This window comes from Pipra filicauda, unplaced genomic scaffold (assembly GCF_003945595.2).
Source record: "Pipra filicauda isolate LSUMZ 115617 unplaced genomic scaffold, ASM394559v2 scaffold419_size605101_pilon, whole genome shotgun sequence".
In the NCBI taxonomy this organism is placed as follows: Eukaryota; Metazoa; Chordata; class Aves; order Passeriformes; family Pipridae; genus Pipra; species Pipra filicauda.
The window spans coordinates 426,116-497,116 of NW_024104553.1; the positions used below are offsets into that span (position 1 = coordinate 426,116).

Consider the following 71,001-nt stretch of genomic DNA (forward strand, 5'->3'; position numbering starts at 1 on the left):
TAGATTTTCATGCTCTCCTAGATGAGTTTTAGACTAACTGTACAACTGTACAGATGAGGATTGCTGAAGGTATGATGTCCTTCTTGATAATTTTCAGGTTTGCATTTCCACAGATTCAGTCTTATTCGCTGCTAAGACTTGCAGCTCCCATTTATTTTGGTGAGAATTAGGAATTTCTGGCCTGGCAAAGTTCCATTCCCTGAAGGCTGTGGTAAGCAGATATATAATAATGGCCAGTCTTCGCGAGCGAAGATTTTTGGGAAAGGTCATTAACCCTTCCAGCCTGCGCAGTGGATTTTTTAGGTGAGACACAGCGTGCGCTGAACTGAGCCCACCCTTTAGTCCTGAGGTTCATCTGCCGGGGCCGAGCAAAGCTTGGACAGTGGCAGTGAGGTCCCCAGGATGTAGGTTTGTTTAGAGTGACCTTCTCTTAGGTGGATTGCCTTCCACGGCTGACGAGCTCCACCTGCCCAGGGGGCCGGGAATCGAACCCTGGTCGCAGAGGTGAGAGTCAGGCACTCTAACCACTAGACCACCAGAGGCCCCTAAGCAGATATAAACACATGCAGAAATTGCTGTATGACTCCAATGTCCATCTTTTGTCTATAGTGTCAGTTTGCTTTCAGTTTCTTGACAAGATTAAAAAATCAGAAGTAGAAAAGAGCATGAAATAGCTGTGGCAACATATAAACTGAGAAAGCAGTAGCATCTCCTAGTTTACAGAATGATGAGTTTAACTGACCCATTCTCCATCCCTACGTTTTAAAACATCAGTTGCAAACCAGTGCAGATAGGAATCCTGTGTCTAATGCTAACCAGGGCAGGGAGAAGGTGAAAGAGCAGCTCTTCCCACACTGGTGTTTGCTTTTCCTTCTTAAAGATGTGCATGTAGTTCAACATTTGTTTTCAAAAGCTTACTGAGCGCATACCTATCTCCCTGCTGCTGGCCTGACAGGCAGTTACATGTGTGTGTCCTTGCAGAAGGCATGCTGTCAGTCATGGCACTCAAAGGTGATTTCTTAGTCTGAAGCCAAATTGGCTTCAAGCAGAAAAAGGAAACCCAAGTAACTTGACTATGGTGAGAGTAAGCAAAAGTCTGCTTAATCAGAAAATCATATTATGTTTGTGAGGAAATTTGGTAAAACCTTTCTTGGTAGTTACAAAGAAAAGGTGATAGGAAGCACTGTTCTCTCCTGCCACTGAAATGTGTTAAAAAAGCTCACATACATGTAAAAAAAAAGTAATCCCAAAAAATTTCTGTAATTGAGGCTCAGTGAATAAGAGTAACACTATGCGTATGACAATGTACCCAAATGACAAAAAATCCCAAACTTTCTTGTCCAAGGAAATAATTTTTGGCACATGCAAGGCAAGTATCATAGTTAAATGCTTCTGGAAAGGTGCTCTGAGACCCCCGTGGCTGCAGGGCAGCTGCCGGCACAGCCGGTCGCGACAACGAGCCCGACACCTCCGCGGGAGGCCAGTGCGGAGCCCGACCCGGGGCTTGGGCGTGGCCTGGGGTATGTGAGGCGTGGCCTGAGGCAGAGGGGGCGCGGCTTGGGGCAGCGAGGGCGTGGCCTGGGGCGGCGGGGGTGGGGCTGCGGTTCCGGTGCGCGGCGGCGGCAGCAGCGGGATGAATGAGGTGGAGGGGCTGCGGCAGCGGCGACTGCCCCGCCCGCAGGTCATCACCGACGACAGCCCGGCGCAGGAGGCCAAGGAGGGCAGGTGTGTCTCCGTGCGCGGTGCCGCCCGGCGGGGCGGGCAGAGGGCCTGCTGTGACGCTGCGGCTGTGGGGCCGCGGTTGGGCCCGGCCCGAGGAATATATGCCTGGGTAGTGTGCTGGGAGGAGACGGGCTCTGCCCGCCTGGTGCGACCCGGCGAGGGAGCAGCAGGTCTGGGTCAGAGTGCGCAGGGAGGAGCTGGAAGGGACTGGCTGGCTGCCCCGCGGCTGTGCGGGTTGAGGCCGCATTTCCTCTCGCGTGGCTGGAGGCACAGGTTGGTGCTGGGTACCCGCGGGTGTCAGCTTGCGGGTACTTCCAGCACCTCGGCTCTCCCCAGTGCTTCTTCTTCTGCTCGAGGTCACTGACGGGGAGGAGGGGTTGGGACAGCGCTTGCCTACCTGCTTTGCCGAGCTGCAGGAAGAGTTTTTAATAAAGGAATAAAAAAAAAAAGCAAAGAAAAGCAAAGAAAAGCAAAGAAAAAAAGTTTTAATTTGTGGCTGGTTTGTTTTTTTTTTTTAATATAGATCTGTTTAAGTACTGTTTATCATTTGCTAGTGAGAAGTTAACAGTTATCCCATTGTGGTTTGCACAGGTTTATTGTGGGTGTGATTAAGTCTTGTGTAACTGTTTATATCTTGGCAATAGTTTAACGACAATTCTACATGTGTCTGAGTCAGAATAGCCATATAAGCAATCTCTTTGTGGCTAAGTTAAAAAAGATTCTATTACTATTTTCTGTTTAGGAATTTTATAAATAAAATAGCTTCACTGTAACTAAGGTAATAGCTGCCATAAGAAAGTGGTAGTATTTGCCTTTCATTGAATAAGGTAGTTGATGACTTTTAATAATTTTGTTCACCATCTTTTATGTCTCTGCTGATTTGAGTACTTTTCGGATTCTTATATCTGCCCTTCAGAGTCATCAGAATGAAAGACTGTCTGATGGCTTGCACATATAGTTCCTATTTTTGAAGAAGAACATAAGCATCTCTGAGCTTGGGACTGCTTCTCCTGGCTTCAGCCTCTTTTGGTAACTGCTCAAATCAGTTGAATATCAAGGGCTCCATCAATGATCCAGAGTATTCACAGTTCTCGTGTTCTCATGTCCTGCGTGAAAACAGTGGAGGAAATTCTAGGGCCTGCCATTTTTCTGGCTAGGAGCCATGGCAGAAACTCTTGAGGACAGTTGCTTTTCCCTCCAGCCCGGCAGTGCTTCTGCCAAGCGGATGAGGCAGCCTGGGCTCCTAGCTAGGGTGACCCATGGTATTGTCTTGCTAGGTTACTGTGTGTCTTCAAGAGCTGGTGTAATGGCTTCTTGTTTTAGTTCACAGTGACAACTAAATTGCTGTTATTATAGCTGGAGTCCTGGTAAGTTGCATTATTGAGATTTGTGGCTGCAGGCCACGTAGGATTAATTATCAGAGACATAATTAACAAAGGATTTCTGTTTTGCTTATTACTGTTGGTGAACCTTTACTTCAGTGATTCTTTCCTGTGACTTACAGTTGTCATTATTCTTTATCGTGTCCTTTGATAATGATTCTGAGCAGCTGACTTGTTTTTTTCAAAGTTTTTGGGCTTTACTTGAATTCTTGTGGTTTCAGCAGTGTCTAAACTAGGTCTTGCAATTTGCAGGCTTGAAGTGTGAGTTTGCTTGTCACCTTATTCTTCCTGACTTTTTCTTTCATTGTTAGTTCCTTGCAAGTTTGAATGAGAATCAGAAATATGACTTTTACTGAAATCATGCCTTCAGGAGCTTTAATTAAGCTGTGGTAGATGAGTTCCCAATTAAGTTGACTGTAGTAGATGAGTTCCCATTCATCTTTATCTGCTTCCTTTTGTGTGAGCTGTTCTCAGCTGTCACAAAGATGCTCAGGTGTCTGCTGACAGTACTTTGAATATTACAATGTTGAGGCTTCATCTTTTGAAGGACAGTGGAAAGGCAAGGTCAACAACCGAAGTCTTTGTGTAAACTTGGGGATTGCCTTGTGTCTTTACCCCATGCTCTTGGATTCCAAATCCAAGGGGAGACAGACTGGGAGGTTATTGCTTCCTCAAGACATCAAGCAGGAAGTGCTGAATCATCTCGATTGATTGTAAGGGCAGTCTGGCTCTTGGGAAATATGAAGAGGTCAGTGTAGGCGAAAAAGCTTGTTTGAAGCGGTTTCCCAGCCTGATCCAGCTCAGATGGAGACAGGCTTAGTGCTGTAACACTGCTGAAGTTCAGGATGGGAATGCTGCGCTCTTGAGAGCAAGAACTAAAATTTATTTTTTAATATATTCCAGAGCAGGAATACTTGCACATGCTTATGGAAAGGAGGTAGGCTCAGGTGGTTAGTACCTTAGGGGAGCTGAGAAAAATTTGGTGACCAACAGCATCGGTGCTAACAGCACTTCTTGAAACAGGCTGAACTGTCTGTCATGGCAGGCTGTCAGCATCCTTGTGGCAGTCACCTTGTCACAGCCTGGTGGTTTGTGTGGTGGCTTGTGACAGCCTGCTGAGTGCTGTGCAGGGCTGGGGAAACTGGGGCAGGACTTCATCCAAACTGCCTACATCTGCTGCCAGGAGAGAGGGGCTGACAGCAATTTGCCATCAGGAAAGAGATGTGATGAATTATGAATGTCCGAATTTCTATACATTGTGCATGCAAGCACTGAGTGAATCCAGGCCTAGTTCGGACCTTGCTGTTCTAGCTGGTAATCCCAAAGGTTACCTTGATGCTGATATCAGTACTACAAGTACATGTCATTAGCTCCCCAGTTGTGATATTTGTGCTCTGGGCAGTAATTCATGTTTCCTTCTGTCTGGATGGTTGGCTAATGAAGAACAAAACAATGGAAGTGGTCCAAGGATTAGTGCAGAACCATAAAGCAGTTTGTCTTTATTTAACTGATACTGCAAAGGGACTGGCTGGCTGGGCCAGTGAATGGTTCAGAACAGCTAAAATTGTGAGAGCTGCTTCACTAGTTCAAGACTAGAATTTGTTGAACTTGGCTCTGTGCTTTCCTCTGTGAATGCCTGATTGATTTCTCTGAACTTTTTGAGAACTGTAGTGGTTTAAAACCAGCTGGGATTAAACTCCAAATAAGATGCTCCCCTTCCCCCACCCTCCTTTGGTGAGAGAGGGACAAAGGCAGAAACTATGGGTTGAGATAACAATTTACACACAAAATGGTGCTCACAGTTATTCCCAAGACAAGGACGAGATGGATGTTTCTGCAGCTAGCGCCCCATAGCCTCCTGAGACAAAGACAAGATGGCAGATGCTCTCTGCAGCTGGCCTTCCCAGTTCCTGAGCCTGAGACAATGAAAAACAGTGACGGACAAAACCCCCAAAAGCTGGATCGTCTGTATTGTGCCATGCCGCCCGCTCCCCTCGGCTGTGTTTGCCACTTCGGAGTCACGTCTGTGGCTTGGCTGTGTTCGGCAGGATTCAGCAGTGTTTGACTGGGTTCGGCTCGGCTAGGTTCACTACCGCTCCATTCCCTGTGGCTGCTTCTGGCACCAGCACCCCTGATGGGCACAGTCCACTGGACTCAGCTACATTTGCTGCCTGGAGCTGCACACTCCTGAGGGATAGGAAGGGACAAGGTCCACAGTGCTGGTCCCAGCAAATTCCCTGAGGAAGGAATGGAACAAAATGGCACAGGTCCAGTGTACGTTCGCCTTTTTCTTTCCCCTGAAACCACCCCCCCCACCCCCCCCCGTGATGACAGGAGTGGTATAGAATAGCAACCTCACCAAACCCACATGGCTCTAGGCCCTACCCCCCTGCAACTAGGACAAGAACAAAATCTAGTCTTCTCCTGTGGAAGAACAGTTTTTACTTTTTTTTGTTGTGTGCCTTGATGGGTAAATAGAAGATAATTTCTTCTGTGTGCTTCATTTTGAGTTTCAAACCAGAGTTCACTAAGTTAAGCAACCATTAATTTAACTTTCTCTATGTTTGTTGTTTCAGTGGAACTTTTCATTCAGAATTTGTGCTGGGATGGAAACCATGGCCAAAACTGAAGATCAAGTTTAAAAAAACCCCAACCAAACAATTCACTTCCTCTGTTTCTTGGTGTTTTTTTTTTGTTTTTATTTTGGGGTTTTTTTAGTCAGTTGTAACTTGTAGAATGTATGAAACCTGCACGTGAAAATGCTCTACCTCATATGATGCCAGTATGCTGACCTTTCTCTTATCCTAATGTGTTCAAATTGCACCTTGAAGGTCAAGATGGTGGTTGGGCAAAAGTGTTTCTGTTTCCTCTTCTGAAGAAAATAGGCTGCTACAGAATTTTTGAGGACTGTTGCACCTGTAAACAGCTTAACATGTTAATCCTATTTCTTGTCTGGTTTGGCAGTACTTACAGCAGCAAGGTGTTCCGTGTTACCTTCTTGACTTTGGCTGCGTCTCTGACTGTGCCGCTGCTTGGAGTAACTGTTCTACTGGATTGTCCTATAGACCCTCAGCCTATAAGGTAAACTGTTGCTTTGCTTTGGAGTAAATGTTCCCGAAGCATAACTTCTCCTATGTGTTCTGTTGTTTTGTTTCAACAAACAAGAGTTAACAGCATAAAGTGGTTCTAACTGGATTAAGAAATTGGGGAGTGATTGTGATATTACCCGTACCCAGTCTGTTTCTGAGCCATCTTGTGTAGTTGTGTGTCGCTACTGATCATCAAAGGAGCTGAATTACTTTCTTTGATTATTAATATGGAAAATTTTCTGCTATCCAAGCTGTCAGTGGAGCTTGTGATTACACATATGTGCTCTTGCCTTCTGTGAGACAAGAACTGCAATTTCACTAAGGACCAAGCTGTACCCCTGATATTATCATTCTGTCAAAGAGAGGCTGCTTATCTGAGAATGAAAAATGAAAATGGATAACCTGACTGAGTTGATTTGGTGCTTTGTATCAGGGGAATCATCTGATGATGTTACATTTAAATGCAGATCTCATAAAGCAATGCAGCTAGGTGTCTGAATTCATAAACATCTGAATTGAGGTATGTGTCACGTGTAACAGTGAATCAACTACATGAGAAGATGTGACCTGTATTGGGAGTTGTGTGTTAAATGCTTTGACAGCTACCCTAGGGTGAAGTGAGGCTGTTTAGCGCTGCTGGCATTTTGAAGTAGGTAAAAATGCTCCGTCTGATAAATATTTATGATCAACTCGATAATTGCTTAATGAAAAGGAACAACAACACTGCAAACATCTCCAAAGTTGAAAGAAACTGTAAATGTGGCTGGGTGGTACTTACAAGTCTTGCCAGTAGGCTATTAGACATAAGCTGCCTCAATGCATATCATAGTGAAATACTTTATACTGTGATTGGGTTTAACAAACCCCAATTCCTAAAATACATTGCAACTGAACAGTAATTTTAAAAGCCAATTGGAACAGGTTGCCCAGAGAGATTGTGAAAAAACATGTAGGAGTCTCATTGGCTAATACTGAAGTAGTAAGCCACTGGAAACTATAACGAATAATAGAGGGGAGAAAAAACTCCCTGTGAAATTCCTGCAACTCTGTTTTATTTCAAGTTCTTTCTCTATGAGTCTGTCTTGGATAATATTGATCCCAGGGAGATTTTTCTGCTTGCACACACAACTGTCCAAAGTTCCCAGCAAATGAGTTCCTTATCTGAAGCTTCTTATCCTCATCTGAGGCTCTCTAAGCTTGGAAGAAGGGATGGAAAACAAATTTGTGTTAGCACTGTGAAGACGATTCTCCTGTAAATCTCTTCTGTACAGAAGCTAATAATTCAGTTGTTTTTGTCACTGCAGTAATATATACTTAAAGAAAAGTTTGCTGTCTGTAACCAGACAGATAGGAGTATGTATTTTTCTCTGTTTCTGAATTATTCGTGTTGTGAACCTGTGAATGAACAACTCCTGTGAATGAACAACTTGAAATCCTTAACTCATGGAGACTGAGGGGCTTATGTGTTAAGTGCTTTTAAGAACTTAAGAGGCTGAAACATATTCAAGTTCAGTTAAGGCTGTTTTTGGAGTCTGGTATTTTAGTTAGAGTTGTAGGCATCTTACTGCTTCCCTTCTCTGTATCTCTGTAGTTGGAACCCTAGTTGGCTTGAAACTGATTGTTTATGTGAAGATTGGACCTTATTTTGTCATTTTGAGATTGGAGTTCAATACCCTTTAAGTTCATGTGCAACTTACTCCTTTGAGTTGGTCTTTCTCTAAGGGCCTGCATTCAAGTTATGAACAAGACCATATATTTCAATATGGTATGAAAGCATGTGTGTCCTAGTGTTCAAGCTACTGGAACACTTTTCCCCCTAGCTGTAAGCTAGGGGGAAATAATTAAGTTATTTTTTCTCTGAAAGTGCTGTACATTGTCAGGTCTCAGTGTATTGTAACATACCAGGCTTTTAATTTTTAAAACTTTTTTGCTTATGAATTTGTACATATCGACTTAGGAAAAATATTCTGGTACAAACAACTCATTCAGCTGAGAAAACTGCTATTCTTTTGTGTTATGGCAATGCACAAATCCTTTGCTTTTGTGTAAGATAGGTGAACTGTTGGACTTGAAGATGTAGAGATTTCTTAGGAACACATAACTGCAACTTTTCTGATGAGCAGAACCATGAAATTGTTGTGATCCTTGAAGAACAAGAGTCAATATTTCAGCTTGTTAGCTGTGGGTGTTTTTGAAATATGCTTTATGTAAAGCATAGGTCAGGGTTGCAGGAGTTGGCAAACTAGGGAAAAAACGATCCAATATGTTGCTCAAGAATGTTTGCATTTTGTGCAAAGCATCACGGGGTCTGTATTCTGTTTTGTAGTTTGAAGGAACCTCCCCTCCTGACGGGTGTACTAGAGCCCAATATCAAGTTACGAAAAGCTGAGCGGTTATGGGAAAACCAGCTGCATGGACCAGAGTCCATTGTCAATATTGGGGGTAAGCACTGACAAAATAAGCTTTTAAAGAAGGGTCTTTAAATGTTGCTCCATCGATAAAGAGTTTGTTCAGCAGTATACCTCTTAGATAACAAACTCTGTAAGTTACTTTGAATGTGCAGGTTTTTGTAAAAGTAATTGTGTTAGGCAGCAAAACCTGGCTGCAATGTACTGCTTTTCTCCTCTTTCGTGAGAATAAAATAAATCTTGTTGCCAGATTAAAAATCCCTGTCCTTGACTGAAAGCATCAGCAGTGTAGTCAGGGGCTACTTATGTTTGGAAGAAGTGGTCCCATTTCATTTGACTAGCTCTTAACTGGGCATTAATATTTACCTGCTCTTTTAATGGTCATTGCCACTGAGGGAGCTGAGTTTTATGGTCTTCATATTTGCTTTTATGACAGAAAAACCCTCAAATTGGTAAATAGCATAATATATCCCATATTCAGAACTCCTTCATATTCCATATTCATAACTCCTAAAACTTGAATTCTTCCTCTTCTTTTTGAATTGCAAGAAATCTAACCAACACAGGTACCATCCTGTATTTCTTCCTCATGGAATGTGTGTTCTCCCCAAATCACAAACCCATGCCACCTCTGAGCACTTTCTTAATGACTTATCTAGACTTCTAATGGTGTGACCCTCTTAGCAGGAACCTAGCATTGTGCAGGGCTTGTTTCCTGTGCCTCCTGAAGGAAGGATAAGGCTAGAAACTACTCTTTACATGAGTCCTTGAGTGCTTTTTCTCTGAAAGGGAAAGGGTGTGGGAGTTCCAAGCAAGGCCCTTCCTGAAAGATCCTTCGGTACAAGAGGTGTTCAGTAATCATATTTTTTTTTTTTCCTTCTGCTTTATCTTCTAATAAATTAATAAAATATTTTTAAGAAATTATTTTACCCAGTAAGAAACTACTGTAAATTCCTTCCTCAGATTACACTTTTTAGCACATTGTAAACAGAGATAGGTAAAAGTGATTACCTGAAGCTATTGATTCTTTTATGTTGCCTGGTTTTGTCAATCTCTTCGGAAACTCTTTAAAGAAACCTTCCTGCAAGGGACTATGACCTATGGATAAAATAATCAACCTGACTGAGAATAAATGTTGGAGTCTTCTTATTCTCTTTTAAAAGTGTAATTAGCAAACCTAAAACATCAGTTAAATTAGAGATGGAAAAGTTCAAGCAATGGGCTCTACTAATCTAACAGTATTTCATTTAGTTTGGTTGTATGGAAAAGTTTGTGTTGTTTGTATTCAGTTAATGTCTTATGCTATCACACAGCTTGGCATGAATGCAGTAATTTGGCAATGCTTTTGATTTGTATGGTTGTTCAATTGCCATAGTTTTTTGTAATTCATCTCCAGAACTGATACAATACTGAGCATTGGCACATGTCCAGCAGCCAACGTGGACTGTATCTGAATGAGAAGTTTTATCTAGTCAGTCTCTCATTGAAGAGTGATAAGATGAATGCAGTGTCTGACCACATTTTATGATGATGTAGAAATTTACCCAGATGGATCCAATGACTGGCCATTAAGTTATGTTTACCTTTAACTAAGAACTTAGACCACCTGTGGGTGAAAAGCTTCATATCCTATAGACACTCCCAAGGTTTAAATCCTTCCCCTTCTTCCTGAGTTGGAAGAAATCTAACCAAATGCTCTTATTTGCCTTCATTTTTTCCCCTTCCATGTATTTTTCTTTTGCTATGACTGAAGAAGTCTGTCACTTCACTGTATCTTAAACCTGAATTCTACTACATGCTAGTAGAAGGATCATGTAGAAGGATGTTTGCCACTGTGGGTTTGTGATCAAGCTAATCATTTGTTTTTGCAGATATACTATTTACTGGGACAGCTGATGGGAAGATTATCAAAATTGAAGATGGGGAAATACAAACAATATCCAGAATTGGCCATGATCCTTGTGGTGAGTGACAGCTCCTGAACATAGTGTATCTGAAAATGTCTGGGTCAAGGGTATGTGTTGCTTAAACTATGTTCAGTCTGGATTGCTCATGCAAGTGCTTATCTTCCTCTACAGAAATTTGTAACAGATATATTAATATATTTCTATGAATGAAGTATGAGTGGAGATAGGTACATTGGAAGGAAGAGCAGAACAGAGGGCCAAAAGATTTGGAATGGGTGCTCTTAGACAACAAAGCACAGAGTTTCCAGCAGTAAAATTAAGTAATGCAGGGGTTTTTGTGTAATGACTACAAGGCCTACACTCTTGTAAGGCTGCGACATGGATGACTTGTTGGCAGAAGATCCTGCATCTTAACATCAGGAGGAAGACGAGGTTGAAGTGCATCACAAACAACATTCCTTTTCCTGTTTGTCCATCTAGAAAAAAAAAATCTATCTTAAGGAAAAAATGGGCAGCAACCTGGCCTAATATTTGTGGAAGCTGAAGTCAGCATGATTCTGAGGTGAAGGGCCACCCCATAAAAGCTGAGGACTCCTAAACAAGTGTGAATGAATGAACTCTGAGATAATGTGTGAGTGGGAAAGATCAACGTATTTACAGAATTTTGCCTTGCATTTTGTTGTACCTATTTCCCTTCCTCTGTAAGTACAGTGGGAATAGTGGCTGCGCTTGCTTTAGCAGAGATCTTGCTTGGGGGTCATGATGTTTTTGTTTTCTCAACTGCTAAACTGGAGTTATTTCTTGTTGAATTCTACACTTCTTTCTGAATGACTTATTTGCTTCATTTAATGAGATTTCTGGAACTGGGTGAGAAAAATTGGTGGTGACTTGTTGATTAACAGAACCATTTCTATGGGAAGGTTAATGTTGGCCATCTCAGTAGTGCCTGGGCAGTCTGAGAAGCCTGGCTGGTGTTTGCTGGGACTGTGGGTAGTTTTGTTTGCAGTAGCCTTGTAGAAGCTTACCTGAGGTTCTGCAGCCCTGTGCTGGTTGACAGAAGTTATGGTCAGGAACTGTTGCTGTCCTTATTAGCTCTCATTGACACATTCATCATATTATCTATATAATTTTATGTGGATGTTCACATGAGTAGACTCTGGACTGATTTGGAAGCACTCTCTTGGCTGCCTGACAGGTAGGACAGTCTTGGTGCTGGCAGCCAACAAAGTCTGCTGCCAGCAATAAGAAGCTGGATTTGCAGCTGCTGCTTAGGCAAGAAGGTAGATTGGGATGGGTGTGAAGAATCACCTTTCTCCTGTTCATTTACATTAGACTTGTACAGCTTGAGAGAGGTGGGAAGGTTATGCTGCTCTGTTTCTTTAGGGCCAGAGTGGTAATGCGGTGCCTGGACTTTTGTGCTCCTTGAGTTGGGTAGTGGAAATGCTCTAGCCAACTGCCTTCTCCAGAAATTTCTCAAGCTAATTTTTCAAACTGTAGATGTTCTGAACTTCTTAGCTCTTCAGGACTCAAGTATCTCCTTGAATTTGTCTAAATTCTTCAGATTTACAGTATTCCCTTTCCTCTTCATGTAGAAGTATTCAATGTCTGTGTCTTGAGAAAGCAGCTATTTCATGACAATGTTGGACCTTTTCAGAAAAAGAAAGGTTTTTTTAATTAAAAAAACCTAATTCCACGAACCTGCAGTAAAACTGATTCTTTCTGAGAAGAAGCATTTCATTAAGTTCAATTTTCTGATATTTAGCCCTATTTGAGGCAGCTGTTAGCTAGTGACTAGCCTGGCAGATTATATGATTCTCTCTAGACTGGTGAAAACATGGCATGGGGATATCTGTTTCACTCACACCTAGAAAAGTAGGAATCTTTTCTTTAATGAAGGTATGTGCCATATGTATGCCACAGAGATTTTTAAGCTACAGTTTGAGCCAGGTGCCCACCAAGCTGCTCTATCATCCTCCTCCTTAGCAGGATGGGGGAAGAAAGGAAGACAAAAAAAAAACCCTCTTAGGTTAAGATACAGACAGTTTACTGAAACAAAAGCAAAGGTCACATGTGCAAGCAAAGGAAAAAAAGAAACAAACCCTGAAATGTTTTATTCTCTACTTCCCATCAGCAAATGATGTCTGACTGCTTCCTAGGAAGCAGGGCCTTGGCACATGTAAATTGCTTTGAAAGATGAATGTTGTAAATAATGAATGCCTCCCCTTCCTACTCCTTTCTCTTAGGTTTTATATCTGACCTAATACCATATGATCTGGAATATCCCTTTGGTCAGTTTGGGTCAGCTATCTTGGTTATGTCCCCTCCCAAGATCTTGCCCAGTCCCAGCCTGCTGGAGAGGGGAATGTTGGAGAGAGCATTAATGCGGTGCCAGCACTGCTCAGCAGTAACCAAAACACTGGTCTGTTATGAACACCTTTCTAGCTGCCAAAGCAAAGCACAGCATTGTGAGGGCTGCTGTGGGGAAAATGAACTCCATCTTACACAGATCCAATACACTTATGTAGGTAGCCAGAATGCCTTGTATTTATTTCTATTTGGAAAACCATTTTAAAACTGTTTCCTAAGGAACCCATGAAGATGAGCCAACGTGTGGAAGACCACTTGGCATCAGAGTTGGGCCAAATAACACTCTTTTTGTGGCAGATGCTTATTATGGACTCTATGAAGTTGATCCTGATACAGGTATGACCTTTCTGCTCAGAAGTTCCCTTCCACTGACAAATCTGGGCTTCATTTGCAGTTTTGCCAGATACTGCAGGCCAGAAAACAATGCCTGTCTTCTTTGTAAAGTGATTTGAAGCTGTCTGGATAAAATGAGTCATGCAAGAACTTGATATTTATTTTCCTGTAGCAGTCACTTCCTCTCTGTATCTGTCTGTCTGGATCAGTTACTATAACTTATCTTCTGGTGTTACATATTTTTGGTTGTCAGAATTGCTACCTCAGAACCCATGAATAAAGCTCTGTGTAGCTGTTTCAGTTTTCATAAAAGGAGAGAAAAAAGATTGTTGTTACATAAACTTTTTGTTGTTTTTACTGTACTTTTGTTTCTGCCTTGATCTTGCTGTGGTAGTGAAAAGCTCATAACTTCTCTGTAACCTAAATCTACACAAAGGGAAGAAAGATGTATTTTGGTGCAGCTGAAGATCATGTGGCTTGTTCCTGCTGAGAAAGGCACTGTTGCATTGTGCCTTTCAATGTGTCCCTGAGGCAGATCTCAGGGAGCTGTTTAGGAGCTGTGCTGTCAGAAAGTGATAGTTGGTTTTGTGTAGGGTTGACTTTTCTGTCAGTTTACCTCTGCACATTGGCTTCAGGTGGGGAGAGGCTGGCCAAATGCTAGGTGAAATGACATAGAAAGATTCAGACTGTGTTGCCCTGGGAGAGTATTTGGATGGCAGACAGCTGTCATAATAGCTCAGTCATGACAAAAACAAGCGTACAAACCCAAACCCTGTGCCTGAAGATGACTTCATTAGATTTTGGTTGATTTTTAGAGATTTTACCTTAATAATTGGCCTGGTAATTTGTGGCAGAGCAGTTCAGTGGACCTGCTGATGTTTTAATGCCTAGAAAGTATTACTCTTTGTTCCTACAGGTTTATAGGGAGAGAAGGAGTAGTGATTGGCTTGCCTGCATCCTTGCCTGCCCCCTGCTTGCCTGCAGGTTGGGACCTGAGTTTGCACTTTGTTTCATATGAGCTTCAGAAATGTGAAAATTTGGCACTTATCATTAGGGAGCATAATCTACTGTTTCAGTTTTTCTGGAGAGTATTTTCTCCTGGTCATTCATGTTGAGTTGTTCCATTACAGGCCAAAACCTTATTGCTTAACAAAGAGGCAGGAATTGAAAAAAAGTGAACTGAATTTCATATTAGTATTTACTCATTTCCAAAGCAGGACATACAAAAGCTTGTCTTGTGAGTCTTTTTTTTGTTTCTTTTGTAACCAGGTGAAACGAAAATGCTTGTGTCAACCAAAACAGTAATTGAAGGTCAGAAGTTGTCATTTGTAAATGATCTTACAGTGACCCGGGACGGGAGGAAAATCTACTTCACTGACTCCAGTAGCAAATGGCAAAGACGAGACTACTTATTCTTGATTATGGAAGGCACAGATGATGGGCGGCAAGTATCTCTTCTCTGAGGCATTTAACTTACTCTAAGCTCAGTTGTAGGAATGGACTTCACTGCTTCCTTGGTCTTCAAATTTTTTCTCCTTATAAACCACCTGTGCAAACACTGCACTGCTCAGGAGAGGGTAAGAGTATGTTGTTGCCAAAGAGACCTGCAGCAAAATAAATGAGATTCTTCTTTTTCCTTCAAGAGGACTTGCATGGAACACCTGTTTTAGAAGTGAAGGTGTTAGCATTACCTTCAACTCAAATCCTTCACGAATGCTGCCAGTCTCAAGTGGCTTATTATTTCTTCTGTGTTCATAAACAAATGCTTCCTGGCTATTCTGCCTTTTTAACTTAAGTGAAGTGCATTGAGAACAGATGGAATGCCTGGAGAATGAAACAGACATGAATAAATATTTGTCTTAACTCAAAAATGCTTTTTTTTTAGCCTCCTTGAATATGACACAGTAACAAAAGAAGTGAAAGTCTTAATGGTGGGGCTGAGGTTTCCCAATGGTGTGCAGCTCTCTCCTGCAGAAGACTTTGTCCTGGTGCAGGAGACAACCATGGCTAGAATCAGGAGGTGAGTATGACTTCACTGAATTTATTACCAATCTCTGTTTAGAGATTGTTTAAATAAATGAGTGGAATGACAAAAGAAATCCTACACTTTATTTATGCCTAGTTATAAGTGACAGAGAAGGTGGCCTTCCTCGATACTTGATTTTTTTTATTTTGCTGTAAAAATCTGGCATGCGTAATCTTTCCATCGTGGGCTCCTTTACACATAGTGGAGTAAGCTGACTTTTTTTCTGGTGAGAAGAGTGTGGCTATGCTGTATTTCCCTGAACCTGAGGAATGAAAAAAACCCCTCTTTTTGAAATGAAATAATTTTGGGACTTTTATTTGTTATTTAGACTGCTTAAGATGTCCTAATCTATTATCTATAACTTTCAGGTATTATGTATCTGGGCTGATGAAAGGTGGAGCAGATATGTTTGTTGAGAACATGCCTGGTCTTCCAGATAATATCAGGTTAAGCAGCTCTGGAGGATATTGGGTAGCTATGGCAGCTGTCCGGCACAATCCTGGATTTTCTTTGTTGGATTTCTTGGCTGAAAAACCATGGATTAAAAAGATGATATTTAAGGTAAAAAAAAAAATTAAAAAGATTTTTTTTAAAAAATCACCTTTAGTTTAGGAATCGAAGTGCTAAATATTTGTTTTTCGTGTTTCTTCCTCTTCACAGGAAGACTTAAAAAAATGTTTAGTGTTGTGCTTAAAACTGTTGTTGCTGTCCCCGGGTAGAACAGTCCTTTATATTCATAGGTAGTAAAACAGAATATTCTGAGTTGGAAGGGAGCCACAAGGATCATCTAGTCCAACTCTTAAGTGAATGGCCTGTACGGGGATCAAACCTGTGACCTTGGCATTATTAGCACCATGCTTTAACTAGCTGAGCTAATCTGCATTCTGTAAAACTAACATTTGCTTCTCTGAGTAGCGGGTAAACATCTCTTAAGTTGTCTTCCATCTTGATCTCAGGAAAGAAACAGGACTGTCTCTACTCTAGTCATGCAGCAACACAGGATCTACATTTGGATATGTGAAGACTTCACCTTTGTACCTGAAGTGCCTAAAATACTTATTGCCAGGTGTCTAAAGAGCGTTTGGGAAGTCTGGCCTGTTCTAATGACTACCGTAGGCATCCTGGGAGACAGTGTGTGTGTTATGGATGGTGTTGGGTGGCATTTTGTTCTGATTCAATATGCCTTTTGTTGTGTCATACCCTGAGGATGAGGATGAACAAGAATAAGGGCTATCTGATGCTAAAGAAACGGCATGGTGCTTTTTGGACAATACAAAGACATAAAAATACTTCTTCTGTCCTTGAAAAAATAAAAATCAACAAGTGGTGTTTAGAATGGAAGCGCCATTTCAGCTAAACAAGCTCTGTGCTGTCCCTGTCTCTCCTGGTGCAGTGCAGGAGCCTTAACAAAAAATGATGCTACAGGCAGCAGAGCATGATGGCTGCTTGGCTCAGCTGCACCAGAACAAGCTGATGTCTCCTGCTTGGGCAGCCTTTCAGCCTAGCTCTGGAGTAGAGTAAGCTTCTGCTGGTTGTTTTGTTTCTTTTCAAGTTGCCTTTTCACATATTAATGCATTAACCCTGTGTAATAGTCTTTACTCAAATTGTATGCTTATGTTCTTAGCTGCTTCTTCCAAGGAGTCTGGAATGGTCTTTGCCTGTATAAATGGCTGAGGTATAATTGTGGAGAACAAAATCTTTTGTTAATTTTCTGTTTTTCTTTTCTTTTTCTTTTAGTTGCTGAGTCAGGAAACCGTGACAAATTTTGTGCCCAAATATAGCCTTGTTGTTGAACTTACTGAGACAGGATCCTACAGAAGAAGCTTTCATGATCCCAATGGAGTGATGGTAGCTTATGTTAGCGAGGCACATGAACACAATGGATATCTTTACCTGGGTTCCTTCCGGTCTCCGTATATTTGCAGAATTAATCTTCAGCATGTTTAACTGTCCCTCCATGATGAAGTCCCACTGTCCTATAGTATTCCAGAGGTACAAAGGAAGCATATATTTGAGGCAGTTTGTGACCAAGGACAAAAAGTGAAAGATAGTCTGTTAACATGCAGTAGCACTGTTGCCATAGGAAAACATACAGCTTGCTGTACCTGTTCTCTTCCTTGATTTGACTGCTAATGTTTTGGAGTTGGTGTGCATAATTGTTAATATCTGAAGAGTATGGTGGGGCATCTTCATTCAGTTATTTGCTCCTCAGAGAGCCTCCACTGCTTTTCCGTGCCCAGCCCTGTTTGGAGTCATCTTAAACAGACATCATCGTGTTGCCTTTAATGCAACTGTATGTCTTCTTACACTGGAAGGATTTGTGATTTATGGAATTTAATTATGTAATATTTGAATAGAAGATAATGGCTTGCATGTGTTTATTTCTGTTTTAGAACCTGCTGTTTAGGATTACAGTATATATTCTGATGTCATACCATGGTGCTGTGGTAGAGGCAGCAACATCCAGAAATCAACAACACGCGTAGAAATTTAGTTAGACCATTGGGTTTCTTCAATTCCAACCTGTGTAAGTAACAGTAGACACTACAATTAGCTGTTAATCAGAACCAAATTTCATTGTTACCTGTGGACTCCTGTGTTTTTTTTATAGCATTGTGATCAGATGATGAATGAAAGTTGCATTTTCTATGTTATTAAGGGCTAGTCCCAGCAGGTTTAAAAAGGGTCATATGTAGTATTTCTTCCATGTTTATCAGGTCCTGTAAGTCTGCTGTTGATTATCTAGGTGACCATTCCTGAGAGACATGTGAGAGAAGAGGGCCAGCTGCAGGAATCCTCTTCAACATGCTTTTTATGGAGAAGTGGTAAAGATTTTGGGGAAGACTGGTGTCTGAAGATGGATGTGGACTCAAAGGCCCCCTGTAAAATCTAGTAATGGTGGATAAGGAAGGCTTTGGTGGAAGATTTTGGAATGCAATAGTAGCTCATGGATGCTTTCTGTCATTCCAGAGGGAATGATATACTTCCTCTGTTAACAGATACTCTGCTTGGTAAATCCAGAGAATGCTTTTCTGTCAACTGTTGCAAAGGAAAACATTTTATGGCTGGAGAGGCTGGCAGCACAAAGGAATTCCAGCCACCTCAGACAGTAAGTCTTCAGAGGCTCAACTTAAATGCCTCTATGCAAATACACACAGCATGGGGAATAAGCAAGAGTTAAAGATGTGCATGTGCCTGCCTGTGGTCTCATTGGCTTCACAGAAACGTGGTGGTATGGCTTCTATGACTGGAGTGTTGAAAGGATACAGGATCTTGAGGAAGGACAGGCAGGAGGCATGAGGAGAGGGTGTTGCCCTCTGTGTCGGTGACCAGCAGGAGCGCATGGAGCTCTGCCTGCGGATGAATGAGGAGCTGACTGAGGGGTTAAGGGTCAGGATTAAAGAGAGAGCAGGGACAGGTGACGTTATAGTGGGAGTCTGCTACAGGCCACCCAGCCAGGAAGACTGAGTGGATGAAACTGCCTATAGACAGGAGGGGCCACACGTTCACAGTTCCTGGTCCTCGTGGGGGATTTCAATAACCCTGACATCTGTTGGAGGGACAACACAGCAGGGCAAAAGCAATCCAGGAGGTTCCTGGAATGCATTGACAGTAACTTCCTTCTCCAAGTGATAGAGGAGCCAAGGAGGAGAAGTGCTATGCTGGACCTTTTGCTCACCAACAAGGAGGGGCTGGTGAGGAATGTGAAGCTCAAAGGGAGCCTTGGCTGCAGGGACCATGAAGTGTTGGGAGTTCAAGGTCCTTAGGGCAGTGAGGAGGGCACATAGCACATTGCTGCTGCCCTGGCCTTCAGGAGGGCAGACTTTGGCCCCTTCAGGGGTCTGGTTGGTAGAGTGTAATGGGATAAAGCCCTGGAGGGAAGAAGGGCCCAAGAAAGCTGGTTGATATTCAAGGGTCACCTCCTCCAAGCTCAGGAGTGATGCATCCCAACAGAGAGAAAGTTGGGCAGAAGTGCCGGGAGGCCTGTGTGAATGAACAAGGAGCTCCTGGACAAACTCAAACACAAAGTGGAAGCCTACAGAGGGTGGAAGCAGTGGCAGGAAGCCTGGGAGGAATACAGAGATTGTGTGAATAGCCGGAATCAGGTTAGGAAAGCCTGAGAGAATTAAACCTGGCCAACAACATGAAGGGCAACGAGAAAAACTTCCATGTGTATGTTGACGATAAAAGAAAGACTAGGAATAATGTGAGCCCTCACTAGAATGAAAGGGACAACCTGTTTACTGGGACATGGCAAAGGCTGAGATACTCAACAACTTTTTTGCTTCTGTCTTCACCAACAAGTGCTCCAGCCACACTGCCTGAAAAGGCAGGGACTAGGAGAATGAACCAGTCCACTGTAGGAGAAGATCAGGTTCAAGACCATCTAAGGAACATGAAGGTGCACAGGACCTGTTGAAATGCATCCATGGGTTCTGAGGGAGCTGCTGGATGAAGTGGCTAAGTCACTATCATATTTGAGAAGCTGTGGCAGTCTGGTTAAGTTCCCATCATCTAGAAAAGGGAGAAAATAACCCCCATTTAAAAAAAAAAGGGGAAAAAATTAAGACCTAGGGCACTACAGGCCAGTCAGTCTCACCTCTGTGCCTGGCAGGATCATGGAGCACAGAGAGACTGGAACATGTTGCCCAGAGAAGTTGTCTTGAACCCTGGAACGGGTTCAAGGCCAGGTTGGATGGGGCTTTGAGCAACCTGTTCTAATGGAAGATGTCCCTGATGATCTCTTAGGTCCCTTCCAACACCATGCATACTATGATTTTAAATAAGAGGTTTTTGCATCTTGGAGAGCTAAAGGGTTCAGCAGCTTTGTGATTTAGTGCATTGATTTGTACTTTGGAACTGAAGCTTTTGCTGCTCTCTCCTTTTCTGCCACTGGGTGACAGTCAAATATAAACGTACGTTATTGCTCAATTTCCTCATCTTTGAAAAGGAAATAATTAAGTCTTGCTGTATATGTAATGCAAAGCACCATAGACGGGGAAGATGATAAAAATGTCATCCACTTTCACTGGCCTTCTTTGCTTCTCTCTATTAATGGAGGCCTATGCGAATGAAAATTATTCTTTCTTGTCAGTGCTTCTGTCACCTTGTTCTGTGTTAATTCCAGGCTGCAGCAGTCCTGTGGCAAGTAGAAATGTTTATGGATGATGGTTGCTGGATCAGGCTGACTTCTTCCTGTACAGGCCAGGAGCTGCAAACCCTATTGCTTAGTATGGTGGTTACTCAATTTGGGAGGGTGTTCAGTAAGATGCCAAAGAAGCTTAATAGATGAGTTGCTGCAGGCTCTGACCTTTGGTGCAGCTGAACCCTATCTTAATAGTTTGTGGACAGAGATGGAGTGATACTGTGGTAACTTTGAAAGGCTGGAGAGGTGTGACTGCTTCAGGCGTGGGCAGACTTACTGCTGTGAGAACTCTGAAGAAGGGCTGAGAATGGGACATGCTTGCAATGTCTCTTTTTGGGAAAGCCCAGCCCAGGGCAGGCTGTTTCAGCATCAGCTGATTAACACTGCTCTGCCAGCCCTTGGAACTATTTGTCCTGTTCTGGACGGATGTAAAAGTTGAACTTGATGGGATCTTAAATTGGGGTTGAAAAAGCAAGTCTGCTGTGGTGATTCTTTTATGCTGATGCTTTGGTACCCGAGGGGCAAGCACGGCTTTGCCTCTTGAGACATAGTTATCTCTAGTGATTCATTTGCCAAAGTATCCAACTGGAGATTTTCTGAGAAACTTTTCCTGACTTTTGCAGTGAAGTAGACCTCCACTGTTTTGACATGCCAAATGTGATGGCTTTTGTGTGACTAATTCCCTTTTAAGACAGTTTCCCCAAAGTTATGAAGTGGGAAAGCAAATAAGTTGTAGTGCTGTGGATGCTCAAGAGGGTAAGTCATATGAAAACTTGTCTCTTGGGAGTTTTTTAGTTCGGATTCTTTTTCTACTCCTCTAACCCTTCGCTCCTTCCTGGCCATTGTTGGAGATAACTTAGTACACTGTGGTCTTGTCTTTTTTAGTTCTGTTTGAGCTTTGGAACAAGTACAGCTGACCCAGAGATCATCAAATAACTTGCTTTTCTTGGGGAAGGGGAAAAGAAAATGCCAAATATGAGTGGTATTTAACAGAGTGTGGCTTTGTCTGGTGTGACTTTTGAGTGCTCTAGTCCAAGCTGTCAAACTCTGGCCAGATGTATCTCAGGGGCAGGTGCAAGAAGACTAGAAATGTTTATGGCAGAACTGAAGCCCAGAAGCAACTTCCCCTAACCTGAACATAGTTAATGCCCTTATTCACTGGGGCTATTACCTTCTGAGCTCTTCTTTTAATCCTGTGATAGCAGGGAGGGTTGTTCTGCCAGGTGCCACAGTCAGGAGAGAAGGCTGGGCACCACGAACATATTGGAGCCGTCTGCACAAGAGTCTTCCGAGAGGGATCAATTTGCATGTAAAATCTGGCAAGTCAGTGGTGAAAGCTAGTGCTGTGGCAGGGAAGAAGCTGAGCTAATGCCTTGGGTACTTGGGTTCTTTGTTGTCCCTGATGTCTCATGGGAGCTCAGTCACTACTTTTCCATTGTGGCTGGTGGTGCAGGTTTGTTGCTGGCCAGACCTCTTCAGCTGTGAAATGCAGCTCTAACCACAGCTGCATTCGAAATAACTGCAGGCAGACACCCCTTTGCACTGAGAGCAGGATGTGAATTCTGGGAGTAGGGGTCAGAGGCAAGCAAGAATTTGTGCCCATGAAATTTGTAGTTTCTGATATCTTGCGCTACCTGTCTTTCATCCACCTCGGGCAATAGAAATTTTCCATCGTTCTTGTCTATGCTACATGGGAAAGCAGCTGAATAACTTGTCAGTCTAAATGAGTTTGTCTAAAGGTTAAGCGTTTGGACAAAGTGCGGTTTTCAGTTAAATTTCTCAGAATGAAAAAAGCCTGATTGTTGAGCCTGTACAAATAGAGGGAGTTGATTGGGTACAAGTCCAGTCAGTCAGTAGTACCCTTAAAAAAACATAAAGACTGCTGAAGTCTGTAAAACCCCAAATATAAACTCTGGTAGGTGGCACAGTTCTAAGCAAAAAACTTTGCACAGTGACAGGCTACTTAACCAGGCCACTGGCATTTAATTTGTTGTAAGAACCTTAACATCTTAACACTTAGTTTTATCTGAAGCTTTGTCTACATAAATAAACTGTGTTTGGCCCTGCAAGTCAGAGGTCAACCTGAAGTGGAGTGGGATGGTGGTATGTGAAGCACCAAGGTCTAGGAGAAAGCCAGCATGCTTGATGCTTTCTGGTGAGAGAGATGCCTGGCCCAAGATGGCTGATACTTCCATGGCCACTAAAATGGAAAGGAGGCCAGTTACTGTTGTGGTGACTACAATGTTGGTGGGGGACCAGAGTGGAACTGCAGAACCAAGGAGAGGTATCATTGTGCAGTTTAAGGATATTATGACAAGTATCTGAATGCAGGGTCTGCATACCTCCAGTCCAAGGAGACCTGAAGTCTGCTGAGGCTGAAAGGAGGTGCCTTTCCTGAGAGCAGATGGTGTTGGCTCCCATTCCTGCTGCTGTGCTGGATCCTGATAATGCAGAAATGGGGTGATCTGTTGTAAAACCCAGATGAAACAGATTGACTGACACACAGATCTCTCATTATTCGGCATAAGGTGTTCTTAAGGACAATATTTTTCTAGAAACTCGGGGTTTTCTAATCCTTAACAGTTCCTCAAATACAATTCTCCCAGAGTAAAAGAGCAACACTAAAATGCCTGTGGAATAAACAGACATAATCTCCTCTTGATGCTTCCATGGAGACTAGTTTTACAGGCTCGTTCCACTTCCACAGAGGCATCAGTCAATGGCATGTTGGTTTCAGATGCACGTGTACATACCTGCCTTGTGCAAGGAGAAAGCTGGAACAAGTCAGGCTTGAAAAAAAACAGCCAGTCTTCTTGATGATATCAGTGCAGGAACATGACACCTTTGCAGCTCTGAGACTGTTTTCTAGTGTGAAAACATGGCCTTACTGGAAGCAGTGAGAGGTATCCAAAGATCTTGCCAGAGCGAGATTGGTTTTTGGTGGCAGAAGAAAGGGGCTGCAGTTCCCTAAAAAGGGAGGAAACCCTGTCTGCATAACTCCCAGAGGAACCTGAGGCTGCTTCCTGTGTCTTATCCAAGCTTCTTTTGGGACATACTATGGCATATGAAAGAATATTGCTCTGTCTCCTGAAGGACTTGGAGAAATTTTTGCTTTAGTGTAAAGCCTTGCAGTGAAACAACGTAAGGCAAGGAACTAAGCTGGAGTACTCCGTGGCTGTGCATTCTAAAGATGTGTTTTGTTTTGCCTTGTTGGTGGAACAGATGTTCCTGCAGGGCACAAGTATCAGGAAGATTTTGCTGAAGCTATTTAAAATGTTACTCCACAGCTAACTGCCCTGTCTCTTTTCTGTAGCAAACTTCTCCTTTAGTAGAGCTGCTGGAAGATAACTCACGTATCCCTCTGACACTTTTATGCAAAAGTTGGTTTCTCAGTGTAAACAGCTGATGAAAGTGATTGCAAAGCCTTGGCATAAGTCTGATTCCTTTAAATCTGTGTCTGCTTTGTGTCAGTGACCTTTGGAGGTGAGATGATGACCTCTAGGTCTGTCTGTTCAGTGATCACAACAGAGATCTGATGATGCTGACACCTGGGCCTTCTTATCTAGCTGCAAAAAGCACATAAGGCAGCTAATTTCTGCTAATTTGTTTGAGGTGTGGACTGAAAAATTTTGCAGTAAGTGATTGTAGTTAGCTATATACAAGGCTTTTTCCTCGTAGCCAGCAGCAGTCATGTCTCCTTATCTAGCTGCTGCCGATTAAACCTTGTCTTGGTTCTGTGCACTGCATGTGTGACTCCCCTAGCTGTGAGTTCTGAAAGTCAGTGAGGCTGTGAAATTGGGTACACCTGGTATAGGCAGGACTTCCAAGTCCTTAATGTAGAGCTATTGATGTGAAGAGAATGCAAAGTGAAAGTCTGTCAGTAAGCAGACTGGTGGCAGGCAGTTTTTCCTGTACAGTTTCAAAAATGAGAGTATCAGAGGAAGTATTTGCATAGCAAAGCTTTTGAGCAAATGCAGATCTCCCTTTGAGGATCACTGGGCACTGTGAAACTCTGGTGAAACTCAGGCTAGCTTGGTTTGAGTAGCACTGTTTTCATGGAGGTCTCCTCAGTCCTTCCATGTTGCAGACTGTTTGAGATCTTGTCCTCACATGCAGCTAAGTTTCCTCTTAAGTAGATGAGCCAGGAAACTGTGTCATGCATTGAGCCCATTGCTTCCAGCATACTGGAGAGAAATCTGAGGCTGAAGTAAACCACTCCTTCAGCTTGTTTGTACCAGTCCTGCATGAACCCATACTTCAGAAGCACCAGCTTTGGTTGTTCACAAGCTCTTAAGGTCACTGCTGGGATGTTCTTTTTTTCTCTAACATCCAGGGCTAGCAAGAACAAGTTTTCCTTTTCACCTTATGCCCTAAATATTTACTAGAAATATTTTTATTTAATCGCCGTTGTAACCTGGAATAGATATCAGAGCCTTGGCAAGCTCTGCAAGGATGTGAACTCCTTGGAGTGAATTGATGAAGAGTTAACCTTGGTGTAAATTCTAGCAAAGATGCAGAGGGCAGAGACATTGGCTATTTGACTGCTGCATGTCATTGGGATTAAATGGTATTTAGCTTCAGTTCTTTAGGTCAGTGCTAGCAGTGTCCTCTTCTTTAATTTCCCAAATCCTTCCTCAGCGAAGTGCTCTGGAGTGGTACAAAGAGCTTAGTTGACTTTAGCTCTGCTTATTTCTTTGGTGCTCATGAAAGTTCTGTTATCTACCTGGGGAGATGATGCAGCTTTAAACATAAGGCTGACCTGTCTTTCTCAGAAGGTGCTTGTCTGTTTGGATAGAGAGGTCCAAACTGTCTTGCTGCATTTTCCTGGACAGAGCAACAAGATCATGTTGGGTTTATCAGCCTGCATGATGCTAAGTTATTAGAGAACGTTATTAAGGTATTAGAGAGTGTCCAAAGGAGGGCAGTGAAGATGGTGAAGGGCCTTGAGAGGGCTGTATGAGGAGCGGCTGAGGTCACTCTGTCTCTTCAGCCTGGAGAAGAAGAGACTGAGGGGAGACCTCATTGCAGTTACAACTTCCTCCTGAGAGGAAGAGGATGGTCAGACAGTGATCTCTTCTCTGTGGTGACCAGTGACAGGACCCAAGGGAATGGCCTGAAGTTGTGTCAGGGGAGGTTTAGTGAGATATTAGACAAAGATTCTTCACCCAGAGGGTGGTTGAGTGCTGGAACAGGCTCCCCAGGGAAGTGGTCGCAGCACCGAGCCTGACAGAGTTCAAGAAGAATTTTGACAATACTCTCAGGCACATGGTGTGAGTCTTGGGCATGGTTCTGTGCAGGGCCAGGATTTGGACTCAGTGATCCTTGTGGGTCCCTTCCAACTTGGCATATTCTGTGATTCTGTAAAGTTCACTTGGCTTTAACTTTTGTTGCTCTGACAAATAGAGAATTGGCTTGGTGAGGAGACTGCGACAAAGCTGCTTGTGTCAGGGACTTGAAGAGCCACACATGGGACACTGTTCTGTGGTATGCTTACTGTCTGCATGTGTCTCTGCACAGACCTGAGCCAACAGTGTGCTGCCTTTTCACCCCCACTGTGGCATGTGAAAGGTGTATGACATCCATTACTGTCCTGCTAGCTGAAGGAAGAACCATTCTGGGCTAGACTGTGTAGGGCCAACAGCCTGGTTGGAAGCCCTTGGCATTGTGTGAAACACTCAGCTGAAGGGAGAAAGGGATTGAGACCATTCCTAACTGTTATGGTGAATATTCATACCATTACCTCATCTGAAGAGGGTATGCCGTGTTTGAGGAGGGGGGATGTTTTGCTGCGGGGAAAGAGTTGATCCAGGGTCTCAGCCGTGGCCAGAGCCCTGCCTTGCTGGGACAGCAGCAAAGCTGGGAGCCACTGACTCGCTGTGTTGTGCTGGAATCAAAGCAGCCCAGAGGTCACCCTTGCCCCAGCTGCCACGCTGCCACAGTCTCACCAGCGCTGCCAGAGTGCCACCCGGGCCTGCCACTGCCAGAGTGCCACATGGAACTGCTGCTGTTCACTTGCCATGTGGAATCGCTGCCTGTGCCGGAGCCCCTGCTGCCACTACACAGCCCAGTCAAGCCAAGTGGGCCAAGGCACTGCATCAGGGGTAACATGTGGCAGAGAACAAGGAGACTCTGAACTGGTACCACCACTGCAGTTTTAGTTTAGTTAACTAAATCGGATGGAGTGGCCAGTTTGGTGGTGTGGCTCCTGTGAGCAGCGTAGTTCTGGTTTTTTTGCTTTTGCCCCTGTTCTTCTATGGTTTTCTTTTGTTTGGTTGGGTGGACAGGGTGGTTGGCAGGGAGGACCCTCCACCATTCTCTTTCCCCTTTGTTCCTGGGGGACCGCGTGATGCGGTAAACTTTTTTTGTGGGTAAGCCATTTCCTTTGTATCTTTGTGGTGCTGCTATCTTTGCTTTTTAGTAAACTGTTATTTTTTCACTTAAAACCTCCTTGCATTTTTTTGTCTCTCTATATTGGGAGGGGGGGCTAATAAAAAGGGGAGGGAATTCATTTTATTGGAGTTCTCCTCCCAGTATTTGTCTTTAAACCAAGACACTAACCCCTTTGAGATTCGAAGAGCAGTCTTGGCTTCTTGCCTTCCTACAAACTTAGCTGTGGCTTGACTTTCCTGCTTCCTGAACAACTCAAGCCACTATAGTTGACTTTCTTTCTCCTTGTCTTTGGCACCAGACTGTCAGTGGTGGCTTGTGTGTTGGGTGAATGTAGCACCAAATTACATCCTTTCATGACTCTTCGGGAGCTTTCTTTTGAACACTGCTTTTTTTTCCAGACAAGAGACTGCTATTCCCAAAGACAAGATGCAACACAGCTGCCTCTCCAGCACTGGATGCTGAATTTGACCTGCTGGTGGGTCACCTGCTCATCATAAATGATGTTTCTGAAGCAGGACTTGAGACTTGCCCAGCTTGCAAAGATTTGCTTTGGGATTACCTGGAGCAGAGACCTCAGCTATGCTGTTAATAGATCCATCTTAAGATCCCCAGCCCTTGGCCCAGAGCTCTTCACTGGCCTTTCTTGACTGAATGGTTGTTATAAAGGCTGAAATTGTTACTGCTAATAGGAGTTGCAATATTGCTGTAGAAAGGCAACAACTCTCAGAAGAGGAGTGTTTGTGGGGAAAAAAACATGCTCTTTGTGGCTTAGGTCAGGGCTCTTTACATTTAGAAGTGCTGGTCTATGAATGACTGAACATGGGGTCAGACTTTATTGCTGTTTTAAGGGACCAGCTACCCGAATCCTTGCTAATAAGGACCTTAGTCCAGTGTAAGCAATAATCAGCCCATGGATGAAGAGTGAAAGCTGAAGGAATGGTAGGTGCCCACGTAGAGAAAACCATCATTCTCCTGAACCTGAATATAATCTGTGGTCTGCCAGAGATTAAATATCATGTATTAACCTACATGAAACTATTTTGTTTAACCTCAGCAGAATTATGCTTTGGGAATACGATTAAGTTTATTCATCTTGGCATTTGCAGTGATGCCCTTTCATAGTGTAGATTAGCTTTTGATTAAAGTAGAAGCAGTAGTTAGACTGTGTCATTTCTGGGCTGTCTATGTTTCAAGACATCCTTATCCGTACTTCTGTCTTGAAAAAAGAACTTCTGTCTACCTCTTGCATTCCTGATAGATATGTCTAACCTTTTCCCTAGCACTGGAGACTCTTAAAACTTGTGCGTGTGTGTATCCCCAGGCAAACTATCCCACTGTTGTAAAGCTTTCCTCGGTGTTGTAGTCACACGTGCTGTGGTTTAGACTTGCTTCCATCATGGCTTTGTGAAGGTTATCACAGAATAAAGCAAGTGTAACGACTTCCTGGGTGTGCTTGAAAATGCAGCCAGAGTGTGGATGGGTCATTACTGAATCAATGACAACATGTGTTCATGTACACTTTAGTTTTGGAAAAAGAGATACACAACTGGATAGCAATACATTCAGTCAAGGCAGGTCTTTGTCACTTTTGAGTATCTTTCTCAAGGAAAAAACAACCATGCACTTTGAGAGAAAAGCTCTATGGTGGTTCTGTACATTCTCCACTTTAGTATTGATGTCAACAGTCCAGGTAAGGAAAAACACATGGTGGTAGATCCCCTGTAAGTCAGGGTCTCATGGGGAAAGCTGTTGGTGACAGTGGACAACAGGGACATGTACTTTCTGTAACCAAGGTGTTATCCAGACCTCAAAATAGCATCTCAGCGTCTGCAAATAAATAGAAAATTGGTGAGAAAGTTCAGGTGTCTGCGGGTTGGTCTCAGCATTGTGGGCCATGATGGGGCAGGAGAGGAGAGCATCTTTTTGTCTGCCCACTTTATCCCAGGAAGAGTACTGTTTGCTAAGTAATCATGTCTAGCAGGAAAGCCTGTGTAAGGATTTCCCCCACCTAGAAAACCTCTAGCACCTACTGTATTTCTGCACACGTTCACCCAGGGATATGGGTTAGGTGGATGTGTCCAGTTCAACTCAAGAATCACTCCAGCAGTTATTGAATACCCCAAAGGAATTGGACACACCTGTTGCAGGTTTTTTTCCCTCTGGAAGTGACAGCTGTCCAGGCTGGAGTGCTCCCTCTTCTCACACACAGTGCGTTTGATTTCCACATGGAGCATGTATTTCAGCCCTCTGACAATCTAGAGAAAGTAGTTTCCTCCTTTAAAGTAAGGGCAGGGGAAAGAGATGCCAAAATTTTGGCTAGGAATCAAGTGCTACATCTGAAAATTGTGTGTCACCTACACAGAGCCCTCCTGTGTAGCAGGGCGATAGAGGGACAGCTTTAGGCATTCATAGCAGTCCTGAGGAGGATCAGGGCTGCCATGTCTTGGGTGTGCCATAGGAGGGTCAATTAGAAAATGGGTTGAAGGACCTCCAGAAGTGTGCTCTTCTTACCTGTACCATGGCTTTGTTTATTCGTGAATCCTTAAACAGAAAGAGGTCATTGGAACCGTTGTTGTATCTATAAACCCCAAAGCGAGCTGCTTTGCGAACACCAGGGCTGTTGATGTTCGCTGGGATAGGGGAGCCAGGTTTCATGGTTGAATGAGGTGGTGGTACATGTATATCTGAAACAACACGAAACATGACTGTAAAATACATCAAGTGCCTGAAAGGGTGGGACCTTTAGCCCTCTTAATGTTCTTACCTGTCCAATGCTTTTTGTGCTTCAGAAGGACTCTGCTCACATTCATTAAAAGTAATTTTCCTTTTTATGTTTGAAATGGTGAAAGAATCCGGTGGAATGAAGTGACATAAAAAGCTGCTGCCAGAAGTGATAGCAGAGCTCAAACTGACTTAGAAGAAGCCAGAGTATCACTAATATTTATTTAAAAGGTCTCTGGTACAACTCCCAGTTTATAGAAGGACTGACTTTGAATCTACTTATAAAGATAGATCAGGTTGTTCTGAGTACAATATAGTTTTGATAACATATCAAACACTGGCTAGAGAGCCCTGCTGCTCTTAGTTTGCATATCTTATCTTGCAGATATAAGTTCTTTCTCACCCACACCACCCTTAAGCCTTTGATAGCATCTTGAGGTTTTTATGTTAGAAGCATTTAGATAGTGATCAAGGTGAGGGGAAGATGCCCTCATGGTATATACTGACAAAAGACAGAGTGTCCCTCTTCTCCAGCTGGGCAGGGAAGGGCCTGGGGCAGAACTTGGACTAGTTCCTCACTGTAAAATGAGCTGCTTTGAGAATTGAAGTGCTGTTGCCCCGACCCAAATGTCAGGGACCATCTTCTGTCAATGTCAAGATCCCACATGGAATACTTCATCAAGCTCTGGGGCCTCCAGCATAAGAAGGACATAGACATGTTGGAGCAAGTCCAGAAGAGGGCCATGAAGATGATTAGAGGATGGAGCACCTTTCCTATGAGGAAAAGCTGAGAGAATTGGGATTGTTCAGCCTGGAGAAGGTTCTTAGGTGACCTTATTGCAGCCTTTCAGTACCTGAAGGGAGCCTACAAGAGACATGGAGAAGGACTTCTGACAATGGCATGTAGTGACAGGAGAAGGGGTAATGGCTTTAAACTGGCAGAGGGCAGGTTTAGATTAGATATTAGGAAGAAATTCTTCACTGAAAGGGTGATAAGACATTGGAACATGTTGCCCAGAGAAGTTGTGGATACCCCATCCCTGGAAGTGTTCAAGGCTAGGCTGGATGGGACTTTGAGCAACCTGGTCTAGTGGAGGGTGTTCCTGCCCATGACAGGGTGTTTGGAATAGATTATCTTTAAGGTCCCTTCCAACCCAAACCATTCTATGATTATCAAGGTCATGAAGTGGAGAAACAAGTTGTGGAAGAAATGGAAGTTGGGGGGTGTGAAGGTTAACCCATTGCCTTTCACATTAGAGCACTTCATAGAATCATTTACTGTATATTTTTACTTGGTTGTGTAGCTATTTCCCCATGCCCTGCTTATTTTTCAATAATTGAAAAGAAGCTGGAAGCTTACAGTTGATATCATTATTTCATCCCCTTTTACATTTGGCTTCCTCTCCATTTTCCATTTTCCCACTTCTGAAATCAAAGAAGAGTAAAAAATCCTCAGCCTGCACAAGGCACCGTGAGCCGCTGCTAATGCTAAGACCTGCCAGTGCAGGAGATGATGCTCAAGTTCATGCTGTGTTTGTGCAGGCAGTGAGCCTGTGCACACAGAACTTGTACTGAATCTGTTGTGAAAGTCAAGCTTTTTATCACCTCTAGTGGTTTTTCACAAATAGATTACTCACTCACAGCCAGTTACACAGAGCATAGACTCTAAGCCAATTTGCACTGAGAAACCTAAGTAGAAGACAGGGTCAACTTGGTGATCTATTTAAAAAATAGATTATTTAAAAAAAAAAAAACAAACCAAACCAGCATTACATGTCATCATCAGCATAGAAATTTGCAAAAATTTATCTTACAGGTTGCTTATATATGTCCTAGTTACACTGTCACATCTTCCTCCACAGGTGTTAATTGCTGCACCTACTTGCAACACTGTTCAAGGATTTACATCTTGACCTGAAAAGACTCAGTTCTACATCCCTCCTCAACCCAAGGATGTCCAAATTCATATCTCTTCCTGGTTGATACCACAGCTACCTTAATGACTTCCATGTTTTCTTGCAGATGGGAGCTGAGAGACCATGTGTTTGAAAGGAGCAGATGTTCTCCACGTGGCTTTGTGTTTGGTGTGGAGGTGATGAACTTTCCTATCCCATGTCTCTGATCTATGTTGGGACTGGGTGTGCAGCCATTGCTGGGCAATCTGGTGGTGGTTTTTCACCTAATAATCCAGAATCCACCGGTGGGTCCCAAGATTATTCTCTATGGGATGGTATTTTCCCACTGTAGCAAGGATGGGATTCAAGAGTCACAGAAGCTCATGACCATGGAGCCTTGGACTGAAGGTATTTCTTAAGTAAGCACATCTTACCCAGTTGTCAAAGGGGGTTAAGGCACTAGGATCCACAGGTGATTCAAGAGGGTCATGCAGGACCTGCCTCAAGTCAGAAAGGAAGTTTGAGGTAGAGCCAGGCTTTGGTTTGTCCATAAGGCCAGCTGTCCTTTCCCTCAGGAATGCCATGCTTTTTCCTGTGCCATCAATACCAACCCAACAGCTTATAGGAATCAGTTTTATCCTGAGCTCACCTAGCAACTGAAATAGTCTGCCAAGCTAAAAGCAGGTCACTGCCCTGGGTTCTTCTTGCTGCTCACCAGGACCTTGCTTGAATCTATGCTTTCACACCTGTTGGAAGGTCAGGTGTGGCAGTGATGGGGGTGTTAACATCAGATACTCTTCTTTGTAGAAGAAATCACAGGCTTTTTCAGTCTTAACACAAGGTCCTTTTGTGGCTTTTGAGAGCCCTCAACACCTCTTGAGTCATGGTGATGTCTTTTACAGGCATGGGGTGCTAGGGTGAGTGAGACTGGCTGAAATTACACTTTATAGGAAGAAAACTATCACATGTGTTACTCAAACCAAAAGTCAGAGTCCAAAGTGACCTTGTTCCTGACTCCAGTGCCTGGTAGATTGATCAGTGTCACATGTGGCTACATGTCTGAAATGCATCACCTGGAGATCTTTACCCTCCTATTTTCCTTCGATGACTCAGATTCCTTAAGGTTAGGATTCAGTTTTCTTTATGTGCTTTGCTTCTCATTCAGGATGGTCACTGCATGGCACACACACTGGACTGAAATCACTTTTACTGTTTGAAATAGTTTGCAGTACTATATTTCCAAAACTCAGAAACTCTCTGATGTGAGGCACCTGTACTCTCTGCAACCTTTTCTGTCTGTTTCTTCCCTAGCTTGGCCCTTGAGTGCCATTACCTTAAAAAGTTGAATTTGTGTAAGGTGATGGCCCAGCTCCAGGCACAAGGCAGAATGGCTCAGAGGGTCAGATAGCAGTGCAGGGCTCTAGGCATACCAGCATTGCTGAAACAATTGTAATCGAGTCCTGGGCAGGAGCAGAGACACTGCATGACCTGCCCAGGCACCTACAATACTTAGAGGCCCAGAGGATGTGATCTCATGACTTGGGCAGAAAACTCTTGTGGGTCTACCAGGAGATGCTTAGGGCCAGAGCATACATATTTCAGACCCCATCATTGCTTCTGGATTTATAAATGTGAAGAGAGAGAGAAAGAGAGAGAAGCCAGCCCTCTTCCTGCTCCTCCTCTTGGATAATGGTAGGGTTAGATTCTTTTCTTGCTCAAACTTAACAAGGAAGTGAGGACTGTTCTTGCAGAGATGAGCTGAATGTTGTATTAAGAGGACCTCTTTTGTGCTTTCTTCCTTAAGTAATACTTTCAGGACCTCGTTTCTGCAGTATGAGAGAGCAATCCTGTAGATGCTCCCTCCCAGCCCGCAGTGAAACAAATAGGCAGATTGAAACAGGTTGATTTTTTTTTTCCATAAGGTGCTTTCAAAACCTCTTCCTCATTACTAGAAGCAAGGCTAGGCCTTATCTTTACACTTAAGATGCAGCAGAGTCCCTGCATGCCTCTGCAACACCTAAGGGAAACCACAGCAGAAACAAAAATCTACTGGCTAACCAAATACCATCCCCGAGTGCATCAGTATTTTCAGTATATGGGAGGGAAAGTGAAACTGAAGTAGAACTAAAACCTTCAGAGAAAAACACTCCTGCCTGCAGCTCCCATTTTAAAGATTTAAGGGCAGCTGCAATTAAGTTTCCTTGCTCAGCAAAGAAAGAAATGATACAGAATAATGCTTCATTAAAGTCAGCTAATCGGCACTCAAGTGCCCATCTGTACCTAGCAATCAAGTTGTTACCCACAATCTTTAGATTTAGTATTTAAGGTCACACAGAGTTAAAACCGTTGACTTTAAAATCCCTAAATGATATCCATGGAGATAGCATGCTTAACTACAAGGAAAGTCTTTTAAGCAGTTGGATTTTCAGCTGCAGTCTCAACCCTGCAGTGCTGAGCCAGCATGGGCAGCAGTTGGAGAAGGGCTGTTATTGACCAGTGCATTAGGTAGCAGCACTCACAGAACCTAAAACACAAGGACAAAAGCAATTATTTTTTACTCTTACCACATGAAGTCCTGTTGAAGCTCCAGATTGTTAAGCAGCAAAGTACAATACAACTGTAGATGAAGTTCGCTGCCATCTCCACCACTTCATAGGAGCCTGGCAGACAGGGGAGTGACTGCCCTACTTCCTGCTGGAGAAGATATGCCTCTGTGAATGCTCTTATTGGCTGTGGGGGAAAGAAAAAAATCACCCTAAAACCCCCTGAGTCATCACAGCTCTGACGTAGATCATCTGCCTCCTGCTGATGACCACATACATCGAAGCCCAGCCACAAAGCTCTGGCTTGGTGATAGCAGCACCAGCCTTGCATTAGACAGGGACTTTTGCTTTGTGATCCTCAGGGGTTTTGCAGAAGCATAGGCAGATATGTGTGACCTAATACTAGGAAATGGTGTGGGGGTGAGGAGTGTAAGAGTCATGTGCTTTGAGGGGGAAACTTAATCCCTAAGAAATGGGCAGTGAGCCCTGTGGATGTAGGTCTTGGCTTGTATATGTGCATGTGCATGTGGAGAAGCCTGACAGAGATGATGAGTCCAGTGTCTTACTTCTCCTGATGTGGAGATGTGGGGTTTGGGTGAAAGACACACAAAAGTTTTAGGGCTATCTACCCAAGAGGACTGAGTGGAGCAAAGCTGGCAGGAAGAAGATTTTGGTTTTGATGGTAGAGGAGAACATCGTACCCTACATTTACAGAAGGCGTTATGACAGTAGGAAAGGGCTGTGTTAGGTTCAGAGATGAGGAGGTTTTCTCTAGGTGCTCTCCAGAAACCAAGGGAAACATGAGGAGAGGGGTATTTTGTCTCTCTGCCTTGCAGAGCTTTTCAGTTCTAGGGTTGGATTCCCCAGTGTCAGTATTTGATTTCCAGAGAGTTGCTCTCTAGGCAGTGTTGGCCCATGCTGAGAAGCTTGAAAAACTGGGGAAAAGGCTTAGCTGCCAGATTTGTGGTCCATCTGAAATAACCATCTGACAGATTCAGGAGACCAGGAGATGAACTATTGTCTCACTGAAGGGCTTAGAGGGGTGGACCTCAGTCTGTGTGTGTGCGTTTGCTTCAGGTGATACTTAAAAGCAGCAGAAACAAAGTCCAATCTTGTTTGCTTGAGATACATCTATTATCTAATTCTCTATGACTTCTCTAAGATTATTTGAGAATACCGGAATGCTGTGAGTAATGTTTCTATTCCTCCTATCACAGGTGAACAGGAAGGTGATGGTTGCCTTTCACTTGCCCCGACAATGAATCCTGCTCTTTTTTGACCAAAGGCTGCCTCAAGTAAGGTCCTAATGCAGGGCAATGTGCATGGTGTATAAGAGGCTTGAGGAAAATAATCTTAGAGTTTCCTTGTAGGAAGGGATTAGTAAACACTCTATTGAAATGTCCCACCAGGAAAGAAAGGGGAAAACATGGTGTGTCATATTTATCGTCAGCCCTTCTTGCACAGTCTGCTGAATCAGACTCCAAACCCTGCGGAAAACACTGAGATAGGAATGAGAAGGACAATATTGAGAGGGTTTTGTCTCCTCCTCCTCTTTTTTTTTTTTTTTTTTTTTTTTTTTTTTAGAGCTGACATAGTAGCCTGTCCCATGACTGCGACACAGGTGGAGACTCAATCAAGTATTTTCAGGCCTCCCTTTCTCCTGAAGAACTGTGCTCTACAGTTTCTACCTCACGGAGAGATTCTGGAAGAGTGTCTTCTTAAGCCTATTGTCTGGTCCTCTAACATGCAAGAAAGATGTGGTTGGGACCCTCGTCACCAGATCCCTACCATGTGATGCACCAGAAAGGGGTTCAGGTCCTGCGGGACCTCCATTGCATCTCCTTTTGCTTCCTGGTGTGTTCACAGTGGCCTTTTGATTTGAGTTGAAAGGGGCCTACTGTGAGTGATTTGGGGGGATCTTTCTGGAGTGCAGATTCCTTCCTCACTTTAAACAAGCGCCTGGGGCACCACGAGCAGCCCTTTGACAGTGTTTGGTGTGAGTGGGGATGGTGACTAGCAGAGGTAATGCGTGCGCTGACGTGCACGGAGCTGTGGTGCTGTGTAGCTGTGGAGTTGCACGGCCACCTTAATTCGGTGATGGCACTAGAGGGCACCAGGCGGTAATTCCCGGTGCTGGAGCCCAGTCTCCCTCTTCGGAGGACATTCTCCCTGCCTTCTTCCCTCTCCCCTTCTTTCCATAAAATCGATCATTTATAGCTCCTCCACATCAAGTTTTGTATTTTTCTATTGCCCCTTTTATGATTTTGTTGAGGAAATTTCTCCTGTTCTTTTCTCCTAGGAAGTAACAGAGTGCTCACTAATGAGTAGTAGTATTAATAGTGCTGAGTACTATTATGTAAAAAGCACAAAGAACATAACATCAAAAATTCCACCAAAAAACTCCCCCCAATAACAGACAAACAACAGCAAACTCCTCTATATGGATATACTTGTTTTTTTCCTTGGGAATTTTTGTGCTGTGGAAAAATTTGTGACTGGAGACTGGGACTATTGTCCCTTTGTGATGTCTCATTCCAAACAGGTATCATTTCCTAAGATACTGCTCTTGCCCCAAATCCATCTGCAGGAGGAATGGAGGAGCATGATGTCTTGTCTGACATCAAACCTCAGAAAATGAGTCAGATACTCTTATCATTGAAGGTCCTTCAAGGTCACTGATAGGAATTTCATCCACTTTCCCTGGAACGCATGTGTAGTTCACTTCCTGCACTCCAGAACAGGGCATGTAGGGCACTCTGTGGAGTAGTTTCCACTCGCTAAATTTCCCATTATGTGATTGTTTCCTGTGTGAGCAGACATCCTGAACAGGGAGAGGATAAGTGGGCAAGGAAAGACTCACTGATTATCCCAGGGTAAACAGAGCATTTGCTTTAATCAAATAGCTAGTCCTGAGCCAGTCTAAATCAAACTTGTGATCTTTCTGCATCGAGCTGGATTATATAGGCCTTAAAAGTCTTGCACACACATGAGAACCCTCGTGTTTGTTTTTTTGTGTGAGTAGGAGATGTTTGTTGCAAGTTTATACCAAGCCTGCTCTCTTTCTGCAAGGGAATTTGCAGGGTCATTACCTTCTTTCTCTCACTGTTAGTGTGAGTTACTAGAGGCTTTGGAAACAGTGGGTAACTGTGAGGACTTTTTCGATTAAAATAAAAAAACCCCACCATACTTCTATTATCCATAAACCAAGGATATAATTATATTCTCCTTTTTACTGAAGAAGCAAAATCCACAGTATTGATATTTGATTTTCATGACATTTGGTGCATGACGGGGACTTCTTCATCATCACTTTTTCCTTTAGTTATTCAAGGCCAGACCTTCTTCCACACAGCACAACCAAGCAGTTGCTACCATGGCTTCCTAGAATAATGCCAACTGGATCTGCAAGGGATCCCGTTGGAATTATACTGCTGTAAATGCAAACCACAATATTTAATTTTCAGTTTTTAAGCCCTAAACTTGAAAGAAAGGGGTATGACATCTTCCACACTCAAGACCTGCACTTTGCAGATGCCGAAAGACAATTCAAGAAAGAAGGACTGGGATAAACAACTGAGGTGAGGACTCAGCTGCTCCTACAGCAGGAACACCTCACTAGCCCACCTTTTGTAAGTGGAAAACCATACTGTTCATATAGCAGCAGCTTTACAGTACAGGGTAACCCGGACAAGCCACAGAATGCTTGAAACCCTTCTGAGCAGGTATGTGGCTGAACAAGTTTGATGAGGTATATGGGAAGAGGAAGATGGTACAGAGCATATGTCCCTATGTAGCATAAAGTCAGCAGTGTGAATATGTGAATATTCACACAGTTGTGAATATGTGTCTGTGTACTCACTAACAGTAGGATGAATAGGAGAAATTGGTGAGTTGACCTCAAAGCAGAGAATTTGTCTGATACTCCCTTGCCTTTTCTGCCAGGTGTTCTGTAGCTCACCAGCACACCCCACCTGTGCCTCCACTGCAGAAGTAACTGATTTTTCAAAGGGATCAAGGCTCATGCAGTTGCATCTGTTTTTTAATACCAGCAATAACTTCTGAATTTCCATTAAATATGAAAGGAGTCTGGAAGACTTGAAGATAATCTGGTTACCATACATTTCTTGAGAAGAGAAGAGAGGAGAGAAGTGAAGAAGAAATTACTGGCTGGGCTGAGGAGTACAACTGTGACATCATTCAGTTTATCTGCCAGCAACACTGTCAGCTGCTGTGCAGATATTGCCTATAGATTGCACTGTGGGTTATTTATAGGATGGGTCGTATGTTAATACCCCTCCATGTTTTACCTTGAGGCTATTTTAGTAATTTTAACATTAACAAACCTCCTATGCTCTCCATCTGAAGAGCACAGAAGCATTAGTTCTGTTAGCTGGCTGGGGTCCTGTTTGGAGACTGACCTAGTTAAATATGTCTTATAACTTTGGAAACTGCCTGGGCAGAGCCACAGGCTTAGGCGGACAGTTAATCACAGAATGTTCTGAGTTGGAAGGGACCCACAAGGATCACTGCGTCCAGCTCTTAAGTGAATGGCCCATACGGGGATCAAACCCACAACCTCGGTGTTATTAGCACCATGCTCTAACCAGCTGAGCTAATCTCGGGGTCAGTGCTGCTAAATGCTTGAGTTTCAGCAGTGCTGGAGGTTCCTGCGGTGGACTAGAATCAGTTGTGCAAGAGGTCCATGGAAAACACTCACCAAATGAACTTGTGAACTCTGTTAGACACCAGCTACCACAGCAATCAACTAAGAGTAGTTAGCAAGTCTCTATCTAGTTCATGGATGAGAACGCTTACAGTTGCTGATTACAGATGCTTTCCCTCCCTTAGAGCCACCCTGAAGGAAGCAAGCCACTGTTTCTTTGAAAAGAGGCAAGAGGTTGTCTCAGAGGTGGGAAGTTGTGTGATATGAGCTCAACAGGGGAAGTTGCAGAGGGTTAGAGCTGCTAAACAGCCATTTAGATGGCCAAACTAGGGGTCGCAGTGAGAGACTGTCTCAAGTTGGCAGCTATCAAGAATTGCTTTTCAGATGAACACTGTGTTTTCTGTATTCAGGATCAGTCCTAACACAAGCCATGAGGAAGCACGTGCACAACACAGTGCGACATATTGGCGCTGCAATGTAGGCCTATGTCTGCAATGCAGCACATGCTGCAGGTCTTCCAGCATGAAGGCGGATAAATCTGTGCTCTCCAACTGTGTTTGAAAATCCCATTCACAACTTGATGGAGCTTCTCTGTCTGGCAGAGATGAGACTTGGATTTAACAGCCCCAGTCTGTGTTCTCCCACAGAGAGCAGAAAATTGTGTCCTTAATAAAATTTAAACCAAACAGACCTGGGTGCTTTACATTGATACACTAGGCAGAGTGTTAGCTTTGCAATGCCCCTTTCCCATGTGAAGTACATGTGGAGCCTAGGGTGAGGGCAGCAAAGTCCCTCTCCCTTCCCAGCCACTAGGCTTCTCCCTGCAGTTTGGGCAGAGACTTGAAGAGCCACACAAATATTATCTGCTGAAATCCATTGCTTAAAATGTGGCTAAGCCAGTTCTATGCAGACAAAAGTGAGGAATCAATCAAGGCTTAATGATTTTTCCCAGAACGCAACAAGGCCTGTTTAACAGCAATCTTTGCTATTCCAGCCCCCCTGAAAGGTAGTGCATGTATTCACTACATTTTCCTGCATTCAGCTTCTTTTCCCTTTAACATCAGATAGCTTAATAGAGCTCTACTACAACAGAATTGTAGTAGAGAGAAATCTGTCATGAGAGAAAAAGTTTGTACTCATTATATTTGGAGAGTTTAGTGTGTGTGTGAATCAACAGTAACATCTTTCCCTGGGAGGGAGCATTTGGGGCTGGTCATAAAGCCTGTGCCATCCACTGCCTGTAGAAGTGGCAGTAAGCTAAAGCTTCAAGGCCCTTTCTGGAGGCAACAGGGAGTTCTCAAAAACAGCTCCACCTGAGAGGACAGTTATGAACAGCACCTGTTGTTAGTGCCTATGAAGCAAACCAGGTAGTTAACAAGGATGGAAGAGCTGTGCTTAAGTTTTGTAAAAGAATCCAGAAATGACACTAGCCTCCATGCTAGGTGCCATGTGAGCTGAGCAGTGGCAGTTGGGGAAAAATATGATGCCTGGTTACCCTGTCCTAATAGGATTTCTGCACTTTTCTTGGCAGAAGCAAGTGCTGCTCACTGTTATAGACTAGCAGAATAAATTTAGTCATGCTGGAGACACTGGTTGGGAATTTTCTGTGGAAAATGTTTTTTTTTTTGCAATGTCAAAATATATTGCTGTGAAATGAGCTCTCTCAAACATCTTAGATTTATTTTTTTCTGTTTTCCACCAGAAATATACAATCAGAGCAAGTCAGAGTGCTTTGAATTGTGCTGCCATTAAACAGGGCTACTGTAGTGCCTCAAGGGAGTATGATAAGATGTGCTCTGTGCAGGATGTGGGAAGGGGTCAAGCTCTGTGTTATCTTTGATCTCCCTCTGGGGCTATATTGGTTTTCCATCACACGTAGTATACCTCATTTTGCAATATGTGCCCTGGGTGCAGCCAAGCTCCATCACATCCCCCCTAGGTCCATGACCAGAGTCCTTGCTCTGGCTCAAAGACGCTTCTTCTGTATAAGACCAATGGAGTGGGAAGCTGTGTGTCACTGGTGTTGCCCTGTGGTCCTCATTGGTTTTGCTGGCTGTGCCCGAGGGTGAAAGCTAAAAAGTGAGTCATCTCTGGCAATGGGAGCAGAGATGCAGGAGGGGAGCAGACCTTCTTGATGTTGACCCTGTAGTGATCAGGTTTTCCCATTATTTTCTCTTACTTCAGGCTGCTGCTCTTTCTGAGGCAGTGGGATGTCAGGCTTAGAGAGTTTCAGTAGAGACCAGTGAGCAGCTTTCTCTGTCAGAAACAGCTTTCCTCAACAGAAAATAACTATGGTTACTTTGTCCACAAGCTACCTGAGACAAAATAAGATTGAGACCCTGCAGATTTCCTCTGTGAGATGGAAAGAGCTGGAGAACTTAATATGAAGACTGAGGTGTGAGAAAAATCCCCATGACACTCTGGGAGGTTGCTCTTTTCCTCCTTTCTAGGCAGCCCAGCATCATCACCCAAGCATAAGGAGACAGAGAAAATGGGAACAACAGGCATGGGACACCCATCAATGAGCAGTTTCTCTTGGTGTTATGCCAGTGGTTTGGTCCCCATCTCTTTCTCATTACGTATGTGCCAGCAGTGCTCAGCTGACAGAGAGGATGGGTGGGAAGCAAGTGGACTTACAATGCCCGGGGTGAGGCCAGGGTAATGTCATGGCTGTGGCTGCTGGCACTGAAGATAAGTGGTAAGGAGAGCATCAGCCAGATTTGAGGCATTGAACCAGTATCATCTCATGATTCAATCAGTAGAGACTTTGATGAAGGCCTCTAAGCTGAGGCTCTTAAGAGGAGAAAGGAGTTGTCCTCCATAAATACACTGTGAAGGTAGGAATAGCAGAGGTGAAAAGGGATCTGCCACTTGCAGGACAGAATGGTGCAGCTACCAATTAGTCCAGCAATTCCTTGGAGGAAAAAGAAAAATCCTCAAACTTGGAGATTTACAGAGTAGATGTACAAGTATTTAAAAGTAGCTTTGTCCTGTGGAAATACAAATGTCTTTAGCATAGGAACCCTCATCGTCAACTAACTTGGACAGAAGCTCTAAAGGGCTGCTTGGTTGTAGGAAGACATTATTCAGAGCCAAAGAACCAAGACATTTGCATGAAAACTCAGGGCAGCAGATGTGTCACTGAAGAGCTGGGAACACCTGTCTTTTCTTTCTTATGGGAACATATTTTTCTATGTAAAACAGCAGGGTAAAAAGTAAAAGGCAAAGAAGAGCTGAGCTCAGTGTCTGTAAGCTACACTTCTGCTCTGAATAGGGCTGAGGGTCCAGGACCCTGTGTGTCCTGTGCACTGTGGACAGGGGTTCCTCTTGCAGTTGATGAAAGATGACAGGTGTTAACCTTGGAGCAGACAGAGCTTGGCACAGAAGGCTAGACTTTTTTGGGATTCATGGAGAAGCAAAAGAGTTAATATTCCTCTGCTGGCCTCCCAGGTGTGGAATGGGAACTGCATCTTTCAAAGAAGCACTCTGTGCCCAGCTGAACGTGAACCTTCTGTTGACATAAATGTAGTTTCCATCCTACAGCTTACTTTATATCTAATTAGTGTCAAATGGTAAATCATCTCCAGTAGCTTGATGTGCATGCCCAACCAGCCAGCTGTAAAACTACTGGGATGCCTTGTGTGCTAGTCCTGTCACACACAAAATTTGTCCAAAGTCTCTGTTATTTGAAGTTGCAGACGGTATGGACACATCAACAACTGCTGGTTGCTCGGATATCAGATTAGGCTTGAAAACCTTCTCTCCAGGCCATACATAAATGTTTGTGTGACAGTGTGTCAGAGATATCTCTTGGGCTGGAGACGTGTGCTGGGGGATGGCAGTAAACCCTATCTCTGACTCAGTTCACCTAGAAGAAGTGAAGCCAATCCTTCTCCATTTGGGTTGGGAAGACTGACAATGAGCCTGCTCTCTTGAATCAGGAAAGGCAGCGCTGCAGGTTACTGTCACCTGCAAAGGTCAGGGAAGGAAAAAAGGGACCTATAGAAATATAGAGACTGGATGAACACTGGTTCCAGCTAGGAAGAATTATAAACCTGGTGGGTGTGGGCTTTCCCTGGAAATGGGGAACTGACTGGGCACTGCGGCCAGCCTGACTCTGGAATCAGGTAAGCCATGCCCTAATAAAAAGCAAGTGCTCTCCATGTGGTCTAACTATTGAAAAAAAAACCCATGAGGAAAGGCCATTCTCCACGTTCAGCTGGGAAACCAAACCAGGACCAGCTATGTTGGAAAGAACACCTGCACCATGGCTCTGAGCAAACAAGATGAATGTTTCCCTTGACCGTCTCCTGGCTGGTCTTTAACCCCTAAGAAAGTCAGAGTCAGGGGCTCTCTCCAGTTTCCCCTCTTTTCAAGCAGTCTAATCCTTCAGTGAGCAGGGGTGTGAGCTGTTCCACTGCAGCAGAAGCAGGGATGGCTTTGCATACAGTCAGTTTTGCATACAGAGGATCAGATTGCACAAAGCCCTGCTACAAAATACCCTCAAGAAAGTCTGTATGAAGCTGGGAGTTGGAATGGGGGAGGATGCTGATTTAGAGAAGAAATCAGAGGTTTGCTTCTCAGTACACACTAGATGTCACTGCTGGAGGAAGAATTGGAGCATACCTTGAAGCCTTCTGAGTTTAGTGTTCTAAAGAGGAGGCCACCTCTCCTAAAAATGCCTTGCTGGGTTGCTAGAGAGTAGTGAAGGAACAGTTACAGAAATGCTGTGTCCAGTAAGTGTTTTTGTCTGGCACTTGTGCAGTAAAGGTTTGAAAGCTTTGGTGCACAAGCTTTCTGTGGAAGGGGGAGCAATGGAGCTGTGCGATTCCTGTCTCAGCAGGATTTGAGCCTTTGGTCACACTGTGACTTGGACACCTGCAACTTCATCCCTTACCCCTTCAAGGGGTTTGGCAGTTGTGCTTAAGGCCAAATGTGATCTGATGCTGCTGTAACCTGAGATTAAACAGGAAAACAAAGATGTGAGAAAGAAAGAGAGAAGCTTCTTTGTCATCTCCTCTCCTTGGCTGTGGATGTGAATAAAGTCAAGTCCTTGCCTACAGCCTGAGCTGTGCTGTAGGTATGCCTGGCTCTGTACCCTGCTGACCTTTGTGTTGCTTTGTTGATGTGGCTTCCCAGTTTGACCATCAGTCTGCCTCTTCAGCATAGAGCTGTCTGGGGATCACTAGACTGTAAGCATTACCGTGGGTAATGTCACTGGACATGTCTCTGTGTTCAGGCACTGTGGTACTGCACCCTGGTTGGTGAGGATAGTGCCCTGTCTTGCTATGACCCTGGGGTCCCAGCTCTGTTTCTTTCAAGGAACAGCCCCTGGCACAGCCTGTAGTCACCATGAGAGCCCATACAAGTGAGTCTCTAATAACGCTTTTCATCCTCCTGACCCTACAGGATGTGGTCAACAGATCTTTCTGACAGTCTTTGGCAAGTGAAGGTTGAATGTGGATGGAGTAGGTGCAGATAAGCCCACAGGGAAGGAAATCTGGAGCCTGCTGTACTACTTGCATGTTGAATCAAGGAGGCATGCTGATCCTTGTCTGTAAGAACATCCTTATCATGCTGCTGCAGACCCTGGCCTCAAACCCCACTTCAACACAGTATGATGGGGAGTACTGGGAACAGAATGTCAAGCCATTGAGTCCAAGAACAAATAGAAATGTCTTGAGGCACTTTTGGGGAGAGCAGGTTAAGCTGGTATTTTGGTAGCTTAAACTAAATATAGACTTTTCATTTGGTACGTGAAGTTGTCCTACCTTTCTAGTTCTAGAGCTCCTCAGTCCTTGAAGAATGCTTTTCTTCAAGGCTCTGGTTTCATTCAGGACATCAGAACAAAGGCCACCAGCACAGGACCTTAGTTACAATGGGGTCAGAGGAGGATGAATGCTGCCCCCAAATGCACTCTTCACCTACTGCCTGTCAGAAGGCAAGGTGTACAGTTCTGCCCTGGGGATTGGAGGGAGAGTACTGGACTACACAAGTGCCTACTGCATCCACATGGCAATATAGGCTGCCCTCATGGAAACCACAGTTCTCACTTGCTTTCTATATCAGCTAAATAGACTTCTGTTCACAACACATGTAAGTCTCTCTCTTAAAGAAATGAAACCAAACAAAAAAATCCCACAAAAGCCCAGAATCTCCACAAGAATTTTCTGGCCATCCTACCATGTTCCCATTGCGACAGTGATGTTCCCTTAAAGATGATTCCTATACAACTCACAATAATCACATAAGAGTAGGGGCTTTTAGAGAAATAACAGGCTGATTACAAAGCATGTTTTTGTGGTTAATTTGTATTCCATGTGGCATTTTTTTCCCCAGTCTTTGCCAAATGGGAGCTAGATATTTTCCTGGAACTACAGGAGAACTACAGGAGCAGGGTCAGGACTGTACCTGCTGTATTGTGGTGCCTAAATAAGACTGCAAGACTATTTACTATGTCAGAAAGAAGTCTGATGAAATGACTGCCCAGGGAGAGAAAGTACTAGAGGGCTTCTTAATAGGACAGGATGTTCCAGTGACTGGTATAAAGCCCTGAGGTCACTCGATGTTTTTTAAAAGGGTCTCAGGTACTTTGATACTCTGAGGCAGCATGGGGGGAGAACAAAACAAAGTTCTCAGGAGGTTGAATAACTGACTCTTACTTGAAAACTTTTGACTATCAAGATAGCATAAGGTACTTGGCAAATTTTAAATCAACATCCACTTAAAATAAGGCACTTCACAAAGCGTTGATTTAGCAAACTCTAGCCCATCCAACTTGAAGTTACCCAGATTTCTAGAAGAGGAAGTTAGGAGAAGAAGGAGAAAGAGTGAGAGAAAAGAAAGGGACAGACAAAGTCACCACATGAATCCAGTGTCGTCTCAGCTGCTATAAGAGCCAAGATGGTGGCCAGTGACCACGTGTACTCTTATGCTATGGCTTTTATCTGCTCTGGTCTCCTGGAGCCCTTCCCCTCCAGGCATTTCACAAATCAACCAAACAAGCACACCAGGCATCCCTAGAGCTACATCTCTGGGTGAGCTGGGTGGGGGCAAGAGGCTGTCAGCAGACATAAGATAATCTGTGCAAACTTTGTTTTTTGACAGTTCTTCATTTTTCAAGGATATCTTCATACTGGGAACTCTTTCAGAGTGTCTTTTGTAAGCTATTGCACTGACACTGATGACCTGGAAACTATTTTCATTTTAGAAAAAAATCTACCTCATATTTCCACAGTAGACAGGTGAGGTTTTCAGAGAGAACTTGTGTGAGCTGTCATTTAAAATTTCTCAGCTTTCAGTTGCTCTTAAAAAAAAAAAATTCTATAATATTTTAGGAATGGTGTATTAAAAGAACACAGTATTGGAAGGTGGCATTATTAATCTGGAAATGGTCTGGGATGTACTGTGTGGGAGCATACCTCTGCTTGGCTCACATTACTGGTTATTACTGGTTACAGCACGGTGTCCACAAGCAGAAATGCAGTGATAAAAGGTGCAAGAGTCCTTTTACACCAGGACAGTTGATTTTGCCTCCCAAGGTGGAAGGACATATATAACCCTGGACATACTTTTGGGCCTGATAACCTTATCCACCCTTCAAGGATGTCCCACATGAATTACACTCCACAGGCAAAGCAAAGAACTTTGACCTGCAACAAGGTTTGGTAGCCAAAGCCTGGGTACATCAGTGGAAAGGGCATTGGTAGGTTTAGAATAAAACCTGTTGCCTGTAGAGCATAAAGTTCAATAGAAGGCAGCTCTCTAATAGAATCTTTCCCAGCCTGATGCTCTCGTTTAATGCACAGTCATCTCTGAGCTATTTGCATTACACCACTTCCTGAACAACTTGCCATTGTCTGTACATGAGTTCTCTGCTTACAGGCCCTCTTTGCTTACAGCATCATATTTCAGATATTCTTTGAGCATGGCTTCCTCTTTTTTGTATCATTAAAGAAAGAGAAGTTTCTTTGCCCACCTCTTCTCCTTAAACTTCTGTATTGCTTCCTTTTATGCTGCACACATTCAGAGGGTAATAAATTCAGTCGTTTTTGGTCTAAATGTAATTCCTTAGTAATTGCCATGTATTTATTTTTTTATTGGTAGCAATATCTTAACCTTAAGAATGCAAGATCTGAACTCTTTGATTAGTGTGCAAAGGCTTACTTAGTAAAACTAAAATGCATTTGAGAAGGTTTAAATTAGATGGTTGCAGAGAACTCTCTTTTTGTCATGGAATCATAGAATCATACATAGAATGGTTTTTGTTGGAAGGGACTTTTAAGATCATCTAGTTCCAATCCCTCTGCCATGGGCAGGGACACCTTCCACTAGACCAGATCACTCAAAGCCCCATCCAGCCTGGCCTTGAACTCTTCCAGGGAAAGGGCACCCACAGCTGCTCTGGGTAACCTGTGCCAGTGCCTTCACAGTAAAGTGTTTCTTCCTAAGTATTTCTTCCTATCATCTAATCTAAACCTACTTTCAGTTTAAAGCCATTCCCCCTGGTCACTCTATGCCCCTTTTTAAAAGTCCCTTTCCAGCTCTCTTTCAGGCCTCCTTCAATAACTGGAATGCTGCTAGAAGGTCTTTCTGAAGCCTTCTCTTCTCCAAGCTTGACAACTCCAATTCTCTCAGCCTCTCTTCACAAGAGAGGTTCTCCAGCCCTCTGATCATCTTTGTGGCCTCCTTCATACTCACTTGAACAGGTCCATGCCCCTTATGCTGGAGGTCTGAGAACTGGATACAGTACTTCAGGTGGGGTCTCATGAGAGCACATAAAAGGAGCAGAATCACCTCCCTTGACCCTCTGGCCATGTTGATTTTGATGCAGCCTAGGATGTGGTTGGTTTTCTGGGCCCAGCTCATAGTGCTGGGTAATGTCCAAACTCACCAACTAATATGCTCAGGTCTTCCTCCTCAGGGCTTCTCTTAATCCTGTATTTGAGCTTGGAATTGCCCTGACCCAGGTGCAGGACCTTGCACTTCACCTTGTTGAACCCCATGGTGTTTGCACAGGCCCACCTTTCAAGCCTGCCCTCTGGATGGCATCCTTTCTCTCCAGCATGTTGACCACACCTCAGAGCTTGGTGTCACCATCAAATTTGCTGAGGGTGCACTCAAACCCACTTGTCCTCATTGCTGACAAAGGTGTTTAACAGTCCCAGTTCCAATACCAGCCCCTGAGGAACTTCTCTGGACTGCCTCAACTTCTCAAATATTATGGATGGTGACTAAAACACTTCATCCGTCAGTTCCCTCAGTCCCACCAGGTTCCTTTGATGACCTTGAACCCGACCCTCTCATAAAGAAAGAAGTTCTTCATTCTCCCAGTCCTTGACTTTTTCCTCTGTGACTTGGGTGGTGTGGGTCGAGCTGTGAGGAGGTGTAGAGCATGGACAGTGGGATGGAACCCTCCTCTTTGGGAAGATTTAGAGCATCTGAATGATGCCTTGAAAAGTACATCTGGAATGACACTGTTGAACGATATTGAAAGGCAAAGGGTATTTTTTATTTCAGCCTTGTCAATAAGCAGCGTCTTCAACAAAATTTGTGACCTTCCCATTCTCTTCCATTGTATAGTAACTGATGGAATGGTCTCCTACTGATGTAGTTTCCTGATTCAAACTGAGCATGGCCCTGTGAACACTATTGTTGTAATTTTCCCATCCCTTTTGCAGTTTTCTTTCTCATATTTTGATCTGTCCACATTGAGAGAACTAAACCTTCAAAACTCACTCTGACCCACATGCACATGCAGCACACAGTATCTTTTTTTTGGTAATCACACTGAGCAAACTTAAAGAGAAACGCTGTGTAATTTTCATCTCCATTCTCATCTCCATTTTATAATCAGATCATTAAAATGAGAAAAGTAAAACACCTCAGAATAAAAATGACAGTCACAAAAGAAGGTCTTTAAATATTAGCACCTTTAAAATTATTGTTTGATAAAATATCTTATTGACTTTTGATTACAGGTGCCTTTTACAAAGTTCAGCTATTAGATCTTAATCTTTTACTGCGCACTACCAGGAAGATAAAACACAGTTATTGCTAGCGTAATTTGGCTTCTATACCCTTAGTAAAAGTGTCTATTCCTTGGTTGCCAAATGCTATCAAAAGGGATATGATTTTATTTACAAGTCAATAAAGTCCCTTCCCATTTTCATGGTAATAGACCTAAAAGAAGTTATTTTTACTCACTAGGACCTCTTAAAATGTCAGTGTTAAGGTACATATTTAGGTTACTGAAATTCATAGAGCTGTTTTTTTGCAAATCATGTCAATTCAGCCCCTACCTCTTTGCTCCCTGGTAGTGGTTTCTGCAGAGGGACAAGCAGGATCTTGCAAGTCCTATGTGCTGAGCTCTCTGGGACTGTCACTTGCCCCATGACAAAGAATGGGGACAGCACTACCAGTGGGACTCTGTGTGTCTGTCCATGCACAATGTTCTATGTATAGTTTCTGCTGCAGGAAGGAATGCTTCTGGTTGCATCCTTCCTTTTATTGCTGCCTCTGGCTGTGCCCAGGAAGCCATAAAGTATGAAATGTGAGAAATAGCCCTATGTTGCTCATAAACACTTACACCTGCTTTTCAAGAGGAGTGCTTAATCAAGGGAATGACAATATAAAAACTCTTCCAGCTGTCTTGGGTCATAAATGAGCCTTTTAGCAAGGGTAAAGTGGGGCATATGGAGAATTGCTGTGGTTTTCACTGGCTGAGAAACTGGCTGCGAAACTGGCTGCAATGATGGTTCTTAGACAACTCCATCTCATTAGTAAGGTAGGTCTAAAAAGACACTTATTTCCTGGAACAGAATAGGACCACAACCCCAGTGATGTTACTGATGATAAAATGATAAATCTGGACTCTTCTGGTGCTTAGTTTTAAAGCATTGCCCTGACCATCTTGACAGAAGAGAGAGCAGAAGTGCCTCCAGAGTCATGCCTTTCCTGTAGCTTGTTCTCGAAGGGTGCCTACCTTTCTCTCCCTGGAGAGAGCATAGAAGTAGAAACCAACCTCCTGACTCTAATCTTGAGCACCTCTAGCTTTCACACTGCCTTTGGAAGTCAGGCTGGTGAGGTGTGAATGACATAGAGATATTAATTTATACATTCATGGTGTAAACCATGTGCTAGGATGCATGGAGACCACATCCCAGACAAGTGTGGAAGAGGATGAATAGGAGTTGTTCAGACCAGAGATGAGCATGGAGACAGAGAGAGGAGATGCAGACCTTCAGTTCAGCAAGCAACTGTGGGCCATTGTTCTGCACTAATTTATCTGGAAAACTCGTTGGGGGTGTTTCAGTTCATGTGGGCGCTGCTCTGTTTGGGCAGTCAGGAAGAAACACTGCTTTGCCAGAGCCTCAGACTGCATGCGGCTGGATGAACATCAGCATCAGGGAAGAAGAAACTGCTGCCATTAGCAACTAAATGGTTTTTCATCTATAGATGACAAACTTGCTGCTTCTGACAGCAGTGACCATGCCAACACATTGCTGGCAAGTTACACATGGGCAGATTTAGCACTGGGGACACATGCTGTTTCACAGAGAAGGGCATCTTTACGTTCCAGGAGAATGGTAGCATGCTTGCATGAGTCTGTGTGGGGCTTTACTCAGTTTTTTGGGGGACTTTCCTGCATGAGCAAGCCCCAAGGTTTCATTTGGGCTGTTAGCAACTCAGATGCTATTGGAAGTGCAGAAGCAGAAGTGGGTATTAACACTGTGCCTGCAGCAAGCTGTGGAAAGAGGAAATGGCCGTAAATAAAAACATCAGAATCTGGCCCAAAGAGACTTCCATGTAGCCAGCAGGCTGACAACAGTGAAGTCCAGGAGGGACAGCAGTAGTTAGTTTGACTCATTGGTTATGGCAGGCAGCTGATCTAAATTCATTTGCAGTGCAAAGCCCCGGGCAAAGGAAGTGTGAGGCCTGTGAATGTTTGCTAGAAAAATAAACAGCATCATTTAGAGTTAAGAAAGTGCATGGAGTGTGCTGAGTTTGGGGCTGTTGGCACTGAGAGCAATTTGCGGAACAGGGAGGACCTTCTGCCTCCAGGTCCTCAAACTGCGACACAGATAGTGACAACTGCTCTAGGTCTACTCCCTGAAATGGTTCATCTTGCTGTGCAAGGAGGTCCTGATTCTGCAACGGGCTCTGGACAGGGACTGCAGCATACCTATATGAGGCAACTTACAGGATTGGGATTCTATCCTGAGTTTAATCCTAAAGCATGTATCTAGTTTGGTCATGTGCCTTTACATACTGTTTGTGCCTGAGCAGAAAACACTCACGTGGTCTTGTCAGGGAAAAAGTTTCTTTGAGCCCATTCTGCAGTGACACTGAACACTTTGCACTGGCCATGGTGTTAGAGTCTGGTTTTTTCTTTAATGATTCTGTGAACACTCCAAAGAGAAGAAGCCAAAGCATGGGTCGAAAATCTTGTTGCAGAGGAATAGCTGTATTTCTTAGTGCTTACACTGAATCAGTCAGTCCCTGTGGCAATACAAAGAACTCTCTTATAGTCTGTATTTGGGCTGATAGCTGTAGTTCACAGAAAACAAATCAGCAAGGTCTTTTCCAAAAGCTGCTAAGAACAAAGCCTGTTTAATAGGAAGCTCTGGGTAATGGACTTTCAAGGAGGAAGTTGATTTTAAATGTGCAGAGCCACTCTTGCCCAGGAGAGACCCCAGATGGTCCCAGTGCATGCAACCACCATGTACTGTCACTTCAGTAGGATAGAGAACGCTAGGTATCTGGTGAATATGCTCTAAGATAAAGTCACGTGCATACCTCAAAGGGGGAGAGGCCAACTCACTTCTTCTTTTCTTAGTTACCTTTCTGTGAAATGTCAGTCTTCTCCTCCAGGCTTCAGCCCAGCAGCCTATGCAAGATCAGGCTGGAAAAGAGATAGGGTACTTCCATGCAGTCTGTCCTTTACTGGGATTTTGCTGTGTCAGAGCCTGAAGATCCAGATTCCCTCATTGCTGGCAGTTGTGCAGGGAGTGAGCAGTCTCATAGTTGGTGCTGCTGCAGTTCCTGCCCATTGCGATAATGTTGTGTTTGCTCTCTGAAGTAGCAAACAGTTCCTGACCCAGGGTCTTAGGTTCCCACAATAGCATGATAAACACAGCTTCTGTGGTTTTTTGCAGCCTTTTTCACAGGCCATCTGGTAAGCCTGGCAGTTGTTTTGCCCATGGGTGGAGAGCAGACGTTCAGCAGACTTCACTTTAAAGGTGACTTGCAAAAAGCACACACTGCAACAAAGGGTAATGAGAGCATCTGCTAGTGAATATTTGGCTTGGAAAAATAAAACAAGCAAAGCAACAACAGAAAGAACAATAAATCCAAAAGAAGAAAAGACTTCAAAAGGTTCTTTGTTTTTAGATTCTGTTGCAAAGCACTAATGAACTTCTTACTACCAAGATAGACTGCAAATAGGTGACAGATTGCTAAGCAAACAGCAGAGAATTCATATGGCACTGAACTAAGTCATCTACCATTATTTTGTCCATTGCTAGGAGGGGACTAGGACAGCCCAAATGCCAGGCCCTGCAAAGGGCATGCCTGCAGAGAGTTACATCTCTTTTGTAGCTTCCTGACTGTGGTTGCTTAGCAAAAGGGAGCGGTGGCAACAATTTATGTCATTGACTGGAAGCCTGGGATCCATGTGCGCAGCACCTCCTCCTGTCATCGGTGGATGAATTTCAAGCAGTTCAAGTTGATGGATGTGGGAAACAGCAAGCTGTACTATGAGGCTGGAAAAGCAAGACAGGCTGCTGGAGATGTGGATGAACTGAGGTTTATTGCCAAGAAACAGATTTAGTTTCAGTGTTAGGACTTTTGCTCACCTCGAGCAGGTCTCTGCTGTTCATGTTCCCAATGGTCTGAGGTCAAGGCAGCTTTGCTGGAGGATTGCGCTTGCTGACCCATGGATACACAGGGCTGTGAAGCTGGGGATGTCCTGGGATGGTTATTACTTTTGGGAATGAGGGCAGGAGGGAGAGAAATGATTTTTTTGTGTGACATAGGCAGCTGATGCCGAGCAGGTTGAGAGGCACCACTTTTTTTTCTTTGCTCAGCCTGTCTGCAACGACTTCTTGAATCCCAGATTGCACAACATCTTGTACCAGCCCCTGGGATGGGGGACTCCAGCCAAAATTATGCTACTAGTCAGAAAGAATGTGCTGCAGGGAAAAAGTGGAGTGTCCTGTGAATAATGAGCTGTACCATGCTCTGTCACTAGTTTTGATATTGTGAACTCTGCTCCTTGTGGCACACAAAGTAATAAATGAAACAGTGCAAGTCAACAGTTCCAGGCACTCGCCCATCACTGTTATTATTACATTTTTAACATTTGCTATCTGTTTTTTTGGCCAAGGCCAACCTAATACTTAATTCTCAGTCATGAGCCTGATAGATGAAAAAAAGGTGGAGCAAACCTGTGATGGAACACTTCAGGATGCTTCTGGAATTGTGTAAAGCTTTTTATTTTTTGTTTAAAGGGATTGTAGGAATGTCCAAAACATTATGGTATGTTTAAGGGAAGGGCCAGAGACAGGGAAAGGAGATATCAAAGTGATTTAGGAGAATGGGTAGGAGAGGGGATAAAAGTGTTTAACTGCAAGTGGGTACTGATGAATGTGCTTTTCTGTCTGAACCCTATGTCTGCACTTCGGCCTGTCCTGTGCTCATATTAAACATGCTTTATAGTTTTTGTTCTCTCTCTGTCTTAGTGCATGTGAATATATGTATGTTTCACTGGTGAACTTCAAACTCAACTAGTTGGTGATTAGTAAGTGAAACACATATCTGTATATGGAATCTGGATGGAGTAAGTGTCTGGGAGTGGAGGTTTCTGCTGATGCATCTGTTGCCTGTAGAAGAGGAAGATGAGGAATGGTGTATGTCAAATGGTGACCTTCAGTCCTGATCTACCGGTGCAGAAGAGCAGAACAGGTGGGGCTGCTCATGGTGTTTATGTGAATACTGCTGGTGGTTTTGTGGGGGCCACTAAAGGCACTTTTCTTTGTTTGTGTTGTTCTGTGTGGCCAGTTAGCCCACTGGATTCAACTTCTCCTAACATGATGCTTTCTAGAACCATCTTTAGAAAATACTGTTCCTCACCATCAGAATACATTTCAGCCTTGTACCATAATGACTTTCATGGAAGATTTGTTACAAGAACAGCAGATTTCTGCAGAATAGGAAGTTCCAAGTTGGAGTCAGCATCTTGCTGTTGTTATGGGACAAGCTAACAAGAATTATCTGTGTATCCAGATGGACCATTTCTTTCCAGTTAAAACTTTGAATGTGACAAGTTAGCTACAAAAAATAGAAAGCCTTCATCCAAAATTCTTGGGAAGTGCAGTATAGCACCTGTTATGGTGAGACTGAAATGGTTAATGATTTACACATTGTAGGAATGCCAGGGGACTTTTGCAGGCTGGGAAGAGGCAGCTGTTCACCCAGCAGGGCCCATCCCCCCGCCAGTGCTTCTGAGGGTGAGTCCTGAAAAGGCGGGAATAGCCATGTTTGCCATGCCTTTCATGTGAACTCAGTGCATCTAGCCTGGGCTGTCGGAGATGGAGACATTGTGGCATGGCCCATCAAAGCCCATCCCCTCGCCAGTCCTGAAAGGCAGGAAAAACCCTTTCACCCTGCCCCTCACAGGAACTCTGCGCATGCCCAGGAGACGTTGGAGGCTCGTGGCATGGCCCTTGACACTATTCCATGGTGAAACTCCCCACCCCGGGGAGGTACAGGGTGTTCTGGAAGTATAGAATATAACTCATAACTTCTTTGAGTGTGTGGCTTCCCTCCCCCACCACCAGCAGACCAAGACATTGCTTTTATGACTACTAAGTTCTATTGCTGGATCCAGTGGGCAGTGACTATATACATTTTTCCACCCTTATCCTTTCTTTCCCTTACTCTTTCTTACCATTATCCTGTCTTTTCCTTTCTCTCCCTTATGCATTTTCCCTAAAGGTGATATATGTTTTTCCACCCTTATTCTTTCTTTCCCTTACTCTCCCTTACCCTTACCCTGTCTTTCCCTTTCTCTTCCCTATGCATTTTCCCTAAAGATTATCTTTATGCCATATTGCTGTAGATGATAGATATAATGGTGGGGCCCCCTGGTGGTCTAGTGGTTAGGATGCGGCACTCTCACCGCCGCGGCCCGGGATTCGATTCCCGGTCAGGGGACTTCCCCGGGCAGATGGAGCTCATCAGCCCTGTAAGGCCATCCATCTAAGAGAAGGCCACTCTAAACAAACCTACGTCCTGAGGACCTCGTGCCACTGTCCAAGCTTGCTTGGCCCCGGCAGATGAACCTTAGGATTAAAGGGTGGGCTCAGTTCAGTGCACACTGTGTCTCACCTAAAAAATCCACTGCGCAGGTTGGAAGGGTAATGACCTTTCCCAAATCTTCATTCGCGAAGACTGGCCATGATGAGATATAATGGTAACATCCAAAATGGCAACATACCTGTTTACCTTTGAAAAAAATTGTTCTAAAATAAACCCTACATATATATGTTTTCAAACACCAATTATTCAGTGTTATTATTTCACTCTAATCCACCTCAAGGGATTTATTAATAAGAATCTGGGTTACCCTCCCCTTTCTGGGGTGGATTGCAACAACACTGTATCTTCCCAACCCGTAAATGCATGCTCATATTCACGTTCTGTGCATGCTTTATAGCTGGTGTTTGATGCTGCACGTCTCAGGAAGGCAATGCTTTGCATTACCAACAGTAAAATAAGTGGCCCAGATATGTTCTTTCTTGTAATATAATTGTAAATGGATTTTGCTTTTAAAACACTATGACATTGATTTCCTACAAAGTGACAGTCTTGTCTCATTACTTTGATTCTTTTGTTGTCTGATGGATTTTAATAGCAAAGATCTGAAATTTGATGATTAACGTCCACCCCCAAAAGAAAAAAAGAAGTTCAGAGCTGTGTCACAGCAGCAGCTTCAAAAAGAAGCAGCAAGCAGTTTGGGAAGAAACTCACACTATTGGTAGTCTGATGGCAGGGAGTCTCAAACAAAAGAAAAACTTTGAAGAACGATAGATAGGGGAGAGAAATATTTGATGGGAGAGGCTTTATCATCAAACAGGCAGGCACAATGTTCCTATCAAGAAAGAGCAGAACTATCTATATGTCCAAATATCTTTTGCTCTGACTTATCCCCTGCCTGTGTTGTGGTATTACTTCCCTGAAAGCATTCTTTCTCATATTTGGGTCTTCACTGATTTTATGTGCCACAGTGTTAGATTGCCTGGGATGTATTTGGCTTATGAACTTAGATGCTGCATCAGAATTCCGGGATGGAGTACAAGTCCCATGGGAGAAAGAAGATGTGAATATAGCGCATGTACAGAACATTCCAGAGGAATATTAGGAGGAGGAAGAAAAGCCTTTGCAGTGGACAGAGACAGTGGGTTGAGGTTAGCCCAGTGTGTTTTAACTTTCCTTTATTACCCTAGCTATCTGGGATCTCTGGGCCCACCTCCCTAAAACTGGCAGGTAGGAAAACAAATTATCACTGTAAGTCTTTCAGGATGCAAGCTGTATTGTTCCATCAAAGTGATGACGGCTACTATAACAAGCCACATTAGCCCCAGATTGATCCTCCCATTCACAGCATGAAAGATCAGTGCCATTTGCAGCATTGAAGGTCTATCCTCTCCGGGGTTCCTGCTCACTGGCTGGGCCTATCACAGCCTACAAATACTCTGTATTGCCCATAAATCCAAGTCTTAATCTACTTGAGAAATGCTTCATGTGGCTGGTGAGTCAACACTGGACTGGTGTCACTAGTTCTCCAATGAGCCTATGAATCAGGCAGTGGGAGTGATGATGATGGGGGATAGAAGGGTGCAGCTTTGCTGAGGAGAGGTACAGACAAGAGAGAGAAAATCATGACCTGCTGCATGGTTGGGTTCTCTGGGAAAGCTCAGAGCATCAGGAATTGAGGGCTCAACGCTGCCTTGTCTGAATACTTTAAAATGACATCTCCTATGAAGGTTCTGGGCTCACACCAAATGCTATTGAAGTATTTTGCTTAACTGGGTTCCAGAATAAGAAAGGTTATGTGCAGGAGAACAGGAGTGTATGGAAAATTTATAGTTAAATGAAAAGCCGGCATACAGAGTTTTGTCTGACTGGTTTCTGAGACCCAGAAAACCACACAATGCCCTTAGGCTGTGCCTGCCTTTATTTAAGTGGGAAATATTTTGGGATGCCTAGAAGAGAGCAAGCTCATATGAAAGCAAATGAAAAATGTGAGGCCTGAAGAAGTGCCCTTAACTTCAAGTTGGAGGAGACCCAAAATTGGTGCAAAGGCTATTGTGAGGCATACTGGAGCAATCTTGGTCCCATGCACTGAGTGAGTCATCTGGGGCTTCTTTACCGCTGTGCTTTTTCAGGTAGACTCCCCCCAGCCTCTGCTCCCCTCACCCTGTGACTTGGCTCAGAGGAGGTAAAAGGTGACAACTTTTGTTGATTTTGAAGACATTTTGAACAGATCTGGACAAAAGGCTAATTGTGAAAGAAAAGTGAAAGACTTAGGCTGGAACTGTAAGCATACAGTCAAAAATGGGGTGAATCAGGGAATAGCAACAGCAGTTGAATCTTTTACAGTTTCTTGCTGAGACTGTATACTAACAGGCCAGCATAAAGTCTGTGTTCCTGTGCCAGTGATGACCAGATTCATATTTACTGGGTTCTTTTGGGTTTTACAACTTGAGACTGCAGCTGGACGGAACTAAAAGTGAAGCTATTTTCAGAAAACAGACTGATGTTCTTAGCTGATCTTCATGCTTTTAAGATCCTGTGTCTGACCATCTGTCTCCAATTAGTCCCTTCAGCACTGCAAACTTCTCTCTTTGAAGTTCTCACACTTCTTTTTTTGCTACATTAATAATGAAAGGAACCTCAAAGCACTCTCAAATTGTCATTCTCCTCACTTGAAGCAGGATAACTTCACCCCTCTGGGAAGAGATGGGACAACACAAATGAGGTGAATCTTTTCCCTGGACTTCTCTTAAGAACCACTTTTTTATTTTTCTCTCTATGCTGTACAAAATGGCTGAGACTGTCATGCCAGAGGCCCTGGGCAAGGCATAGAATAAGGATTCAGGAGATCTGGGTTCACTCTCAGCTCTGCAGAAATGTCTATTCCCCATTCTCCACATGTGAGAGGCTGGATTCATATCTCACTAGATTGTTTAATTTTTGTGTTGGGTCAACCACCTTGTCTGTGTGTGTGTCAGGGGCATGGCCATGGTTGGGCCTGAAGCCTCATTGCAGTGTTGGGAGGAACATGGTCCACAGCCAACACAGCTGAGTCCATGGAGGGCACATGGCAGTATCAGGAGCCATGTGGCTGAGCTGTCAATCAAAAAGGCTGGCCAGGTAGCCCGCCCACACCACACCTCTGGAGCGTCTGACTGGCTACAGCACCCCTCACTTTGGCTGGGAGGGCATTGAGTAGTCAGTCAACCAGATGTCCTGCCTGGGAGGGGTAGCCACAGTAGCCAAACCATACAAATATAGGCACAGAGGGGCTCCATCTGTGCCTGTCTTCTCTGTAGACATCTGCCACCATGTGACCTCTTGGTGGTAACACTCTCTCTGTCTGTCTGTCTGTCTGTCTGTCTGTGTCTGTCTGTCTGTCTTTCCCTAATCTCTTGTGGGTAACTTAAAACTGATGGGTCTTATTTCACTTATTTGTGGGTTGTTGTGTGCTGAGTGCTTTGTGGAATGCTTCTCCTTGATTGGTTGTTACTCCTGTAAACCCTTTCGCCCAAACACCCATTTTCTCTCTAAATTAAAAGAAGTTCTCTTGGGAAGTGCTTGTAGTGAATCATAGAATCAACCAGGCTGGAAAAGACCTCTGAGATCATCAAGTCCAACCTTTGATCTAACATGGTACATGGTATGGCCAGTCTTAGTGAGCGAAGATTTGGGAAAGGTCTTTACCCTTTGAGCCTGCGCAGTGGATTTTTTAGGTGAGACACAGTGTGCGCTGAACTGAGCCCACCCTTTAATCCTAAGGTTCATCTGCCGGGGCCAAGCAAGCTTGGACAGTGGCAGTGAGGTTCTCAGGACGTAGGTTTGTTTAGAGTGACCTTCTCTTAGATGGATGGCCTTACAGGGCTGATGAGCTCCATCTGCCCGGGGAAGTCCCCTGACCGGGAATCAAACCTGGGCCGCAGTGGTGAGAGTGCTGCATCCTAACCACTAGACCACCAGGGGGTCCCCCTTTGATCTAACACCACTGTGGTTACTAGACCATGGCACTAATTGCCACATCCAATCTCATCTTAAAAACCTCGAGGGACAGTGATTCAACCTGGGCAGCCCATTCCAATGTCTGATTACTGTCTCTGTAAAAAATTTCTTGCTAATATCCAACCTAAACCTCCCCTGGCACAGCTTGAGACCATGCCCTCTTGTCCTACTGCTGGTTGCCTGGGAGAAGAGACCAACCCCCACCTGGCTACAACCTCCTTTCAGATAGTTGTAGAGAGTGATGAGGTCGCCCCTGAGCCTCCTCTTCTCCAGGCTGAAGAACCCCAGCTCCCTCAGCCTCTCCTCATAGGACTTGTGCTGCAGTCCCTTCACCAGCCTTGTTGCTCTTCTCTGGACCTGCTCCAGCACCTCAATATCCCTCCTGAACTGAGGGGCCCAGAACTGGACACAGCATTCGAGGTGTGGCCTCACCAGTGCTGAGTACAGGGGAAGAATCACTTCCCTGGCCCTGCTGGCCACAGTGTTCCTGATACAGGCCAGGATGCCATTGGCCTTCTTGGCCACCTGGGCACACTGCTGGCTCATGTTCAGCTTCCTGTCAATCCAAACTCCCAGGTCCCTTTCTGCCTGGCTGCTCTCCAGCCACTCTGTGCCCAGCCTGTAGCGCTGCAGGGGGTTGTTGTGGCCAAAGCGGAGGACTCAGCATTGGCCTTGTTGAACCTCATCCTGTTGGAATCAGACCATCTCTCCAGCTTGTCCAGATTACTCTGAAGAGCCCTCCTGCCTTCCAGCAGATCAACACGCCCCTCCAACATGGTGTCATCTGCAAATTTGCTAATGGTGGACTCAATCCCCTCATCTAAATCATCGATAAAGATATTAAAGAGGACTGGGCCCAACACTGATCCCTGGGGGACACCACTAAGTGACTGGCTGCCAACTGGATGCAGCCCCGTTCACCACCACCCTCTGGGCCTGGCCCTCCAGCCAGTTCCTAACCCAGCACAGAGTGCCCCTGTCCAAGCCGTGAGCTGCCAGCTTTTTCAGGAGTATGCTATGGGAGACAGTGTCAAAGGCTTTGCTGAAGTCCAGGTAGACACATGCACAGCCTTCCCCTCATCCACCAGGCGGGTCACCTGATCATAAAAGGAGATCAGGTTGGTCAGACAGGACCTGCCCTTCCTAAACCTGTGCTGGCTGGGTCTGATCCTTGTCCATCCTGTAGCTGTTATGTGATCCAACAAAGAATGGAGGTTTTCCTTGCCCCTCCTTTTGCTACTGATGTATTTGTAGAAGCGCTTCTTGTTATCCCTAATAGAAGTGGCTAGATTGAGTTCAAATTGTGCCTTTGTCTCTCTAATTTTCTTTCTACATGACCTAACTATATTCCTAAACTCTTCATGAGTAGCCAGCCCTTTTTTCTATAGTTGGTAAGCTCTCTTTTTTTATCCTCATTTCCTTCAAAATCTCTCTGTTCAGCCAGGCTGGCCGTCTTCCCTGCCGGCTTGCCTTTCGGCAGACTGGGACAGCCTGCTCCTGTGCTTTCAAGACTTCCTTCTTGAAACATGTCCATCCCTCCCAGACCCCTTTGTTTTCAAGGGCTGTTTCCCAAGGTACTCTCTGAATCAGACTTCTGAATAGGCTGAAATCTACCCTGTGGAAGTCCAGGGTAGAAGTTTTATTGATGGCCCTCTTTGCATCCCTGAGTACTGAAAACTCTATAATTTCATGGTCACTGTGCCCCAGACAGCCCCTGACCACCACATCTCCCACCAGCCCCTCTCTGTTTGAGAACAGAAGGTCTAGCGGGGCCCCACCCCTGGTAGGCTCATTTACCAGCTGGAGCAGGAAATTATCTTCCATACACTCTAGGAATACCCTAGACTGCCTCTTCTCTGCTGTGTTGAGTTTCCAGCAAACATCCGACAGATTAAAGTCACACAAAAGAACAAGGGCTGGCAATTTTGAGACATCCGCCAGCTGCTTGTAGAATAATTCATCACCCTCATCATCCTGGTTGGGTGGTCTGTTACAGACTCCTACCAGGATGTCAGCCTTGTTGGCCTTTCCCCTGAGTCTGATCCACAGGCATTCAACCGTATCGTTACTGACTTCAAATTCTACAGAGTCAAGAGACTCTCTAACACATAGAGCCACTCCTCCACCTCTCCTACCTTGCCTGAGCCTTCCGAAGAGCTTGTAGCCACCCATGGCAGCATGGCAGTCATGCGAGTCATTCCACCACATTTCCGTGATGGTGACTACAGCACAGCTTTCCTGCTGCACGATGGCTTCCAGCTCCTCTTGTTTGTTACCCATACTGCGTGCATTTGTGTACATGTACTTCAGCTAGGCTGCTGATCTCACTTCTAACTCTGGCTTTTCAGCCTTGGGCTCATCTCTGGAGAACCTGGTTTCAACCCCTTCCCCCTTCAAACCTAGTTTAAAGCCCTCCTGATCAGCCCTGACAACTTATGGGTTATAGTCCTTTTGCCCTTGCTAGATAGATGAAGCCCATCTGACTCTGGCAGGCTAGGTACCATAGAATTTGCCCCCTGGTCAAAAAACCCAAAATTCTGCCAGTGGCACCAATCCTTTAGCCATCTATTGATAAGATGGGTTTTCCTACTCCTCTCCTCATTCATCCCTGCTACTGCAGGAACTGAGGTGAACACCACCTGTGCTCCTGTCCCCTTAACTAATTGACTCAGAGCCTTGAAGTCCCTTTTAATTAGCCTGGTACCTCTTTCATTAATGTCATCACTGCCAGCCTGGACCACCAGCAGTGGATAATAATCAGAGGGCCGGATTAGCTCAGGGAGTCTTCTACTAATATCCCTCACCTGCACCTCGGGAAGGCAGCAGACTTCCCTGTGGGATGGGTCCGGTCGGCACATAGGGCCTTTAGTTCCCCTCAGAAGGGAGTCGCCTACTACCACTACCCTTCTTTTTTCTTTATAGCTGTGGTTGTAATCTGTCTGGTAGATGGGGTGCAACTGGGAAACCCTTCAGGCAGATCCTCTTCTTGACTGTCCTCTGCCTGACTTTCTGGGCCCAGGGCCTCATATCTGTGTTCTCTTTATGTGATTCAAGGTATCAAAGATCTTAAAGGCTTTGCAAAAGTTGATGTGAGTGAAACTCTTGGAGTCTTAAATAAAAGTAAAATGCCCGGGCAAGCATGTGTCTTTAGACCCAGGGCTTTATGCCACATAACATCATCTGTATCATTATTTTCTTTTGCTTCTAGTGCTCTCAAGACTTCAGCAAACAGAATTGAGCTCTGCACATTCTGCACCCCCTCCTGGCACTGTGACTGTTTTCAAGAGGGCTCCAATAGGGTGCAGCTGCAACCTGAAATCATACTGTTGGGAAAGAAACCTTGTTCTAGTGGCTGAATTTCAGCTCAGGCTCTTTTGTTTGGCCCTTCCGTGAGCTGTGCTTTAGATGGGCCGATTCCTGTACCTTGATGATCCTGACCTGTCTGAGTTGACTTCACTTCCCTGCTTGACCTTGAATTGCTCTCATGAGTACAAAGGTGTCTGGTGATGACTGGTGTCCGGTAATGACTGGTGTCCATGGTTGCTCTCACTGGCTGTGGTCTGCTCTTCTCATTCATGTTTTGTGGAACTGTCTTCATTAAAAAAAGGATATTGAAGAAAGGGAAGCTCTTGTAGAAGAGGTCTTGTCTTTCTGACAGTGGCCAGAAGAAATGAGAAATACAAACAGTTGTTTTTCCTTGAAGGTCCTTCCCAGCTTCTGGCACTTGGGGGTAGGACCTATGGAGCCTGAAGATACAGCTGTACCAGCAGGCATTCATAAGCCTATCTTCCCTGAGTGCAGTGAGGGCTGTAGACCTTAGTGTGCCAAAGAACTCCAAGCAGCTCCCTGCCTCTCATGGATTCAAAGGCCATCTGTCCATCTTTGTTAATTTTTCAGGGACAGATTCTCTGCCAATATACATGAAATTTCTACCATTTTGGGTGTGTTGGGCTAGCAGTTCAAACAGTCTAAATGGCAAGTATTGCATCACTTGGTGCATTGGTTTGCCACTGAACCCCAAATCTTAAAAGCTTTCCTTAAAATATCCACCTATACTAAGTTCCTGGCTCTGAACTGGGAGGTGGCTGATTTTCTTCTTTTTGATCTATTTTGTCCAAAAGACATTAGGTGGAAGATATTTACTTGGATGCCTCTGGATTTGCTAGCTGACTCCTCTGCTTCATTATTAATGAAGAGACTTTACTGTAACCTGCTTCATGCACAGTGGGACATAATACATACTGTACATGTAGAAACCAAGCCTAAAATGACAAGAACAACCTTTAAATAACTCTTGTGTCCCATTAGCCAGATAATAACACCTGATGGGTAAAAGATACACTCACAGAGATCTCGCAGAAAACCCCTCAAAAATGACTTCTGAAAACCTCTAAAATTGTTGGCATGTGTGTTATTTGTGAAATTAATAGACAGTATTTTTTCCACATGGCATAGTTGTTAAGAACAACATGTTCAGCCTCATCTTTGTGTTGTATAGGAACACTCTCTGAGACTCTGATCAGATTAATTGAACCTGTCCTTTATCATTTGCAGAACTCCAAATGAGTCCCCTGGACTCCCCTCTTTCAATAGGAACAGCTTTAAGTTTCTCCCTTTCTGAGTAGAGAGGAGTCAAAGAAGAGAAAAAGCCTATGAACAATGGGAGAAAAGGAGGTTAAGGTTCACATTTGCTGTTTCTGGGGGGAAAGCTAAGTTTTGTTTTCTGTGTATGGCCTTTCTCCTATTGTCTAGGAATTTGTCCCAATGGATCCAAAAATCACAAAAGACATCTCTGAAGACTGGTCCAAGTCCCAAACCGGTGTCATCCAGAATAGGTTGCTCAGGTCCTGACCCATTAGCTCTCAGCGGACTCATCATCCATCTGAAAGCAAAAGTTCATATATTCCTGCTTTTCTCTCCTATTAAAGGAAACTGCCCATTATAGAATCATAGAATTGTTTAGAATGGAAAAGACCTTTAAGAACACTGAGCCCAACTATTAACCATCTCTTCTGGCCTATTCTGCCTAAAGAGCCATACCCACCCATCACAGCCCTCCAGGCACATGAGCCTGGAGGCATCATGTGAGGCACCATATCCCCATGATCCAAAGGAGATCATAACCATGGAACTGCACACAGATTTTTAATTACTCTTGTTTGTTCCCCATGCTGCATGAATCACTATTCAAGCACTTCAGAGAAGCATCCATCTTTCTCCATGATGCTGTCCTGTAGGAACATCCTTAGCTGTGGGTATACTCCGGGGCTGAGCCCTCTTCAGCCTTGCACTGTTGAATATGACGTTTTTCTTCTCCATATCACCGTGCTGTCAACCCACTACACCACTGCCTTACTTAGCTGGTTATTCCACCCTCCCCTAATCCTTCCTAATTTAAAGGTCTCTTCACCAGGTTACCAACTCATTGACAGAGATGTTTTTGTTCCACTTAGATGAATTCAGTCTCTGTCTAGCAGCCCATGATACTCAGAGAGGGTCTATGATTGTAAAATCCTGTTGTCATCTTGAGTTTTGCAGCAAGCTCTAGATTTACAGGATCATTCTGCTCTTCCTCAAATGTTCTCCCCCCTTCCCATTCCCTTTTAGAGGCAGTACTGAAGAGAATGCCACTTCAGCACCTGTGTCCTTGACAATCATCCCCATGCGGTATTACTTGATACCTTCCAGGTCTCCAAAGGAGATGTTGTCTGTGCCCACATGTATATGTAGTGGGGATGTAAGATTTCTGAAACTCTTCCAGTCTTCAAACTATCTTCAGTGTCCTGGATCCCTCTAAATCCCTCTAAATCCTCCTAGGCAGCATCAGGCTGGCAGCTGGAGGCCTCTATCCTGCACAGTAGGGAGTATCCTATTGTTATTATTCACCATTCACTTCCTTCGGGCGCTACCATTTGATTTACGCTCAGTTGCCTACAGTGCTGTTCTGAAAAGAACTCCCAACCCCTCATCTGATACCATGGCACTAAATCTATTTTGTAGTTGCTGATCTGCAGCTGAAGCTGCTGCCTACCCTCCTGGTGCCAGAAGTCCTTCATGGGAGTCTTCTTTTCCCAACCCACTGAGTACAGGCTCTGAATCCTCTTTTGCCTGTGCAATTGGGTGTTCAGACTCTTATGGGGTCTTGGAGAGGATTCTGTCCTCTTTTCTATAATCTCTGACACTGTGCAGACTTCCTATCTCCTCTTCCAGCTCTCTAACAAGTGTTCACCTCCTGCAGGCAAGAAGACCACTTCCCCTGCTCCAGCATCCCAGAGGTGCCCCAGGCTTATCCTGCAGTCTGGATCTGCAGCATTGCATCCATACTAGGGAGTTCAGCATGTGCCAGGAGCTGCTGTTGATGTTGTACCGTGCTGCATGACCACCAATGTTGAGCACACACACACTGTCGTCAGCACAATCTTTAGCTCCCTTCTATTTGTTGTTCTGTGCAATCTGGTGCATCTGTTTGCATCTTCCATTACAGCAGCACAGCCCAATTTTTGATTCTGTGTGACACATTGCCAACTTAAGTGGTGGAGAGGAAAATCTTTTATTCCTGAGAAGCACAGAAATCCTGCAGCAGAGGGAAAACTCAAATGACACTCCTTCAAAGCAGAGGTTCATTCTCCTCCAATCTGCTCTTGTCTGTGTAGAGCTTCACCACCTTTTCATCACTTCTATTTCAGTGCATCTGATAAAAGCCCAGGCCTACAAATCTATCTGCCATGCAAAATTTTTCTTAGGGCTCATCAGGGGGTTATAGCTGCTTCAGTGGTAAGGCAGTAACTGCAATAAGGAAGAGGATTCTTCCAGCATGCCTGACTCCTAGGAGCATTACATTTGATGACTTCTGTGCAAAAATGAGAGCAAATGCAAAATCTGAGCTGGTGTTTGATGGTAAAAGTAGCAGTCCCATTCAAAGCTGTGATATAGAACGAAGGACTTCCCTATTATCAACAGGCTCATTCCTGGACGGGGTGTGCTCAGCCTTCTAATTCAGTTTGTTTTAGAGACATCTTTAAAACAGACATCTTCTACTGAACAACTTTCTTCCATGTGCAAATATGGACATTGCTACTACTGATGTGTTCTGTGGGCCACTTTCATAGACAGAAATTGAAGGAGAAATTAAATTCTTTTCTGCACAGTGATGGCTGAATGAGTGAAAGCTACTATCTGAAGGCTAGGCTAGATGAAAGTGTGGGACCTAAGATTGGAACAGGTCATGATAATCTGTGTGTCTGTTGGAGAGGAGGGAGAGAAGAGAGAACTTGGCTTGGAATGAGGTAGAGGACAGGGAAGGGTGAGTACTTCTGGCAATAATGAGAGGAGAAAGTCAACTATACTTTCTCGTGGCTTGGAATTAGCAGATATACTGTTTTTTCTCTAAAACACACTTTGAATAAATAAGATGTTGAGATACACTCCATAAACATAACAGCTTCCAAGAAAATTTAGCTTATGCATTTGCTTCTTCTTGCTAATACATCAGCCTAAAAAACTCCAAAGATGGATTTGCTGCTTATTCCAAGAAAGTCAATAGTATCACACTGGGAATAACTTGGAGTCAGACAGGGCTTAATGTAACATGGCATGTGTAAGACTTCCAAGCTTGATGCCATTTGCTCACAGATGGGATCACTGTAAGAATGCCAACAAACAGGCTTGAGAAGCTTGTGAAAATGAGGAGGGAAATAGCAAGCTCCAGGGTATAGGAAAAATAAGACTTTTCTGTGTGGCTCTTGTACTCATGACATTGGCTAGTATGTTTTCTTTAATTTGCTCCCTTCCCACTGTCCCTGGGGAAACGGCTGCAACAGTAGAGACATGAGTCCTTGAGTTAAGCTGAGAGAAATATGGCAATGAGACTAGCAGGCTAATCAGATAAAAAAAATACCTTTCACATGGTCTTTGGAGACATCACTTGTAAATTACAGAACTAGGGTTGGTGGGTTTGTGGAGGAAAGCAGCTAATAGGCCTTATAACTAGCAGCTATGAGATCTCTTTGATGCAGCTCCCAATAGAATTTGTGAGGTACCTTGTTTAAAAAAAATTGTAGAAAAATATGAAATTTAAACCCCATGTTGTAAATGTAATAGGAATGTTCTTTGCTCCAAGACTCAAAATAATTGTACTTTGAGATATTCTTTTAGTCTAACATTAATTTTGACCTTTCTGTGAATTGTGACACAAACATGTTTAAAACAGATAGTCATGCCCAAACCATCTCCATTATCAGCTAAAAAGATTTTTGTGTTATGTTGTAGTTAAGCTGTTTTAAACAAACACTCTCTCTTACTGTGCTATTTTCATGCTATAGTGCAGGTACTTAACAGACTGCACAAATTTATCATTCTCCTGTGTAGAATATACGACTTTGCTGTTTTTCAAAGCTGATGCTTGAATACATAAAATATACTTTGTGTATATGCAGATTATCTGTCACAATATTTAGCTACTTTAAATTGTTGCCCACTAAAGACTAATTTTTTCTTGAACTCCTATTATCCTTTCAGCTGTGAGAGGTATAGAATAGTTTAATCAGGATAAGCAGGATTATTAATATGCATCATATTCTGACTGCTGTCTTATTTCCCCTACCAGCTACTTGAAGGGCAGTAGCAGGGGTGATGAGGCTAAATTATTCAGGCAGTGCTAGCCAACATGCAGTGTTCTTCAGCTAAAGTGTGGGAATTTGAGTTGGTTGCAGGAGCACAGCAGGGCCCGGGAGCAAAGGGGTGGGATCCCTGCCCTTTCAAGAGATTTTCAAGAGTCTGCTGGACAAAGTGGCAACTGGTCCGATTTAGTTTTGGGGTAGTGTTGTTTTGAGAGAGATATGGGAGTAGAGAACTGCTTCTGTGAGTGTATGATCACATTCCTCCTCTCCTCTAATCTTCTTCAGTGTTGGAGACCAGCTTCATTATCTCTACCTCATGACACCTGAGCGAGAACAAAAGTGCACATGTATGTCAAAGCCTAGACTCATCCTTCTCCATTGACATCTGCTCCTTGGTAATTCCTCCAGGGACAATTTATGCCCAGTGTTTTCTAGAAGTCAAGAGTAAAAGCCTTTTGCAAGAGTAAAAAGCTGGGGCTAAGTGAAGGCATGTGTTTGAAGCCATGGTCCTCCACGGAACCCAGAGAGGGATTGCCTTGCTGTTTGGGAGAAAGAAGGGGCCTGACACAGAGCTGTGTTTGTGTAAGGTCAACGGGCTAAGGAGAGACTGGGGGCCATTGTGAAGCAAGGGGCAGTCTTAGAAGATTGGGAATGAATGAGCAAGGCTGCAAAACTCATATGTGGACTGCAGATCATGAGCTTAATGGGGTTGGATCCCAAGCCCATTGTGCTGAGCAGTTCCCAGTAAAACATCCCAGAAAAATATTCTTGTCTACCATTTGTAGTTCAATATTCCTCCATCACCATGTCTATGACTTACTTTGATGTGTGGCTGTCCTTGAAAGACAAGAGGTGAAATGAAACAAATGAAGATGAGGTTACAGTCTTGGTACTGCTGGAAGCTAATGTTGTCTAGAGCAGTGTAATGGTAATGTCACTTGGCAGTTTACCAATGTCAGGTTTTCCTTATTTTACTTGATCTCTGTTTAAAAAAAAAAAAAAAAATTCAGTATTTGTGTCCTAAGAAAAATGTACAAGGTTGCTTTGGGTGCTAACCGTTAGATCCAACTGTTTCAAGTGTAGGCCCTGGAAGCAGAGAAAACTTATGCTTTATTTATGTGCTAAGTGCCTGGGGCTAAGCCATGTAATTTCTGAACTTGAGGAGAAGTTTTCTTTGTGAATCTAGGGTATAAATTTTTGTGAGCTAAACAAACCTATAGTTTTTCTCACTAACTTCTTTTATTTATTTTTATGAAGTACTCCTGTCATGTGTACAGAACATTGAATGAATGGATTTTACCTGATGTTCAAATAATGAATTAATTTTTAGTCTGTTATTCTCTTCTGAAGCTCAATATTTTGTTGCATAGTGTTATCAAAGCTGTAATTACCCAGAAGATGATGCAATAAAAAGCAAATTTGGAACATGCCTGAAATGGAACATGGGGTGGGGAAGGTGGAAGAATAGCAGATTTTTTTTGACACAGACTTTGAAAACAACTTTTTCATAGACCTGCTTTTATACTAATATTCATTATACAGTAAAAACGGATTTGGTGAAAAGGCTTAAAATGTAGTGCAGTTCTTTATTCATATTCAGGCACAGCAACATGAGCTATGCTTGGTATTTCACCAAGAAAGCTGGGATGAAAAGATTCTGGTTGGACATTTTGGAAAGCTCCTTTTTTATACTTCACTTGTACAGTACAAAAGGCCTTTTAAAGAGAAGTGCAGGGCACCACAGTGGTACTGGAGAACAGGCTGCCAGTGCTGAATTTTTCAGTTGAGACACCTTTCTGTGTCTGGAGCAGAAGGGGAAGATTTGGTGTAAGAGATGCTGAAAGGAACAAAGGCTGTAAGATATGAGATACATCAAGCAAAGCTAAGTAACTGATCTTCTAGAGCCTTCATAATTGTGAAAAGGCAGAACTATAGCCCTTAAGCAAAGATATGGGCATGAGGTAGACTGGTTCCAGAAGAGTCATGGACACAAAGTCCAAAAATTACTCTCCACCAGCCTGTTGCTGCCAAGTGTGGCTTATAGAGGTGGTGCTAAACTGTTGTCCCTCTCAAACCTCTAGCTTAGAGTTGTTTCTTCAGTAGTTTCCCAATTCTGCTCCTTTAGTAATCATTCAACATGGCTCTTTCTTCTCCCTGGGACTTGTTTCATTAGTCACGTCTATTGCTTTAGGGCCTGAGAGTTTTCTGAGTAAAAGGAAAATGTTCAGGTGAAAGGTCAGACTGGGTTTTGCTGTTGTCATTTCTCTTCTGTGTTGTATGTGTTGAGACCTTTAATTTCCACGCACAGCTCTCCTGGGACAAGCCAGAAGGGACTAGCTAGCCTTGTTTATTTTTTTTGGAGATCCCTCTGTTAGCAAGGGCTAGCCTCTAAGCACCCCGGGCATCTGAGTTTATCTTCTCTACAACAGCAGCAACAAACACATGTCCCAGGCTTGATCAGATCAACTTCTCAACCTTTCTTCCCTAACAAAATGCAATCTCCAAGTCCTGCTTGCTTCGATGGAAGGGGGAAGACAGACATATAAAACAAGAGTTCAGTATGTATGCTACACAGACATACATCTTGAAGTAGCATGCTTTACTCTTGACACAGCCTTGCACTCCTGGTGATCACAATCAATCCTGTAGCCACTTCAGTGCCCCAAGATTGTCTTCTAAGCCTGGCCTATGCTTCAGGATACAGAGGCTGAAAAATTCAACCCAGTGCTCCTGGTTTTTTTCCCCCTCACTGTCTCTTTGAGTCAGACACTGATGTCATGATCTTCTTGGTGTGGCTTACTGCTATGTCCTTGCTTATCTGTTTGGACACAGGAATCTCCTGACACCAATGTAGGTATCATTTCTGCTGGTGAGACCCAGGCCTGGGAAAAAATTGGCAAAAGCTACACCTCTTGCAAGCAGCCTCAAGCCTGTGCCCTTACAGACAGAAATCCCTGCACTAGTTCAGGGTCTGGCTTGCACAAGAGGAACTGGAGACAAGATTTATTTCTCTGTGGTGGAAAAGATAAATTAATAACTTGTGTCTGGTCATTCACGCAAGCCCAGCTCAAGTGAACAGCACAGGGCACAGAAGTTGGTTGGAGATGTAGAAATATGCTCTTCCTATTATCCTTGAGTGTCCCAGTGTCCTTGAGATGTTACTTTCATGTTCTCTCAGCAGTGGCTCCAGTAGTCTAGGCATGGGATAGCAATGGGATATTTTCTACCTCTCAGGCAATATCCTATAGACCATAGACACTGAGGGACACTCTGGCTGCTGCATGGAGTGAGTTTTCATCCAGCAGCTAAATGAGCCGTCAGTCCTGGTACACAAGACTAGAAAACACAATCCAACCTCCCTTACCTCCCTTCCGGTTGGCACCTTTCTTCTATAAAATGAGCTCTCAGGCCTTCTTTGCTCATTCCCCTTCTAAGGATGAAGCCCTTTCAGTGCCCATTTGTCATAGGTTTACTT

At 44.0% G+C, this 71,001-nt stretch overlaps 2 protein-coding genes across 2 annotated transcripts; one reads left to right on the forward strand and one right to left on the reverse strand.

Annotated features, from left to right (window-relative positions):
• The first annotated feature begins 1,606 nt into the window (after window positions 1-1,606).
• On the forward strand, window positions 1,607-17,817 carry LOC113999437 (adipocyte plasma membrane associated protein). Its single transcript, XM_027742852.2, has 9 exons — window positions 1,607-1,725; window positions 6,069-6,185; window positions 8,520-8,635; window positions 10,473-10,565; window positions 13,095-13,211; window positions 14,478-14,652; window positions 15,094-15,228; window positions 15,603-15,795; window positions 16,972-17,817. The coding sequence occupies exons 1-9, from the start codon at window positions 1,634-1,636 to the stop codon at window positions 17,179-17,181; spliced, it is 1,248 nt and encodes a 415-aa protein (XP_027598653.1). The 5' UTR covers window positions 1,607-1,633; the 3' UTR covers window positions 17,182-17,817.
• A 10,457-nt stretch (window positions 17,818-28,274) lies between these two features.
• CST7 (cystatin F) lies at window positions 28,275-35,472 on the reverse strand. Its single transcript, XM_027742853.2, has 4 exons — window positions 33,951-35,472; window positions 29,282-29,454; window positions 28,909-29,025; window positions 28,275-28,597 (listed from the first exon to the last, which is right to left on the reverse strand). Exons 1-4 carry the CDS (start codon window positions 34,258-34,260, stop codon window positions 28,505-28,507), a joined length of 693 nt encoding a protein of 230 aa, XP_027598654.1. The 5' UTR covers window positions 34,261-35,472; the 3' UTR covers window positions 28,275-28,504.
• Window positions 35,473-71,001: the final 35,529 nt, after the last annotated feature.

Bases quoted from the DNA above. Each gene is read 5' to 3' on its own strand.
- LOC113999437 (XM_027742852.2), top strand. From the start codon at position 1,634: ATGAATGAGGTGGAGGGGCTGCGGCAGCGGCGACTGCCCCGCCCGCAG. The intron at 14,653-15,093 runs GCAAGTATCTCT...CTTTTTTTTTAG, and splicing joins GAAGGCACAGATGATGGGCG to CCTCCTTGAATATGACACAG. The intron at 15,796-16,971 runs GTAAAAAAAAAA...TTTTTCTTTTAG, and splicing joins TTAAAAAGATGATATTTAAG to TTGCTGAGTCAGGAAACCGT.
- CST7 (XM_027742853.2), bottom strand. From the start codon at position 34,260: ATGCAAGGCTGGTGCTGCTATCACCAAGCCAGAGCTTTGTGGCTGGGC. The intron at 29,455-33,950 runs GTAAGAGTAAAA...GTGTTGTTTCAG, and splicing joins CTTCAACAGGACTTCATGTG to ATATACATGTACCACCACCT. The intron at 29,026-29,281 runs GTAAGAAGAGCA...TACTTTCTCTAG, and splicing joins TAAACAAAGCCATGGTACAG to ATTGTCAGAGGGCTGAAATA.